This window comes from Lactuca sativa, chromosome 6, assembly GCF_002870075.4.
Source record: "Lactuca sativa cultivar Salinas chromosome 6, Lsat_Salinas_v11, whole genome shotgun sequence".
Lineage (NCBI taxonomy): Eukaryota > Viridiplantae > Streptophyta > Magnoliopsida > Asterales > Asteraceae > Lactuca > Lactuca sativa.
The window spans coordinates 76,505,163-76,577,251 of NC_056628.2; the positions used below are offsets into that span (position 1 = coordinate 76,505,163).

Here is a 72,089-nt window from a genome sequence, read left to right on the forward strand (position 1 = left end):
GACCTTCGACCCCTTAGGGCAGAATCTCGTCCGAAAAGCGTTCACAATGTTTGCCAACCAACTCCTGCTAACAATGGGGTCCTTCCTCCCGAAGAACTCAAGAGCCCCACACGCACAAAACTATTGCAAAGAAAGAGTGCATGCACCCACAATAGCCAAAATCATAGTACGTAATGTGCCCATATGCTCATCCAAAATCTCCATGATACCATCCTTGATCATATCGAATATCATAGGAGTCTGCTCCAAAATATTGCAAGTGATTTTTGACGAAATGAAATCTCACATCTGATCATCCATGAGTTTGACCCCAGAGCCTGAACCCGATCCATCACCAAAAACTGAACCAGAAGCATGTGACAACCCGATATTTCGGGTCAATGTAATGTAAAACCGATCAAATTTAGGTCAAAATGTAACCTTCCTAAAATCTTATTCGGATTAAATAAAGTAATAGGAATCATATCAAGGTTTGCGTACATAAAAAGAACGTCCAAATCTGACTCCGGATGAGGAAGTTATGAAATTTTGAAGAAATTCCTTAATCACGTCATTTTAATAAATAAATAATAAAAATAATTTCGGAATTAGCCAACGGAATCTAAACGAAAGTCGTAGATCATGGTCTCACCTTCGCGAGGATATAAAGAACGTCAAAAACGGAGTTCGTATGAGGGAGATATGAATTTTTGAAGTTTATTTATAATAAATATAAATTTAATTATAAATTCCCGGTAATATCCGAAGGGGAGTCATCGGATTGGACCGAAGTACGCCCCGCGTACCTTCGTACGCCCCGCGTACTGAGATCGAGGGTCTCGGATCGTCCACGTCGCACTATCCGAAGAGTTCTAACCCGTCCGACCCGTCCGAAGCTCCGACCCGTCCGACCCGCTGTCCCGTCCGACCCGCCGTCCCATCCGACCCGCGTACCCAGCAACCCGTCCCATCCGAACCGAGGCAGTCGAGGCTTCGGTCATGCATGACGTACGCGTATGCGCTGCGTACGAGCGTACGCCCCGCGTTCGGAGGCGGTTCAGCCTTCCTATAAATAGGATGCGAGGCTTTCCGAAAATGTTGCTCATTTCTCTCCTCTCTCTCACAACTTTGTCTCGTTTTCCGTGCCCGTTATAACCCGAAGCTCTGGTCTTTTTGCTCAAGTCCCGAGGGTCGATTTTACTCCCGAGATTCCCGAGAATCCCGAGAAAAATCCGTTTTCCGAGACGAAACTCTGCCCGGTTTTCCATCTCGCTTTCTTCAATCAATCAAGTGAGTTTCATACCCCTTAATCAACCTGTTAAATATTCTAAATGCTTTTATATGCTTTCAAAAGGGGGGAATACAAGTTAAATACTTATAGTTATTGTTTCAATCACATGTGATTGTACTAATCACATGTGATTAATAACTAGGGAAATCAGTGGTTTTATCACTATTCAAACTATCTATCAAACTGTTTTACTTCTAAATGTTTTCCAAACCCATTTACTTTTCGAATTTACACTACAACTGTGATTTAAGCAAATGTTCCTTATACTTAAACTGTTTTAATCAAATCTACACCTTCAAATGGTTTTATAGATTGACATCAAGTCAATCTTTCTTTAAAAATAATACTTATGTTTCAAATGCCTTATAAATACTTATTTATGCTTTTATATTACAAATTGCATGCCCATATATGTATAGACGTATAAATAATGTTTAAAGGACTTAGGAAGGCTATCCACCTTGTTTCCTTTTCCTCGATTTGGATGTGGTCTGATAGGATTTTGGGTGACCATCCGAAGGTCGTTTCCATATTAATTATATATCAAATATACATATATAGACATGAAAGTACTTCCATAATCATATGTACTAAACGCACTGTTAACAAGTTACCATCGGGGTAACACAGAATCATACTATTACAACTGCTAGATCAATGAGTCAGTTCATTCATGAGTCTATACTAGGAAGAGAATATATACAACTATACTACGAGAACATATACAACTATACTAGAACAAGAAACATTTCATCACACATGCAAGAATACGATAACAAATGTGATCCACTGTATCGGAGCATGCCTTAAATGTCATGGCCCGAGTTGTAGCCATAATTCTCTTGGAGGGAGAGCGTTGAGTTTGCGTATAGATCTATACTGGATTGACTATCCTACACCTTGCTGCTAGCTACAGCCGGACCTGCAGGTCTGCGGGTGCCAAACGTCATTCCGTTATTACGACCGTTCTTTATGTCGTTGTTATCAGTCGATAGTATGGTGCAATTATCACATTATACCTTAATATAAATCCGGTTTAAGGTAGTAGTAATCAGTACAACAGTAGTTCTTATTATACAAAACTACAGTACTACAATGATTTACCCATTACATATTTTGGTGATAATCTCACTTAAGCATTAATGTACAAACTATATTTTATCAAATGATAGTTATACTTGGGTAATCACACACTTTTACAACAGACGAGTTTACAAAACAGTTAAGCCTTGGTAGAAGGTTACTATTATAGAAAATATAGGATTTTCTGAGAGATTCAAACTTTTGCAAATACTTTTAAACATTTTTACAAACTTATACATTGGGACAAGTTCAAACGTTTTTGACAATGAACATTGACACTAAAATACTTATGAACTCACCAGCTTAATGCTGATAAACTCTTTCAAAATAACTTGTATTCTCAGGTCATCAGTAGACAGGTACCGATGCCAGCTTTTGAGATGATGGAGCGTACTCAAGACTCATCATTTTGTTATTTTGATTTACGTTATATTTTTGGTGTCTAAAATTTTACAGAACACACATGTATTAAATTTATATATTTAATGCAATGGATGATGTTGTTTGCCTATTTACATTTACTGTGTTGTGATTACCTTACATGACGTCCTCCGCCCCAGAACGTTTCCGCCGTTCTTGGTTTTGAGGTGTGACAGATTGGTATCAGAGCATTGTTTATAGTGAATTGAGTATATCAACCCATAAAAGATATACTAAACTATAAACCCATTGGGGATTAAACTCTGACCAAGAGTCTATACTTAAAATAATAAAATATTTAACTAAGTATACTAGTCTGCATTCATACTAAAATAAGTGTCACAATGACAAGAACAAAAGTGTTACGATTGTTAAATATCACAAGTGAGCTCGGGGATGTATGGTCAGTCCTGGGAATGGCATAGCCTGATCAACTATGCTGATCCTAGGAGTGATTAGCACATGCCTTAGAATGGTTGTGATAGGTTAACAAGTCTAAAAACTTACCAACAATACCACAAGAAGATCAATAGAATTTAAACTTAAAATACTATAGGAGTTTTTTGCGCTACTAGTTACACGTATACTATATTCTTATACCTCTATTCTCGCATAGATCTTGATGGCTAGATATCCATCATGGCGACCCGTACTTTCCCAATGAAGGCAATGCCGGGTGGATCGATGAAGAGCCCGAAGTTGATCATCCAATCCCTTTGGATGATCACCTCGCAGAAGGCTTTTCAGATGGGTCCGACTCCGAGCCTGAAGTCAACAACCTACCGATTGTAGGTCAAGCCCCGAACAACAACCCTCGACCAGCGTTTCCAGGCCCTACACCCATGTGGGCAAACAACCTGAACCGCTGGAGCGATGATCAGGGTCAACCCTTACCATACTTTGGGGACCGAACCTTTTACAACGTCAGCGATGGTGGCTCTACTGACCGAGCTCTGCCTGTCATTATCCGCAGAATAGCTTGTATTGTCGAGCAAGGTGGAGCAGCCGTCGACCGGGTCATAGAGATTGATGCCGACTCAGGTGTCAACACAGTCAGCATCCGCCGTCTGGAAGAAGACATGGAACGGACCCGGAGGACAAATAAAACCCTGCAATAGCAGTTGGCTGCCTCACGAGCTGAAATATTGGAACTTCGAGCTCGTCAGAGGACTCAGGATCGACCCATTCAAGAGGTGTTTCGTCAAGTGTCCGACCGCGGTACTCGCCCGGGATTTTTCCCATCGCCGTTGGTTGATGTCTAGTACATCTCCGTCTTTTAATTAAAGGATAGCCTTTAACATCTGTGCTCCAAGTAGCACTTATGTGTAAAATATTTCTAACTTTCCGTACTCAAATTTGAAATCTAAGGACTGTCAAACTTTTTCTATATAGTATGATGTATGACCTACTGTTAGGTCAATTTTCACTGAACTTATTACATCGGTAATACCAGGATTTTTGAGATCTATCTATCTGGGAAAAAAATCTATACACTTGTGCTTTCCTACTAATAATGCTTGTTGTGGTTTCAAGCACCCTTTCAACTGTTGGACTATGTTTAGTTAGTCCATGGGTCACTCTCGCGTTGCTTACAAATTGATTCTTACCATCTTTCTTATCTTTTTAAACTTTCAGCTAAAGGATGCCTCCTCGCAAGTCTCCTAGGAATAGGAATAATCCTGCACCTCCACCACCTCCTCCGCCTCCGGTCATCGATACTGTAGCCCTGAATGCTGTTGTAGCTGCAGCAGTGGCAACTGCCATGGCTCAGTATCACTCTTCTGATGCCAGCAGAGGTGGAACCCCTGTGGAATCTATTCCGGTCGAAATCCCTGTGCGCTCAAGGGAGTGCTCTTACAAGGATTTTACAAACTGCAAGCCGAAGCCTTTCTATGGCACCGGCGGAGTCATTGCTCTCTCACAATGGTTCGAGAAGACTGAATCAGTCTTCGAAATTTGTTCATGCCCTGCTGCGTGCAAGGTGAAATACGCCGCATGCACCTTTGAGGGTAAAGCCCTAACGTGGTGGAACGGCCACGTCAAAGCGCTAACTCTCGTCGTAGCCAACGACATGGGCTGGGAAACAATGAAAGACCTCATGACTGAGGAATACTGCCCGAGGGGCGAGATCCAGAAACTGGAGCAGGAACTCTGGAACCTGTCAATGAAGGGCACCAATGTGGTCGCTTATACTGCCCGATTCAGCGAGCTGGTGGCCCTCTGCCCCAATATGGTTCCCACCGAGGGGAAGAAGATCGAGAGGTACATATGGGGACTAGTGCCTCCGTATCAGGGGAATGTGCTAGCGTCAAACCCCGCTACCTTCGACAGTGCCAAACGATTGGCACAACGACTCATTGACCATGGAGTCAAAACCCCTGCAACCACAACCACCCTAGCCATCCCGGAACCCTCCAAACCCGCCGATACTAAGCGGAAATTCTGGGATGAAAGGAAGAAGCAGCAGGCTGCCAAAAAGCAGCAACTGGTGGCAATTCATGCCGCAGTAACCCCTACTACTACTACTGCCCCGGTTAGTCGGTATGCTGGAAGTTCGCCCAAGTGCAACAAATGCAGCTACCACCACAACGGCCCCTGCCGTGAATTGCAGTGCTCTAACTGCAACAAGAAAGGACACACCGTCCGATTCTGTAAGTTCCCGACACAACCTATCAACCAAGTCCCTGGCTCTGGCGCGAGCCCGACCTGCTATGGATGTGGCGAAGCAGGCCACTTTAAGAGGGACTGCCCCAAAGCGAGGAATGCTGGAGGAGCAGGGAGGGTACTAGCTATTGGCCACGGGGAAGCAGTTGCTGACCCGACAGTAATAACCGGTACGTTCCTCCTCGATAACTCCTATGCATGCATTCTATTCGATAGTGGAGCGGAGTGAAGCTTCGTAAACCATAAATTCGCTCGCATGCTTAATCAACCACCGCACGCACTCAAAGAACTATTTACAGTAGAAATGGCTAATGGAAAAACTGAAAATACGAGTAGCATATACTTAGGTTGTACCCTAACCCTAGACAACCATTCATTTCCAATCGACCTCATGCCAGTCTCAATAAAAAGTTTCGACGTCATCATTGGCATGGACTGGTTAAGCCTTCATCGTGCCGACATCATGTGCTTCGAGAAAGCAGTCCGTCTAAACCTTCCGTCTAACGAAACTCTTATAGTCTATGGCGACAAACCCGGTGCAAGTCTTCGCATCATATCAAGTATTCAAGCACAGAAATACCTGCGTAAGGAATACCACGCATTCCTTGCTCACGTCGTCGACACGAACCTAGAAACGAAAGAACTAAAGAACCTCCCAGTAGTGAGCGACTTCCCCGACGTTTTCCCAGAAGAACTACCCGGATTACCTCCACAACGACAAGTCGAGTTCAGAATCGACTTAGTCTCAGGAGCTACCCCAGTAGCCAAGTCGCCCTACCGTTTAGCACCAGCCGAGATGCAAGAACTCTCTGGTCAACTTAACGAACTGCTCAGCAAGGGATTTATAAGGCCAAGTTTCTCACCTTGGGGAGCACCGGTCTTGTTTGTTAAGAAGAAGGACGGATCCTTCCGTATGTGTATTGACTACAGAGAACTCAACAAACTGACGGTCAAGAATCGTTATCCTCTACCACGCATAGATGATCTATTCGACCAACTGCAAGGGGCGAACTATTTTTCTAAGATTGATCTGAGATCCGGGTATCACCAGTTACGAGTGCTAGAGGAGGATGTGTCGAAGACCGCCTTCCGAACTCGTTACGGACATTACGAGTTCGTGGTGATGCCATTCGGATTGACCAATGCGCCCGCAGTATTCATGGATTTGATGAATAGAGTATGCCGACCCTACTTGGATCAGTTCGTCATCGTTTTCATTGACGACATCCTAATCTACTCCCGAAGTAAGAAAGAACATGGCGATCATCTGCGACAAGTTCTAGGGACATTACGAAAAGAGAAACTTTATGCGAAGTTCTCGAAATGTGAATTTTGGATCCGAAGAGTCGAATTCTTAGGACACGTGGTAAGCGAAGAGGGAATCCACGTGGACCCATCCAAAATTAAGGCCATTGAGAACTGGTCAGCACCGAAGACTCCTACAGAAATTCGTCAATTTCTAGGTCTCGCTGGCTACTACCGCAGGTTCATTCAGAACTTCTCACGAATAGCGAAGCCTCTTACAACCCTAACCCAGAAAGGTGTGGCCTTTGACTGGGAAGAGAAACAAGAAAGAGCGTTCCAAACGCTCAAACGAGCCTTGTGCACCGCACCAATACTATCCCTTCCCGAAGGAATAGAAGACTTCGTAGTTTATTGCGATGCATCAAACCAAGGACTCGGATGTGTTCTGATGCAGCGAGGAAAGGTCATCGCCTACGCCTCAAGACAATTGAAGACACACGAGGTTAACTACACGACCCACGATCTTGAGCTAGGAGCTGTAGTGTTTGCTCTGAAGATCTGGAGACATTACTTGTATGGAACGAAGAGCACTATCTTTACCGACCACAAGAGTTTACAACACATTTTCGATCAGAAGGAGCTCAACATGAGACAACGACGATGGGTCGAGCTACTCAGTGATTACGAATGCGATATTCGTTATCATCCGGGTAAAGCCAACGTAGTAGCAGACGCCCTAAGTCGGAAGGAATATTCTGGTCGCAAAGTCAAGTCATTATCGATAACCATCCATTCACACCTGACTAAGCAAATTCAGGCGGCTCAACTTGAGGCCATGAAATCTGAAAATGTGTCAAGAGAATCCCTTAGAGGAATGGACAAGAATTTAGAAGCCAAGGGTGACGGAGCTTTATTTTTCATGAACCGGATCTGGACACCGAAACATGGTGGCTTCCGAGACTTGGTCATGACCGAGGCGCACAACACTCGGTATTCCGTCCACCCAGGTTCAGATAAGATGTATCTGGATCTTAAGAAGCTATACTGGTGGCCTAATATGAAAGCAGAGATTGCTACCTTCGTAAGTAAATGCCTTACTTGCGCAAAGGTTAAGGTCGAGTACCAGAAGCCCTCTGGTTTATTGCAGCAACCAGAGATCCCGGAATGGAAGTGGGAGCGGATCACTATGGATTTCATAACCAAGTTGCCCAAGACAACGGGTGGACTTGACACCATATGGGTCATCGTTGATAGATTGACCAAGTCTGCACACTTCCTGCCTATCAAAGAAACCGACAAGATGGAGAAGCTTACGAGAACATACATTAGGGAAATCGTACGGCTACATGGTGTACCTATGTCCATTATCTCCGATAGAGATAGTAGGTTCACCTCAAGATTTTGGCAATCACTACAACATTCCCTAGGAACGAGGCTGGACATGAGCACAGCCTACCATCCTCAGACCGACGGACAGAGTGAGAGGACCATCCAAACTCTAGAAGATATGTTGCGAGCCTGCGTGATTGACTTTGGGAAGGCATGGGATACTCATTTACCCCTTGTCGAGTTTTCCTATAATAATAGTTATCACACGAGCATCAAGGCTGCTCCATTTGAAGCTCTCTACGGCCGTAAGTGCAGATCCCCTCTGTGCTGGGCTGAGGTGGGTGATACCCAATTAACCAGGGGGCAAACTTCCGACAGTACTCTCACCGGTCCGGAGATCATTCGGGAAACAACAGAGAAAATCGTTCAGATCCGTGAACGATTGAAAGCCTCTAGAGACCGACAGAAGAGCTACGCTGATAAGCGAAGGAAACCTTTGGAATTTCAGGTGGGAGACCGAGTCCTCCTCAAAGTCTCACCCTGGAAGGGCTTGATACGCTTCGGCAAGCGTGGGAAGCTTAATCCGAGGTACATAGGGCCTTTCGAGATTCTTGCAAGAGTCGGCCCCGTAGCTTACAAACTCGAACTACCAGACGCACTTCGTAACGTACATTCTACATTCCACGTATCTAACTTGAAAAAGTGTCTATCCGACGAGACTCTTGTAATCCCACTCGACGAGATCGAAATCAACGAGAGCCTCAACTTCGTGGAAGAACCTATAGAGATCATGGACCGTGAGGTCAAGCAGACAAAGCAAAGCCGTATCCCTATCGTGAAGGTTCGCTGGAATGCCAAGCGAGGACCGGAATTCACTTGGGAACGTGAGGATCAGATGAAACTGAAATACCCTCACCTTTTTGCTTAGTTATTCGTAATTTCTAACTTGCTTAAAATTCTAATTTCGGGACGAAATTCCTTCTAACGGGGGGATGATGTGACAACCCGATATTTCGGGTCAATGTAATGTAAAACCGATCAAATTTAGGTCAAAATGTAACCTTCCTAAAATCTTATTCGGATTAAATAAAGTAATAGGAATCATATCAAGGTTTGCGTACATAAAAAGAACGTCCAAATCTGACTCCGGATGAGGAAGTTATGAAATTTTGAAGAAATTCCTTAATCACGTCATTTTAATAAATAAATAATAAAAATAATTTCGGAATTAGCCAACGGAATCTAAACGAAAGTCGTAGATCATGGTCTCACCTTCGCGAGGATATAAAGAACGTCAAAAACGGAGTTCGTATGAGGGAGATATGAATTTTTGAAGTTTATTTATAATAAATATAAATTTAATTATAAATTCCCGGTAATATCCGAAGGGGAGTCATCGGATTGGACCGAAGTACGCCCCGCGTACTGAGATCGAGGGTCTCGGATCGTCCACGTCGCACTATCCGAAGAGTTCTAACCCGTCCGACCCGTCCGAAGCTCCGACCCGTCCGACCCGCTGTCCCGTCCGACCCGCCGTCCCATCCGACCCGCGTACCCAGCAACCCGTCCCATCCGAACCGAGGCAGTCGAGGCTTCGGTCATGCATGACGTACGCGTATGCGCTGCGTACGAGCGTACGCCCCGCGTTCGGAGGCGGTTCAGCCTTCCTATAAATAGGATGCGAGGCTTTCCGAAAATGTTGCTCATTTCTCTCCTCTCTCTCACAACTTTGTCTCGTTTTCCGTGCCCGTTATAACCCGAAGCTCTGGTCTTTTTGCTCAAGTCCCGAGGGTCGATTTTACTCCCGAGATTCCCGAGAATCCCGAGAAAAATCCGTTTTCCGAGACGAAACTCTGCCCGGTTTTCCATCTCGCTTTCTTCAATCAATCAAGTGAGTTTCATACCCCTTAATCAACCTGTTAAATATTCTAAATGCTTTTATATGCTTTCAAAAGGGGGGAATACAAGTTAAATACTTATAGTTATTGTTTCAATCACATGTGATTGTACTAATCACATGTGATTAATAACTAGGGAAATCAGTGGTTTTATCACTATTCAAACTATCTATCAAACTGTTTTACTTCTAAATGTTTTCCAAACCCATTTACTTTTCGAATTTACACTACAACTGTGATTTAAGCAAATGTTCCTTATACTTAAACTGTTTTAATCAAATCTACACCTTCAAATGGTTTTATAGATTGACATCAAGTCAATCTTTCTTTAAAAATAATACTTATGTTTCAAATGCCTTATAAATACTTATTTATGCTTTTATATTACAAATTGCATGCCCATATATGTATAGACGTATAAATAATGTTTAAAGGACTTAGGAAGGCTATCCACCTTGTTTCCTTTTCCTCGATTTGGATGTGGTCTGATAGGATTTTGGGTGACCATCCGAAGGTCGTTTCCATATTAATTATATATCAAATATACATATATAGACATGAAAGTACTTCCATAATCATATGTACTAAACGCACTGTTAACAAGTTACCATCGGGGTAACACAGAATCATACTATTACAACTGCTAGATCAATGAGTCAGTTCATTCATGAGTCTATACTAGGAAGAGAATATATACAACTATACTACGAGAACATATACAACTATACTAGAACAAGAAACATTTCATCACACATGCAAGAATACGATAACAAATGTGATCCACTGTATCGGAGCATGCCTTAAATGTCATGGCCCGAGTTGTAGCCATAATTCTCTTGGAGGGAGAGCGTTGAGTTTGCGTATAGATCTATACTGGATTGACTATCCTACACCTTGCTGCTAGCTACAGCCGGACCTGCAGGTCTGCGGGTGCCAAACGTCATTCCGTTATTACGACCGTTCTTTATGTCGTTGTTATCAGTCGATAGTATGGTGCAATTATCACATTATACCTTAATATAAATCCGGTTTAAGGTAGTAGTAATCAGTACAACAGTAGTTCTTATTATACAAAACTACAGTACTACAATGATTTACCCATTACATATTTTGGTGATAATCTCACTTAAGCATTAATGTACAAACTATATTTTATCAAATGATAGTTATACTTGGGTAATCACACACTTTTACAACAGACGAGTTTACAAAACAGTTAAGCCTTGGTAGAAGGTTACTATTATAGAAAATATAGGATTTTCTGAGAGATTCAAACTTTTGCAAATACTTTTAAACATTTTTACAAACTTATACATTGGGACAAGTTCAAACGTTTTTGACAATGAACATTGACACTAAAATACTTATGAACTCACCAGCTTAATGCTGATAAACTCTTTCAAAATAACTTGTATTCTCAGGTCATCAGTAGACAGGTACCGATGCCAGCTTTTGAGATGATGGAGCGTACTCAAGACTCATCATTTTGTTATTTTGATTTACGTTATATTTTTGGTGTCTAAAATTTTACAGAACACACATGTATTAAATTTATATATTTAATGCAATGGATGATGTTGTTTGCCTATTTACATTTACTGTGTTGTGATTACCTTACATGACGTCCTCCGCCCCAGAACGTTTCCGCCGTTCTTGGTTTTGGGGTGTGACAAAGCACCTCCCTGAGTGACCACCATACTGAAAATAAACAATGCAAACCATCAAAGAACACTCAGAGAACTCCACACTCTACAAGCTCCTTAGTATCCTCGTGACTTCCCTTGATTCGAGTGCAGATCCTATACTTTCAGTAGGACGGGCCCTATACTACATTCTGTACTTTCTTCAAGGATCGCCCCAAATTCTCTAAGTCACTTCCCTACTATCAAGATACTTCACTTGCATGGTAGAGCGCCCTATTCGCTAAAACATCTCCAAGGCTTTCCTAGCGTTCCCTTCACACCACTCTCTGCGATTAGCTATAAAATAGAATCCCTCTAGTACATTCTAACTACCTCACGAATACAATTACATGCCATAGGCAATCTCTCCCAACATTCTATCATGCAATCCTAAGCCCTAATCTAGCATGCAATTCTTATATACTCATACCAAAACAATAAGCATAACACATGTATGGGTGTTTTAGGAAATACTTACGTAAGCTCGGCTGATTGCATGCATCACACCCCTTTTATTTTATAAAAACCATTTTAGAAAATCATTTTCTATTAAAAGATTTATTATTTTCTTAGTTTGAGTCTAGACACACGGATAATGTGCCCGAATCCCTCAAACCAAGGCTCTGATACCAACTTGCAACGTCCTAAAAATACTAAGTAAAAAAGTTTATTTAAGTCAGCCAAAACAAGCATTCATTTATTCCAAAAGCCCATCAAAGTATAAACATGTATCAAATAGTTATTAGAGTACAAAATAAGTCATTGAATGAGGGTGGATGTGATGTAATCACGTCGAGTTCTTCCCTTTGGAACCGGAAGTACCAGAAACACAAACATGAAAACGTAACCACAAAGCTAAGTCAGTTCCCCAAAATACTGATTACCATACACATATATAAGCTTGAAGCTATAATGAGTCTATTTCATCCCCGAGTCTATTTCAACTCAATCGGTGTTTTTCAATTGAATGGGTCTATTTCACCCTACATACATATAACATACAAGCATATCACCAAGACTCACAAAGACAACAAGCACATAACGACACCTAGTGTCCTACAATACAGTGAGAAGACTTACCTCTCAGATGATAACCAACTGCTATTGTTCTCACTGCTGAAAATACATATGATATACATCACCTATACGCCCACACAAGGTAAACCCCTTAACCATCCTTTTAAAACTTAGAGTTTGACCAAAAGTCAACTCAAGTCGAAAGTCAACGGTCAAGGTCAATAGTCAAAGTTGACTTTAGTCCACTGACACATCGTGGCCATCTATGACCACGTTGTGGCCCATAAACGAGAAAACAGACAAGGATTTCCTAGAAGCTATGTCGTAGCACTCTAAGGCCATGCCATGGGCATTGGGCTCTTAACAACTTAACGAGTTAAGATGTTTCCTTAGAACCTAAGAGCTTCAAAGCTCAAATCTAGTCCATCCTATGGTCTACCACTTCAACCCCTCTATGTTCTAATAGATTTCTCCAAGAACACCTACAAACCCTTCCATCTATCGATCTCCTTTTGTAGAACAACACTAAAATTTCTCGTTTTATTTATCTCTTGTTTTCTCTCAAATGAATCTGAAGAACCGTCAGATATGGGTTTCAAACGCTGATTGAGAAAACAATTAGGGCTATGAATCATTTCATCAATAAGGGTTGGTCGTTTTATTAGGGAGTGAATGGTCGGCATAATAGATTACAAAGGGTTGGGGGATTGAGAATCGAGTGGATGTCATCGGAACGATCGTTGAACATCCTAGGTATAATATGGTTTCAAGACATAACACTCCGCTCCTGAGTGCAATAAAGGAAAGAAAAGAAAAGAAGACGAGAGAAAATAAATCACAGGAATTGATCTTCCTTTCCTTTTTCTCCAGTTCCTTCCGATTTAGGCGGATAGTTTATAGGGAAAGTTAACATGAATCTTCTTTTTCTTTCTCTTCCTTTCTCTCCTTAAATGAAACTCTGGAGAAATTATCTTTCCAAATCTTTCTGCTTCCTTTCCTTTCTCTCCTTAAATGAAACTCGGGAGTAGAGTGTAAGGCATACATCAAAACCCTAATTGATCGATTATGAACTAAAATCACTTTGATCCCCGATATAAATTGATTCACTTATTCAGGTTGAGAGTGAGTATCTTTCTTTGTATAGAAACTATGGCATCGGTCTTACAACTTGGACTCTATTTGCTTCTAGAAGAACGGAAAATACGACTCAGGGATTTCTGCTGATAGTCGATTTACTTTTGGATATCGTCAGACCGATCATTGAACAACTTGAGTATAATATGATTTCTAGATAGCTATAAGTTGTATAACTGGTTCAAGAACCAAAGGGCTTCTAGCGCAGCGGTACCGGGTGTTTCCCTCCCTCCCAGTGGTCGAGGGTTCAAGTCTCATTGGAGACATAGGTGGAATTAGGAGTAGTTTAGGAGTAGATTTGTCGTTCTAAAAAAAACTTGTTAAAGAATCAAGCTCTTTCCATTTCCTTCTTCCCCTCCTAAATATATAGTTGTCAATGATATCCTTGCAGATTCACTACTTTCTCAGGTACATAGTTTACAATTATATCCCCATTATTCTTTTGTCACCATGGTGTTTATTCTTTTTTACTTAATGCAACAAAAAACGAATTAATAGAGAATGCTAGGGACAAAGGATTTCCTTGCTAAGTCCTAAATTTTTACCAATTTTCCCTCATTTATTTAAACTTAATGCAAAAAAAAAAAAAAGAATTAACAGAGAATGTGGTGCAACCTTGCTTGATAAGCTCTCTTGAACCATATAATGGAATGTGTCACTTAAGTGAGAATAAAACACATCGTGGAGAATTTGATGCGATTATTATTGCACATAATGGTGATATTTAAGTTACATATTTGCCATGTAGCTTGAAAAAGTTTTTATATATGTTGCTATTTCATCATGATTTATACAAATTATCTATTAATATTTTGTATATTACTATTTCCATTGATGAAATTTGCTATTGGAGACCTTAATTTTTCCCATTTCATGAATCTATGATGCAATTTTCTTTTATTATTGTTCTATCATCAGGAAAATGTGCAAACCTATTGCTTTTTAAATTAGGATTACCATTTATTGCAAGACAAATGAAGGTATATATGAACTTTATATTATAGTTTTCCACATAAATTTTTTCCCTTGCCTACATTCAGATTCCTTAGGAATTGGTCGTAGTGGAACTGAATTCCATACCTGCGTCTGGTTGCAGATGATTGGGGAACTGAATCCATCAGGATTCACAAAATCATACGAATAATGGAATTCAAGTTTCATTCCATTAACTGATGGAATTAGATTCCAATCCTTCCTCATTTGTCTTAATGACTAGAACACCGGTTCAAAAATCTATTCTTTTAACATTCTAGTATGTTTGTTTTTCTTTTTATTATTAATATTATAATTTATGGTTTAGTATTTGTTTCCTAATTTGCCTATTGTGTGGATAAATTAATGTTTGCTAATTTATATAACTTATTTTTTTGCCTAAAAATTATTTTAAAAAACATCCATGAACAAGAAATTAATAAAAATGTAATTTTAATATCTTTACAAGTAATTAAATAAGTTTTGGTGAACAATAAATCAGGTAAGGAAAATTGAATCATCATAATTTACATTTCAAATCTTTAGGCAGATTTACAACAAAACATAAATATACAAAGGAATGAAATTCAATTCTTGTCAACCAAAAATCCAAAATCCTAATCACTTCAACAAAAAATTATGAACCAAACCCTCCTTCATTCGTTGAAAATAGCTCTATAAAAATTGGCTTTTCCTCCCTTTTTCATGTTGTTTTTATGGAAGAGAGAAGGTGAAAGGATTAATGCTTGCGGGTGTTGAGAATACCCTAAGAGTACCAACTGGATCACTTAAGAGACCAATATATACCCGTGTACAATTGTGGTGTGAATTTTAGGCATAATTGGTAGTTTATGGTTTTAATTGTAGGGTTAACGATCATATATACAATAAAGTTTTACTGTTTTTTCAATCTATGCAACAATCTGTTATTTTATATGAGTTGTTCAGACCAAAAGATTCAATATTTTACTGGTTGATTGTTTATCCGGTTGAAACATGGTTGCATAATTTGCGTGAGTTGCAAAGATTGGTAAAATTTTGAAACATTGTTACATAAGTTTGTAAAAACATGAAACATTTTTGCATAAAATGCACAAAAAGTGTAACATTGTTGCATAAATATGCATATTACCGTGCCCCTCCATTAGGTTAACATTGCGTATTTTGGTCATAAAGTGAAATATAGTTGCATACTTACATAACGAATGAAAGTACAATGCTATAAATGGATATATTTGTTGATTAGTATCATTTTGTAACGAGTAAATTACATGAATGATCCCTATGGTTTGGAGTAATTTGCACGTTTGTTCCTAACTTATTTTTTTAACTCGAAAGATCCCTACTGTTTGTTTTTGTTACGCGCTTGGTTCCTACTGTTTGTTTTTTTTTTACACGCTTGGTCCATGTCTTACCTAAAAAGACTATTATTTAGATAGAGAAAAATGATGGGGTAGGTAAGATAAGGTGAGGGAGTGGGGTTAGAGGTATGTTTAGTTAAATAAATTAACAAATCATTGACAAAATAGTATTTTTAGGTTAGACAGAGACCAAACGCGTAACAAAAATAAACAGTAGGGACCTTTCGAGTTAAAAAAATAAGTTAGGAATCAAACGCGTAAATTACCCTAAACCATATGGATTATTCATGTAATTTACTCTTTTGTAATAGAAAGATATGTATGCATATCTAAGCATGATAACCGTTTGGTAGTATGTATATTTGTAATTATGTTGTACATATACTCTGTTTGTTGAAATCATGTTATCTTTTATAATGAAGTACATATTGTTTATTAGATTGCTTCCCTTCTAAATATATCGATCAATTTCACCCCACTGCCTTCCTTCTAAACATATCTAACATCATAAAATAAGTAAGAAACATTATTGAACAAAAATGATCAGTTCTGCCAGCCGCAAAGCATGATGTACACCCTAATTTATTATTAATCATCGTTGATAGTTTAGGATATCTCATTTAACAATTAACAAAGGAAGGGAAGCATCACAATAAGGAACAAGAGGCCCACAATATCAAGTCCAAACCCTGTATTTCTCCTTCCCCAGTCAATTGATCCTATATCAATGTTTGTTGCATAATCGTCCCCTTCAAAACAACATCAAATAATTAAAATTGATCATAATCATTAATTCTTAACGTTTCATATTAATCACTAAACATATACTATATTACATAGAACAAAATTTTCAAAAGCCAATTATGTAAAGAGCCAATTAAATTTTCATCAATAAAGGTAACATAAAGATTGTTTTATTATTATGAAAAAAAATAAGGAAAATAATTTTTTTTTTTAAAAACCAAAAGATATAAAAAAGTTCTTTTAACCTTTTTTTTTCTCTATGAATACTATAAAAATAGTTTATGATTGAAAAATATTAAAAAATAACTTATGATTTGGGAAGACATCCAAACCTAATCTTACATTCTTATTTCCATCACCACCAACTCTGCCGTCTTCTCCTCTGCCTCCACCACCACCACCACCACCTCCGTTGCCACCATCACCACCACCCCCGCCGCCATCATCACCGCCGCCACCACCACAACTATCATGAACATCACCACCTATGCCACCATTAGCACAACCACCACCACTTCCTCCGCCTCCGCCACCACCGCCTTCGTAGTCATTACCACCACCACCACCGTTACTGCTACCGCAGCCGCCACCTCCATCGTCTTTTACTGTCATCTAGAATTCATTGTGGTTAGTGGGTTTATGTATGTCTTATTTGTTTTTTTAGTATCATCTATGATCAATATGATTAAGTATTATTTATACAATTTGCAGACTAAAAAAATAGACTTTTGGTCCATATTTTTTTTCAAATGTAGAAAAGGATTATACATATTTTACCACTTCAAAAACAAACACCACCTAATTAGATTATAGTTTATGTTTTTTGATTAGTAAGTGACTTGTCAAGGGCGTGTACTGGTAAATGAAATCTACATCTTTAAAAATAATGAGTAAATTACACGAATGGTCTCTATAATTTGGGGGTAATTTGTATTTTGGTTCCTAAATTATTTTTTTAAATTTGGGAGGTCCCTACTATTTGTTTTTGTTAAGCGTTTGGTCCCTACTATTTATTTTTGTTACGCGCTTGGTCTTTATCTTACCTAAAAATATTATTATTTAAATAAGAAAAAAATAACGGGTTATGTAAGGTAAGGTGAGTGAGTGGGGTTGAGAGTATGTTTATTTAAATAAATTAAAAAATCAAGGGCAAAATAATCTTTTTAGGTAAGACAGAGACCAAACGCGTAACACAAACAAACAGTAATGACATTACGAGTTAAAAAATAAGTTAAGAACCAAATGTACAAATTATCCTAAACCATAAGGACCATTCATATAATTTACTCTAAAATAATATGTGAGTATGAGAATCCAATCCAAACCCGAAATTATCCAGGTCATTTGGATGTCTAAAATTTTAGATATGAATGCGGATTATGATTTTTTACACTTTTGGATATTCATATCATCCGAAAATTCGAAATAACTACATTTACTTTTTTGTAATTGTATTGTATCTTGTATTTATTAGTATATTCATATAAAAATTATAGACACCTAGTGAATGTAAACTTTTAATGGTCCTTTCCATACAAAAATATAAGTTCATTGATATCAGTCGGCTTAAAATCCATGATTTTAAGTGAAATAGATAAACTAAAATACAATTGGGTTAGGTAAAAAAACAAATTATTAATCTTGTTTTCGTTGAAATTTGGATATTCCATATTTTTATCCATCCAAAATTCTGGATTCTCCAAATTTTGCTATGGATTCAGAGTATATATATATATATATATATATATATATATATATATATATATATATATATATATATATATATATATATATATATATATATATATATATATATATATATATATATATATATATATATATATATATATATATATATATATATATATATATATAAAACGGCCTAATTTTATGAGACCGTGAAACGCAATCCTAACCACTCATTTTATAAAAAAAAATACATTTTTAAAATGCAAAATAATTGAAAATTCTCGATTTTTTTTAAAATATTATTTTCGTCATTTATATTTTCCAAAAAAAAATAAAAAAAAGAATTATTGTTTTTTTACATTTAATCAAGTAGAATATTATATATATTCTAGAAAATATTAGAAAATTTTACAGTGTAATATTCTATTAGAATATTTCACGTATTTTTAAAAAAAAAACAATAATTATTATTTATTATTTATTTATTTTTAGGTAAATAAAATGACGAAAATAATAATTTTCAGATTTTTCCTTTTGTTTTGTATTTTAAAATTATTTTTAGATTGCGTCTCACGGTCTTACAAAATTAACATGGTCTCAAATGAATCTAAACATATATATATATATATATATATATATATATATATATATATATATATATATATATATACACACACACACACTCATGATGACACCTAAAAAAATTGAAAAAAAGTATAAGAAAATACAAATCATAAAATCGAGCATAGTACTATATTGGAGAGAAAAAAAATAGGATTTTTTTTGGATATTTAAAATTGAATCATGAATCATAAAAAGTGAATCATGGATCATAAAAATGATCCATGATTCAGTTTTAATGATCCATTTTTTTTCATTTTTTTTTCTCTCCAACATAGTACTATGCTCGATTTTATGATTTGTATTTTTTCTTAATTTTTTTAAATTTTTTTAAGGTGTCTTCATGACTCCTTACCGAAAAAAGAGTCCTCACACGATCATATATATATATATATATATATATATATATATATATATATATATATATATAATTAAAAATTTTGGGATATCCAAATTTAAGATATTAGTACTATAGATATCTAGTTTTGAACATTACTAACAACAATCTTGTACCTATGATCCCAAAACATGGTATAACTTTTGTCTAAAAAATATAGTGCATTGTCTTACATTAGTTCTTTTTTTAGCTTATATGTATGCATATCCAAACTTCGATAGTAGGTTAGTCATGGTATTTAAATATTTTGTAAGTTTAAAGCTTTTTCCACCTGGTATAAACCTATGGTTTTGTTTTTGCTCTTCGTGCTTTTAGCATGATCTTCATATACTTTAGCATCTGGTGAGCCTAGTTGCAAATGCAAAAGACCTGAATACGTAACAAAAAAGATAGAGTAATCATTGTATGATCCTCAAACCATTTAGGGTTTAGCATTTTGAGGTGAGCACTAAGCTAATGAGGACATTATATATGGTAGGTTCATATGCCCCTTTAAAACATAAGCGTAAACCAATCTCCTGATAATTACTACTACTTACTAGGACACTCGAAGACATTGTCAGATATGTTGCAAGTATCTGGTAGGCTTAACGCAAGTGTGTCATTGAACTTGAACCCAAGGCTAGGGTTATATTCCTTGATCATGTTGCATAAACATGCCTTGTTTTTAGTCAAGACTATCTTGAGATCGCTACAACAATCCTTACTTGGAACCTTTGCTTTACCACCCATATAAGGTAGACAACTTTCTAACTGTATAAGTTGGTTTTCACACATCTCTTTATCTTTTCTCATGACTCCTTTTGTTGACCCAAAAAACACCATCACCATCATGGCTAAGGATGGCAATGATCCTTTAGACCCAAGTAATAAAACCATGCCTAGATTAACGATTACAAGCATTAATGATATGGTATTGCATATGTTACATGCCTCTTTATATACCATCTTTGAGTCTTGCAAATAAATATGGAAAAAGGGGTGGTTAAAAAAACTCTACCATATATGTAAGGTTCATTTTTAAATGATATTTGGTGATTGTTTGTCATTTAAGGCACTTAATGTAGGCTAAGCCCACACTCAACATTATTATACTTAAGAATGTATCTGGATTTTCTTTAGATTTTTTTATGTTGGAAAGGACAATGATGTTACGATCGATAGAACATTACACCAACTAACTTTTTATTATTTATTAACCACATTAGTCTGTCGGTAACAATATTTTCGATTAGAAAGTAATTCCCACAACTATCATTACAAATATATCTTCTAGTATTTGAACAATTACTAAAAACACAAATAATTGTTTACTTCAAGTTGTATTATAACATGTAACATATTTTACCGTTATTATGGACATGGTCTCTAATAATTCTTTATGAATCCTCCTCCACAACATTACGTTTCCATGCTAAATTTATAAAAACACTAGGCGAATGCTGAAACACATATATAGTTGAAATCTTTACAAATATATGATTTTTTAAATATAACAATAACGTTGTTGTTAAATTTGATATAATAATTCGTCTACTAAATTGGTATTATATATTGATTATTTTGAATTATATGATAATATATACATCTATTATAACTGCATAATCTCAATCGTTTTAATGACTTCTACCCGCGAGTTGCTCATGAATAAAATTAAATATAATATATGATTTAATGTTACTTATAGTTGCTGTTATTGTTATTAATTTTTAAAAATTTATTTTCTTAACGTTTTAATTTCTATCATTCTAATTATTTAAAACATCAAACATTATTTTTTGAATTTAAAGGTAACAATATAATAATTTATATATAGTTATTTTTAACTATTGTTATTGTAAGTTATTTTAAGATACTTATTTGAAAACTTTTAACGATTATAAAAATATATTTAGGAAATATTTTAGTTAAATTGAGATTATAATTTAGTTTTTGTATTTAGCACTACAATTTATCACTTTTAACTATTCACAAAATATTCATTGGATTTTTAAGCAGAATTAAAATTTATATTTAAGTTGACACTGTAATGTTATATTTAAATTAACAATTTAAATATTCTGTCCAAACTGTTCAAAAGTTGAAGCTTTAAACTGATAATGGTTTACACACAACAACATATTAAATCTAATAAATGAAGTATAATATGTTAAATGTTAAAGATATAACTTTATAAGTAGAAGTAAGGATATTATTTTAATATTGAAATTTAGTTTATTTATGATTACACTTTACGTTTGATATTTATTTAACCTTATTAACCAAGTTATATGAAAGGCCTAGTATGCTCAAGATTCATATTAAAGTGATATTACTAAATAACATATGATACTAATAGGTCACACTAACAACAACTTGATACAATTGATTATTTATTAGAAATTGATTTTAATAAATATTCAATAAAACTCTTATAATTAAATTTGAAATTATTTATTTCATGAAAATATTAAATTTCATTAGCAAGTAACTTAATATATATCATATGGTATGATTTATAAGTCATGTACAAACTTTGGACGAGTTGAATCCTTTTGTCTTTTTCCTAAAAGACAAGGTTTATATTTTATAAAAGAATTTATAAAAGTTTGACTTTCTTTCTTCTTCTTTATGCAATTTTCGAGATATGCATTAAAGAAGAAGTATATGACTTGTCTAATCATGCTTTAAAGGCATGGGAGACATGCTTGTGACAATGGGGATAAGTTTGATTAAAGTGCTAAGGATTAATGGTTAATAACTTCACTTTATGCATATAAATAAGAGAACTTGCACTTGGATTATTTGCTCATTCATTCCTTGATGCAAAATCTGAATCCTCTCTTCCCTCTCCCATTCTCTCTAGTATTGGTTAGAAAACTTGAAGAACACTTGCATCTTCAAGCACTCTTTAAGTTCATATTCCTTATGAACTTAAAGCTTACGGGTTTAAGAGTTTTGGACTAACATCTACATCAAGTTGAGTCATTGTTGGTTTCTCAAAGGTTCCACATTCTTCATCAACTTCCAAGCCTCCCGAGAGGACTCAAAGGACTACAAAGGTTTTTATTTCTTCACCTCTTCTTTGGTTGGTGTTTTAATCTTTCTATAACTTGCAAGAAGATCCTCGGTAGGTATAAAATGTTTATGTTATTTCAAAAATTAAAGTTTTCCGTTGCCATATTTTTCAAGTTTATGAAACTATTTTTGATCTAAAACCCAACAATTGGTAGCAGAGCCATCTTGGAAGTTTGGTTAGATTTTTTTTTATTTCTAGAAATCTTAGTTTTTGGAGAATATGGATAACTTGTTTTTGTACAAAAAATAAGTTCATAAATATTTTCTATGACAACTTTTTTGTTATATTATGTGACAAAAGTTTCATGCATCTTTTGTCATTTAAAGTTGTCTTATAAAAACAAAGTTTGTTTTATGTGTATATTGATGTATATGATGTGCACAAACTAGACAATGACCAATGTGTTGTTATGTTGTTGTGTTGGTTATTTTTGTTATAAAATGGTTGTAATAATTTATTTATTCATATGGTATGTAATAATTAAGCAGATTAGCTTTTCTTGGTTATTTTTGTAAAGTAATAGATTAGTTTTTAGAAATAATTTATTTGTACAAAGATGTAACAAGAAATGAAGTTTGAACAATTTTTTGAAGATAAAAGGAAAATTTTCGAGTTCAACATGTGCTGGGCAGAACATGACACTTTCTGAAACGTGTCATGAATGCTACACATGTGCTGAACATGTGCTGAATAGAAAGATGACACTTTCTGAAAAGCGTCATGAATGCAGCATAATTTTTCCTTAAAGAAGTTTTTCCAATCTTTTGCAAGCAATGAGTGTTTACTTAAGTGGGAGCTTCTACAACAACATTACAAGAAGTTTTTTGGTCCCACTAAATGTCCCTTTAGGAATGGATTTGGCATCTTTTGTATTGGCTCACAAAAATGTCATTAGTTAGCTATCTTTATGCACATATCTTTTTATGCATGTTTTGTGTTGTTTATTTTATGCATTATTTTATGTGGTTGATAAAATTAGTTTTTCACATGCTAAAATAATTTTGGACAAAATAAACATCACATGGAGTTTGGGTTTTCAAAATTAGACTTAAGAATTAACAAGTTATTATTTATAAAAATAAAACCCGGTTTTATAAAATCGTTAGTAACGGCAAATTTTGAAATACTCAATTATAAGTTTTAAAATGGTGATTTTTGTAACTTATACAATCTCCAAATATATAAGTAATAAAATGAAGTTCTATTAAAGATATAAAAGGTTCAAATGCATTCAAACTTAATACCGGTTATTAAAATTGAATTGCGTCAAATTATATAAAAACTAGCTTTTTATATAGAACATTTAAAAGTGATTTTCTTTTGAAAATTGATACCATAGTTTATTATATGCATGTATTAACCATGATATCATATGTTTTTTAAACTAGAATTATAAAACATATAAATACCCTTTTTACAAACCTCACATCTTTGCAATCCTTTTTGAAGAACACTCGCATGTCTCTTATATGCACTAGTGGGATAAAGGATACCTAACCACTTAGTGTTATCTTTTGATGGTCAGGGTGTCTTCGCGATTTCTATAACCAAGTTATAGGTCGATTATACTAGTTTTTCAAATTGGACGATTTGATCGAAAATCTTTTGTGATAAAGGATACCTAAGCAAAAGACTTCTGAAGCATAGATGAGATCAAACATGTCTAATTAAATTTGTTAATTAGTGATCCCAAAAAATATAGTAATTATATAGTAAGATATAATTGATAATCGATATCTACCGGGTTGAATTCAAATGGATGGGATAAAGGATACCTGACCATTTATTTGTTTTGCAACTTGAATCCTAGACTTTGATAATTAATATTTTTGGAAACTAAAAGGGTATTAATTATTAAAGATTAAATATTGAAAATACTAAATGAATTTTGTTAAAAATTTTGTAGTTAAGCAATCCATTCTCATTATCATGTATTGTCATTTTCTTTAGTGAATTGATAAAACAATAACATTCAATAGATACAACTTCAATGAATGAGTTCATATCTTAAGAAACAATCTCGTAAGAGATATGAAATTATATACACTTAAAGGTCCTAGTCCTAAACTGTTTGCTTTGGGCAATTAAACCTGAACATGATACCTAGTAAAGGCATCACTGTGATGCTTAAGATGTTTCTAACATCAAACTAGAAATAATTATTCATGACTTCTAGGAAGTATTGGATAATTTAAACATATATATATATATATATATATATATATATATATATATGATGATATAACAGGTCAAACAATATTCCAATAAATGCAGTAATATTTTATTTAAAGCTAGTTTAAACATTGGAATAATGCAAGGCTAAAAGAGCCACCAAGTGTGATCTAAGAGGCCAATGTTTTATGGATTGAACACCTTTAAGCCCAAGAAATCTACTAAAGCCCAATTAGAAGGATCTTATTTCTATTGTGAAGAAACTGGACACTAGAAGAGGAATTACTCCTCTTATTTGGAAAGAAAGTCTGGAAGAGACTAGTACTTCTTGTATCTACTAGATAGAACTCATAATTTTCATATAACACTTAGGTACTTGGTACTTAAATGTTAATCTAATATTTGTAAATGGCTTGCAAATATTTATTGAAGAGTAACCAAGCTGAGCACAATTAAGTAGGAACTACACTCTCGGAGTTTAGTTTATTATTTATGATTAGAACATAAATTTGTAACACCCCGAGATTCAGGTATTCTCCTTTCATCCTTGTTCTTTATTGATTGGGCGTGTTTAGTCCTTGAGTGGTGGGAGTGTAGCAAGTGAGTACGTTGGGCGTACCATAGGGGTACGCTGCGCGTACTCATGCGCTTAATTTGGACGCGGAGTCGCCAAGGTACGCTGGGCGTACCTAGAGTTACGCCGGGCGTACCCGGCCCAGGTGCAAAAACCCTAATCCACCTTGTGCACTATTTAAAGGGTGTTATGGCTCATTCCTTAGCCTCCATATCAGTGAGTGAAACCTTAAAAGAGAGCCCCATCGTCCTTAGTGTGTGAGAGTGTTGATTTGAGCTTCTTGGTGATTTAGTGCCTTAGTGAAGAAGAAGGAAGGGAGTTCTTGGAGGCTAAAGCTTGAGGTGCCATTTTGGATCTGAGATCTACAGAGGAAAGGGCTACACTTGGAGGCGGAGGCTAAGCCAGCGTTTACCGAGTCAGAGATTTACCGAGATACCCGAGGTGAGTCTTCTCACTATACTTTACCTAGTGTGGTAATAGAGTTAAGAGACAGAGTATTATAGAGTTATATGCCAGTGTGATTGCATGTTATTATGTGATGTGATTTATTGTGATATGTGATATGCATGATTCAGAGTTATAGAGTTGGGACTTTCGGGTCCCTAGAGTTAGGGCCAGAGGGCCCACAGAGAGTTGGAGCTGGAGGGCCCCACTGAGACACATTGACCAGAGGGTCAACAGAGTTACAACCTCGAGTGACTATTATGTGTTAGTGTGGTATTTTGGGGAACTCACTAAGATTATGCTTACAGTGTTCAGTGTTATGTGTTTCAGGTACCAGTGATGACCGTGAAAAGGCGCCGGCTTGATTCGTACACACACATGGGATTGGATGTATTTTGATCTTGGGAGACATTTGTGAAATAAAAACATGATGTTATGACATTTTATGAATGAATGGTTTTATTTAAAATGTGTTTTCAAATGTGAAAAATTGTTTTAATTTTTACGGTGTTATAAGTTGGTATCAGAGCCTAGGTTTGAGGGATTCGGGTGCACCTTCGGGCATATCTGAACTCAAACCGAGGATTTGAGAAAATTTTGATAATAAAACAAGTTTTCAAAAGAAGAACTTGCGAGACAAACAGAGCAGAGTCGTGTGTACGAACAGCCAGCGCCCGAATGGTGATTTCCCAAAATACCATTATTATAAGTGTTATGAGATATGATGTGATATGTTATATGATGAGCTATGATATGCATTCTAGATTAGACTAGGTATTCTTATTAGGACTAGAGTGGCCTGATATGTGATGCCTGAGTCTAGGAGTCTTGCTGCTATGAATATTTCAGAGTGGTTAGGTAGCAGCGAGGAGATTGTGAGAGATCTGTTTGCGAGTATCATATGATTAGAGAGAGTAAAGTGCTTGGGACTTGGGACTCTGGGAGGAGGACTTGGGGTGGATGCTGATGCGGTGTGGATGGTAGTATTGGGCCCGTACTACTGAAGACATCGGGTCAGTGCACAGTCAAAGTAAGAATCCTTGGAGTACCAAGGAGCAAGTAGGATGGAGTACTCGAGTGTGAGTATACTCGAGTGAGTCCCTGATATTATTCTTATATTGTATTTCAGATAGGCAGATCATGGTTGGGACTCGCCACAAGCTAGGGACCAGTGATACAAGGGCTGAGGAGATCCGTAGGATCATCCAGTAGGAGGTGGCTGCGGCCATCAGGGCAGAGATACTAGAGATGTTCGGGTCTATCAAGACCATGCTGATAGAGACATTTGATAAGAAGTACGCTGCTCTTTCTGAGGCTGCTGTTGCTGCAGCCACTGCAGCTATAGCTGCGATGAGGCCGCAAGGTGGTGATGCATTGCTGTTCAGAGAGTTCAACAACACAAAACCATCGGAGTTTGACTGGACCCAGGACCCGATTGCGGCGATGAGATGGATTTCAGACATAGAGGGGTGTTTCTTTACTTGCTCATCTCCTGAGCATTTAAGATTCCGGTTCGCACTGAACCAGCTTCGCTTGGTAGCGAAGGACTGGTGGAAATTTGTGACGGTGCACTATACGCCTGCTGAGCTTGCGGCAGTGACCTGGGAGAGGTTCACTGCTATGTTCCGAGATGAGTACATTTCCCAGGTGGAGAGGGAGCGTTTGGCCCAGGAGTTTCTGACCCTCAAGCAGGGTACTGAGTCTGTTACTAGGATTACGAGGATGTTTCATGAGCGGGCGATGTTCTGCCTAGAGCACGTATCCTCCGAGCAGGCACGTATGAGTCGATATTTGAGCATTCTGAGGAGGGACATACGTGAGTTCGTGGCAAACTCAACGTACCGGACATTTGTCGAGCTTCAGGAAAATGCCCGGAAGAGGGAGATAGAGCTGGAGACTCAGGCTAGGGAGGAGGCTGAGTCTCAGGGGAGGGATCGGCGACCGGTGCAGTCTCAGCCGGTAGCCAAGCGGGCCAAGCCCACCGATTCGAGTTCAGGGAGCCAGATGGGCCGCACTTGTGGCAAGTGCGGCAAGAGCCACGACGGGGTGTGCAGAGCAGGGTCTTGCTACAAATGTGGCAAGGAGGGGCATATGGCCAAGGACTGGCCCAAGGGGTTTGCAGTATATTTTCACTGCAACCAGACCGGACACCGGAAGGCAGAGTGTCCGCAGTTGCGGGAATCAGCACAGGGAGCATCTCAGGGATCTGCCCCTGCTGCCATCAGAGCTACCGAGAGTCGGCCAGTGAAGGCCGAGGCGCCGAAGGCACGAGGAAGAGCCTTCCAATTGACCGCGGAGGAGGTCCGCGCAGCGCCCGATGTCGTAGCTGGTATGCATTCTGTTGGATAAGGTGTCTAAGTCCATAACTATTTCTGGTATGTACTTGACCCGACCCGGCATGGTCCATTTGGGTTGCATGGCACCATGCAATTGGATAGACTAAATGAGAGAAATAACACTTGGAGATTATTAATATATTATAAGTTCTAATATATTAATAATATTATTTGATTAGTTTGATCAATAATTAATTTAGAATTAATTAATGGGTCAAAAGAGAACTAATTAAATATATGGGTTGATTATGTAAATCATCCATATCTTGTATAGTGGGCTAAGAGGCTCCATGGATTATCAAGTTGGGTTCTACCCATAGGATGCTCCATGGATGCTCCATGGGAGTTACAAATCCATGGGTCATGGAAATGAAGAGTCATGACACATTAGGGTTTACATGGTGTAACCCTAGATGTGTCAACACTATATAAGAGTCCCATTCTCCACAAAATTGGCTACACAAGTGTACACTAAGAAACTTGAGGGCTAGGCCGATTTTAAGAAGTGTGAATTCTCTCTAAAGTCTTTCCAAGAGCATTTGGTGTTGTGTGAAGCATTTGAGGCATCACACTTGGGGTACTAGACTCACAAGGTTTCAAGGAACACAAGCAACAACAAGGTAAGTTATTCTATCTATTATTCTAGTTAAAATTGTTCCCCATGTATGCTAGATAGGAATATAACCTTGGAAATCCAACTTTGCATGATAATTAGACAAACATAGATCCAAGGTTATTAGGGTTGCATGTACACTTAGGAAGTGTTAGAATGCTTAAAACCCATCAGTGGTATCAGAGCCTAGGCTTGTTTGCTTGTTATTTGTGCTTAAAAGTTGAAGAAAGTCGAAAATCTTGCTGTCTGACTGATGGACTCGGCGAGTCCATGGGGAGGACTCGTCGAGTTCACTTGTATCTTCAACCTACTCGGCGAGTAGGTTTATGCACTCGGCGAGTAGGGTCGACAGAGTGCAGATTTTCGACTTTAGTTGCTGGAAATGGATTAGAAACATTACCCTAAATTGTTTTGGTACTTGAAAACTTGTTTTAGAAGGTGTAATGTTTCTTCTAACTCATTTACAACAACTAGTTATCAAAATTACAAAGATTAAATGTGATTTTGATTCTTGAAGGTGTTCATGTTCATATTCTTGTTCTTATGATGTTTAGATGATCATAGGAATTATTTGTAACCTATGTGGTAGTTTAATTCTTGATCATAGTGTGTTTTAATGGAGTCCATAACTTGTCCTCAAGTTATGGAAAACCAAAAGTCTCTTGGATTAAAAACCATTAAAAGAACACAAGAGTTAGAAAAGTGAAGAGTTTTCATTTTATTACTCTATTAAACTCATAAGTTACAAGAAATGAAAAGTTTTGAAAGTTTACAAAACTTGCCCTCAAGTTTTGGAACAAGTAAAGTTAAGTTAAAACTTTAGTTCCAACCCTTAGAATTTTAAAAGTTAAAATTCAACCCTTATACTTGTATTATTATGATTTAATAATTATATATATATATATATATATATATATATATATATGTATAAGAACAAAGTCGTCTTACCGCTAGTACGCCTCATTCACGAAGCCGGTCTATAAGGTAGGTATAAGGTTGTTGCCTATAAAATGGTGACTTAATGGGTGTCCACTCTCACCCACCGCTTGCTTGACCGGTGGAGGGTCGTTAGCCGAACGGGTAAGACAAGGACTTACAAATTCTCATTCTAAGTATGATGAATATTGTAGAGTAACTAAATGTTTTATTAAATTCCCAATCTTAGTTACTTTAGGAAAAATGTGAATAAGGTGCTAATCCATGAAATTACACTTTACACTTTGTTTAAGTCGTTGGTGGAGCGTGTGTGGTTAACCGGCACACTAACTTGGACTTAACAAGGTAGGTAAAGGGTGACTTAAGGTTTATTATAGTATCGATGGAGCGTGTGTGGTTTACCGGCACATCGATTGAGTGATAAACTTTAAGGGTACCAAGTGATTTGCATGGTTACTTCACACCTCGTTTTGTGATCCTCGGTATCCCAGTCACAAAACTTGGAGGGCACACTCGAGATTGAAACATGCCTTTGAAAAGTTCATTGAATCTCAAAGAATCTAGGAATTTCTAAGAACCATTCAAAAACCTAATACTTAAATATTGCGGTTTTCGTGGTGGAAACTGGTGAATCGTCATTCACCTACCTTTCAAATATGATATAGCTTAGATTACGGCATACCTCTTCTAAGTTATATTATATTGTGATTGGATCCTAGCCTTAATATTACATTTGGATGTTTTATTAAGGACTCTCTTATATCGAAACTAATCTTGTTCTCTTTTCTTCAGATGTCTTTCAACAATGCTTCTGGCTCTAATCCTAATGGCTCCTTTACCCTTATGAACTTGTGTGGGAAAGTCACCTTTGATGGATCCAACTTCAATGAGTGGATCAGAAACATCAGAATGATTACCCGCTACGAGGACAAAGAATATGTCCTTGACAAGGAGCTTAAGGAGATTGATGAGACCACTGCAACTCCTCAGGAGATCGCTGACTTTCGGGCACATGAAAGGGATGCTACAAAAGTGTCTTGCATCATGATGGCCACGATGACAGCGGAACTCCAAAAGTCTTATGAGGATTTCTACCCTTATGAAATGCACCAAGATTTGATGGAAAGATACCATCAAAGTGCAAGACAAGAGAGGTATGAAATCATCTGCTCCATGATAACAACCATGATGAAGGACGGGGAATCCGTCACGAGCCACATGCAGAAAATGCAAAGGTATGTGGATCGTTTGCTGAAGCTTAATGTGAACTTCCCGGAGGATCTTGCAATAGATATCTTTTTGCATTCCTTACCATCGTGCTATGATCAATTCTGCATGACATATCACATGAACAAGGAAGAAGTCACCCTCAGCAAACTTCAGGGACTTCTCAAGACCGCAGAAACAGGTCTTAAGGGGAAGTCGGTTGCTATCACTCCTACTCCAAACTCAACTCCGGTTTTGGCAATTGGGAAAAGTCGAGGGAGGAAGAGAAAGAGACCTTTGAAGGGTACCAAGGCTCGGACCCTTGATGGCTGTTCTTCAAGTGGAACCAAGAAATGTTTCATTACTCCTTCTTCTGACCCAAAAGAGGCTGAATGCTTCTATTGCCATGAAAAGGCTCATTGGAAGCGGAACTGCCCAAAGTACCAGCAGGATGTGAAGGATGGGAAAGTCAAACCCAACCATGCAGGTATTTACACTATCATTTCTAATAACTCACCCCATTCTAATTCTTGGGTCCTTGATACCGGTTGTGGTATTCATATTTGTTGTGACTTGCAGGGACTAAGAAGAAGTGAGAATGTGGAGCAAGGAAGAATAAACTTGATCATGGGGAATAGGAAAGCTTCACCTGTCACCAAGATTGGAGTTTATACTTTATCGCTAAGTAGTGGGTTTAGTTTAGATTTGAATAAATGTTGTTACTCGCCAGGAATGGCAAGAAATATTATTTCCTTTCATGCTTTGTACAAACAAGGGTTTACCTTTTCGTTTAATAATGAAGTTGGTTCTATTGATGCTTTCTTTAATAATGTTCTTTATTTTAAAGCATTACCTTGTGATGGTGTGTATGAAGCTGTGTCTGTTGTAGATAACTTAGGAAATAATGTTTTGTGTATTGATTCTACTACTAATAATAACTTGGATAAAGCATCATTATGGCATTGTCGTCTTGGACATATAAGCAAGAAACGCATAGGCCAACTCCAAAAGGATGGAGTCTTGGAGTCGTTTGACCTTAAGTCAGATGATAGTTGCGAATCATGCTTACTTGGAAAAATGACAAAGTCACCCTTCACAGGCTCGTGTGAAAGGGGTGAAGGTTTGTTGGACCTTATACACACGGATGTGTGTGGACCATTCAAACATGCCACAAGGGATGCTAATCGTTATTATTTGACTTTTACTGATGATTACAGTAGATATAGATATGTCTACTTAATCAAGCATAAGTCAGAGACATTCGAGAGGTTTAAGGAATTTAAACAGGAAGTCGAGAATCAATTGGGCAGGAACATTAAGATGCTTCGATCCGATCGAGGAGGTGAGTATCTTAGTTCAGAGTTCCTCAACTATCTTAGGGAATGTAGGATTGTCTCACAATTGACACCTCCCAGGACACCACAGTTGAATGGTGTGGCTGAGAGGCGTAATCGAACCTTGTTAGATATGGTTCGTTCCATGATGAGTCGAGCTACGCTACCAATCTCATTCTGGGGGTATGCCTTAGAGACTGCCGCCCATATTCTTAATCTAGTCCCTACAAAGAAAGTTGCCAAAACTCCTCACGAGATGTGGACTGGTAAAGTACCTAAACTAGACCACATCAAGATTTGGGGTTGCGAGGCTTTCGTGAGACGCGAGACTCATGATAAGCTCGAACCTCGAAGCGAGAGGTGTATTTTCATCGGTTACCCACAACAATCCTTTGGTTACCTCTTCTACAGACCTAGTGACAATGTGGTCTTTGTAGCAAGAAGAGGAGTCTTTCGAGAAAGAGAGTTTATAAGCCAAGGAGACAGTGGGAGGCAAATTGATCTTGAAGAAATTCAAGAATCAAGTGGTGAAGGAACTTCAAACTCTAGCCCTCAACTTGAGGAGGAAACTCCTGTTGAGCCAATTGACAAACCTGTACCTCTGAGGTGTTCCACGAGAGTTAGGAGTGCACCTGAGCATTACTATGGATTCCATATTACTGCAGAAGGTGAGACACTTATTAGTGATGGGACACTAGTAAGTCAAGATGACCCTAACAGCTACGAGGAAGCCATGGCAGGCCCCGAGTCTGCTAAATGGAAAGAGGCTATGGATAGCGAGATACAATCCATGTATGACAATCAAGTTTGGAACTTGGTTGAAAATATACCAAGTCGTAAGACAGTAGGGTGCAAATGGGTCTTCAAGAAGAAGACCGACATGGATGGAAAAGTACACACTTATAAGGCTAGACTGGTTGCAAAGGGCTTCTCTCAAATTCCAGGAGTGGATTATGATGAAACCTTTTCTCCGGTAGCCAAGATTAAGTCTATTCGGGTTTTGTTAGCCATAGCTGCATTTCATGACTATGAAATATGGCAGATGGATGTCAAAACCGCTTTCCTTAATGGAAAGTTGGCTGAAGATGTTTACATGAGTCAGCCAGAAGGTTTTGTCAGCAACGAGTACCCTAATAGAGTGTGTAAGCTTGAGAAATCCATCTATGGATTAAAGCAAGCACCTCGCAGATGGAATCTTTGCTTTGATGAGAAGGTCAAGGAATTTGGCTTTACTAGGAGTGAAGATGAATCTTGTGTGTATGTCAAGGCTAGTGGGAGTATAGTTAGCTTTTTGGTATTGTATGTGGATGACATACTACTCATAGGAAACGACATTCCAACCCTGCAGGAAGTAAAATACTGGCTTGGGAAGTGTTTCGCTATGAAGGACCTTGGTGAAGCTGCCTATATTTTAGGGATAAGGATCTTGAGAGATCGGAGTAAAAGACTAATTGGACTTAGTCAGAGTACCTACTTGGATAAGGTGCTGAAGAGATTCAGCATGCAGGATTCCAAGAAAGGAGAGTTACCCATCCAGAGTAACACCAGATTGAGTAAGACACAAAGCCCTAGCACTGAGGCTGAGATAGCAGAAATGAGTCGAACACCTTATGCTTCGGCTGTAGGATCGATCATGTATGCTATGACGTGTACTCGACCCGATGTAGCCTTTGCCCTGAGCATGGTTAGCAGGTATCAGACGAACCCTGGCAAGGCACACTGGACTGCGGTAAAGAATATTCTCAAGTACTTACGAAGGACTAAGGACTGGGTCCTTACCCTCGGTGGGAGTGATGACTTGAGAGTAGTAGGGTATAGTGATGCTAGCTTCCAGACTGATAGGGATAATTTCCGCTCTCAGTCAGGCTGGGTCTTTACCCTAAACGGAGGAGCAATTTCTTGGAAGAGTTCCAAGCAAGAGACAGTGGCAGATTCTACTTGTGAATCAGAGTATATTGCAGCTAGCGAGGCAGCAAAGGAGGCGATATGGCTGAAGAACTTCATTGGAGACCTTGGAGTTGTACCAGCTATTAAAGAGCCAATGGAAATTTTCTGTGATAGTGAAAGTGTTGTTGCCTTAGCCAAGGAATCAAGGGATCATGGGAGATCCAGACACATCGACAGAAAATACCATTTCATCAGACATCGGATCGAAGAAGGACTCCTCGTGGCAAAGAGGGTATCATCAGATGAGAATCCGGCAGATCCCCTCACAAAGGGACTGACTCGGGTTAAGCATCTTCAGCATGCTCGGAGCATAGGGCTGAAGGATGATATTAGATTTAGTAGTTAGATAACCTCGAAATTTGTAAAGTGTAATTGACATTTGATGATGAATAAAAATGTTTTATTTATGAGTAAGGTGTTGCTATCTCTTGTCGATCGTTTACTATATTTCATTTGCATGTTTTGACTTCTAGAATAATTTTTGTTTGGTATAACATATTATTCAAACCTCCACAGTCAGTCATATGTCGGAAGTAGGTATGAATCAAGACTGTCATGTTTGGTTGTAGAGGTCTTGGACAAGGCTACAACAATCATGAGTGCTCATAAGTTCTGAGCATTGGACTCAACCCACGCTCACTGGAATCACTTCATGGAATTCTATCTCGAGTGATCGTGAGACGGTAATATCGTATAAGTCTTCAAACCTAGAGATATGATTTGTTACTTACAAGTTGGTTATGCATTGATTGTACGAAAAACGCATTGGTAACTCGATGTTATAAATCGTGCTCTTGTGTGTAATTCAATGAGTGGTAGAATAAACATATGAGTCGAAGTTTATCTGTTCCTTCTTGGATTAGAAGCTGATATCTGGGCCCCTCGATGATTTTGTTTTGACCCATGTACCGGGCCCGGTCAGAACTAAGTTGATGTGTTCAATTAAGTTCTTTGTCAAACAAATCGGAGATCGAGAAACAAACTGCTGGACAATAAGAAAGACATTGTTCCATGTATTTGTCCGACTGATATCTAGAACGGAGGATTATATGATCACTTATCTTAAATGGCGTATCAACATCTTCTCAGTTCCGAGAAACCTTGAAAAGAGCTACGATTGCCGATCGGTTCCTGAAGTCATACTTGCAGTAATAGTTATTAGACTTATCCAAGTGGGAGACTGTTGGATAAGGTGTCTAAGTCCATAACTATTTCTGGTATGTACTTGACCCGACCCGGCATGGTCCATTTGGGTTGCATGGCACCATGCAATTGGATAGACTAAATGAGAGAAATAACACTTGGAGATTATTAATATATTATAAGTTCTAATATATTAATAATATTATTTAATTAGTTTGATCAATAATTAATTTAGAATTAATTAATGGGTCAAAAGAGAACTAATTAAATATATGGGTTGATTATGTAAATCATCCATATCTTGTATAGTGGGCTAAGAGGCTCCATGGATTATCAAGTTGGGTTCTACCCATAGGATGCTCCATGGATGCTCCATGGGAGTTACAAATCCATGGGTCATGGAAATGAAGAGTCATGACACATTAGGGTTTACATGGTGTAACCCTAGATGTGTCAACACTATATAAGAGTCCCATTCTCCACAAAATTGGCTACACAAGTGTACACTAAGAAACTTGAGGGCTAGGCCGATTTTAAGAAGTGTGAATTCTCTCTAAAGTCTTTCCAAGAGCATTTGGTGTTGTGTGAAGCATTTGAGGCATCACACTTGGGGTGCTTGACTCACAAGGTTTCAAGGAACACAAGCAACAACAAGGTAAGTTATTCTATCTATTATTCTAGTTAAAATTGTTCCCCATGTATGCTAGATAGGAATATAACCTTGGAAATCCAACTTTGCATGATAATTAGACAAACATAGATCCAAGGTTATTAGGGTTGCATGTACACTTAGGAAGTGTTAGAATGCTTAAAACCCATCACATTCTTTCGTGTATTTATTTTGATGTTGAGATATTGTGTTTATATTATGTTATGCGTAGATACTTTTCTTGTGAATTCTGTACCTGCCTTGGTGTTATTTGACTTGGGTGCGAGTCGGTCTTTTGTATCTTTGGCTTTTAGTCAGCATATCAGTGTTAGTCGTGAGGCGTTGAGTCGACCTCTGAGAGTTTCCATAGTTGACGAGAGGGTGATATATGCCTCAGAGGTGATCCGAGGGTGCGTATTTGAGATTTTCGGTGTTGAGTTCCCGATTGATTTGGTTCCTATTGCGATGGGTGATGTCTGTGTCATTGTGGGCATGGACTGGTTGAGCAGATTTGGTGCGGTTATCGACTGCGAGCGACAGTTGGTGACCATACGAGACCCTAGTGGGGGAGTTCTTACGGTGTACGGCGAGGGTACACGTTCTAGGTCAGCATTTTGTTCGGCCGCTAGAGTGAGGCAGTGTCTACAGCAGAGCTATAAGAGCTTTGTGGCGTATGTGATGGATATGCAAGTTGATTCAGAGAGACCGAGGTCAGTTGAGGAGGTTCCGATAGTGCATGAGTTCCCGGACGTATTTCCAGAGGAGTTGTCGGGTGTGCCTCCCGTGAGGCAAGTGGAGTTCAGTATCGATTTGGTTCCAGGGGCCACGCCTATTGCCAAGTTACCCTATCGTCTTGCACCTCCAGAGATGCAAGAGTTATCCTCGCAGCTTCAGGAGCTGTTGGGAAAGGGGTTTATTCGGCCGAGCAGCTCGCTGTGGGGAGTGCCTATCCTTTTTGTCAAGAAGAAGGATGGTTCACAACGGATGTGCATTGATTACCGGGAGTTGAACAAGCTGACGGTCAAGAACCGTTACCCGTTGCCGAGGATCGATGATTTGTTCGATCAGTTGCAGGAAGCATCTTGGTTCTCCAAGATCGATTTGAGGTCGAGGTATCATCAGCTAAGGGTGCGAGATGAGGACATTCAGAAGACAGCATTCAGGACTCGTTATGGGCATTATGAGTTTGTGGTGATGCCTTTCGGACTCACCAATGCCCCGACAGTGTTCATGGATCTCATGAACAGAGTGTGCAGGCCGATGTTGGATCGGTCGTTGATCGTGTTCATCGACGATATTTTGGTATATTCGAGATCCAGAGAGCAGCATGAGGAGCATTTGAGGGAGATCCTCAAAGTACTGAGATCGGAGAGGCTTTACGCCAAATTCACCAAGTATGATTTCTGGTTGCGAGAGGTCCAGTTCCTAGGGCACCTCGTTAACCAGAAGGGGATATTGGTTGACCCGGCCAAAGTGGAGGCAGTGATGAGTTGGGAGGTGCCGAGGTCACAGTCCGAGATCAGGAGTTTCTTGGGGTTGGCAGGCTATTATCGGAGATTTATCATGAATTTCTCCAAGATCGTCGTGCCACTCACCAGGTTAACCAGGAATGGTGTTGCTTTTTCATGGGGGCCAGAGCAGCAGACCTCCTTTGAGACGCTTCGCCAGAGGCTATGTGAAGCCCCAATGTTAGCCGTCCCAGAAGGGATGGAGGACTTTGTGGTGTATTGTGATGTGTCGATCTTGGGGTTGGGAGCGGTGCTGATGCAGAGAGGGCATGTGATAGCATACACATCGAGGCAGCTGAAGCCTCATGAGACGAGGTATCCCACCCATGATCTTGAGTTGGAGGCAATGGTGTTCGCCCTCAAGATTTGGCGACACTATCTGTACGGGGTTCGGTGTACGATATACACGGACCACAAGAGCCTGAAGTATTTGATGGATCAGCCCAACCTAAACATGCGACAGAGGAGGTGGTTGGACGTGGTCAAGGATTATGATTGTGAGATCCTGTACCACCCGGGCAAGGCTAATGTTGTAGTCGATGCACTGAGCCACAAGGCGGAGAGCACCCCATTATGAGATGTATGTTTGAGATTGACCGTGATAGCTCCGGTGTTGGACACTATTTGTAGGGCACAGGCTGAGGCTGTGCAGCCTGAGAGCCAGAAGAGAGAGCGAGTTGTTGGGTTAGTATCGGAGTTCGTCACCAATAGTCGGGGGCTTATGACATTTCAGGGGCGTATCTGGGTACTCTTTGTGGGAGGGACGCGTACCATTCTGATGGAAGAGGCTCATCGGTCGAAGTTCTCGATCCATCCCGGGGCCACTAAGATGTATTTAGACCTAAAGAAGGAGTATTGGTGGCCCTGTATGAAGAGGGATGTCGCGTGGTTTGTTGAGAGGTGCTTAACCTGCCGTAGGGTTAAGGCCGAGCACCAGAGACCGCATGGTAAGTTGCAGCCTTTGGAGGTTCCCGAATGGAAGTGGGAACAGATTACCATGGATTTTATCACCAAATTGCCAAGGACTGCTAGGGGAGTCGATGCAATTTGGGTGATTGGGACAGGTTGACAAAGAGCACCCACTTCCTTGCTATCAGTGAGAGCTCTTTCGTAGAGAAGTTAGCAGAGATGTACGTGAGAGAAGTGGTATCGCGGCATGGAGTGCCGATCTCGATTGTCTCAGACCGAGATGTGCGTTTCACTTCCAGATTCTGGAAGAAATTTCACGAGGAGTTGGGTACTAGACTGCATTTTAGTACCGCATATCATCCCCAGACTGACGGACAGAGTGAGCGGACAATTCAGATGCTCGAGGATATGCTCTGGGCATGTGTGTTGGATTTCGGGGGGAGTTGGGACACGTATTTTCCCTTGGCAGAGTTTTCCTACAACAACAGCCATCATTCGAGTATTGGTATGCCACCCTTTGAGATGTTGTATAGGAGGAGGTGTCGGACCCCAATTTGCTGGGGAGAGGTCGGGCAGCGTGTTATGGGTAGTACCGAGATTGTGCTGCAGACGACTGAGAAGATACAGCAGGTCAAGCAGAGGTTATTGACCGCTCAGAGTCGTCAGAAGAGTTATGCGGACAGGCGCCGGTCCGAGCTCGAGTTCCAGGTCGGCGACTTTGTACTCCTGAAGGTCTCTCCTTGGAAAGGAGTGATCCGATTCAGGAAGAGGGGCAAGTTGGGGCCCCGTTATATCGGTCCTTTTCGGGTGATTGCAAGGGTAGGCAGGGTAGCCTACTAGTTGGAGCTACCTGCAGAGCTAGGTCAGATCCATTACACTTTCCACGTGTTGCAATTGCGGAAGTGTATAGCCGATGAGTCGGCAGTGGTACCATTGGAGGATATTCAGGTGGATGCGAGCCTGAATTATGCTGAGAGACCGGTGGCAATCAGAGATCAGAAGATCAAGGTTTTGAGGAACAAGGAGGTACCTTTGGTTTTGGTTCAGTGGCAACATCGGAAGGGGTCTGAGATGACTTGAGAGTCAGAGTCTGTCACACCCCCGAACCAGACGGCGGAAACGTCCGGGGGCTGTCGTGACTTAATTGAATACCATAACATTGAATATATATGAAACATAACAACATTCGTCACCGTGCAATAATATATTACAACCAGCGGTGTTTACATGTCATACATTGTTTAAACATTACATTCCCAAAAATTAAATTGTTTGATTCATACATAAATAAACTGCAACCGTCACTGAATATGATTTCCCTTGATTCACTGGTTCCCTGAGAATACAAGTATTTTGAAAATCGTCAACATATGAAATGTTGGTGAGTTCATAAGTAGTGTTTGAAATCGAATGTTTGTATTGTTTGAAAAACCACCAGAAAATCCGATATTTTCTGAAAAGAAAAGCTTTTGAAAACGTTTGTGAAGATCCATAAGTATGCTTGTTTGTTTCTATACTTGTAAAAAAAATTGTTCATTGAAGATGTATGCATTTCAAATCTGTATGTATTGAAAACCCTAGGAAAACCCGATGTTCTCCTAGTTCCTTGAATTACATGAAGTTACATTGAAACCATTGCATAGCGTATAGAGTCAGTCCCAGGCGATGTTGGAAGGTTCTCGAGCAGGATTATTTACTACAAACCCGCGTTACACAAACGCCCAGTTTATAGTTATACTAACGACCCCGAAGGTGTCGTCAGTACTAATCGCGTTATCCAATCGCCCTGACTAGGTGTAGTCCCACATCCGACGAGAAAGAGGTCACGAAGACCCCGGTGACTCTATTAATCGGTTGGGGATAATATGCGTGCGAGGGGTCCCCGACCTGCCTCGTAAAATATGCAGACTTTTCTAGCAATACCAAGGACCCTTGGGGACTAGTGGTATACAAGCCATTGAAAGTCCCTCTACGTTGTGCCGAGTCGGTGAAACTCAACACTTCGTAGAAAATATGCGTCTTCGGGCCTTAAGATCAGGTCATTGGGCTAGCTAGGCTCAACGAACAAGATTTTACACTTGTGGGGTCCAAAGATGGTGTGTAGACGTCTGTGCACACTCGTATGTAAGCTAAGTTCCCAAACGTATGTATATGAACCGTAGTGTCGTAGAGTTAGTAGTTGTAGATTTCTATTTGCTCGAGACCGAGCCAATTCGTTTAACAACGACTTTTGGTATTGTAATGAGTTGTATTTCGTCGATAGTCGCGATGCTGTTATTTAATCAAGTTATGTATATTGAATTAGCCTTGAAATATTTCTGTTTTCAGCCCCTCATTATTTGTAAAATTTACATTTTCAACCCTTCTTATCAAATACTTCCCGGTTTGGTCCTTAAACTATTTTTCTTGACATTTTAACACCAAAAATTATTGAAATTAATATTTTTCAGCATATTTTTCATAGAAAACAGTTTAAGTCCCTGTAAATACAGTTTTCTCGGTTTTAACCCCTTCTTTTCGCAACTTTGACAATTTTGGCCCAAATTGGAAATTTTTTGCAACTTTGGTCCTTTTTAATGTAAAAAGCATTTTTAACCTTTGAAAAGGGTTTGGAACACTTATAGTCCACTGTTTTACAGAAAATCACAGTTTTGGCCCTCCAAAACAGAAAAATTCGCATAATGGGCCTCATTGGGCCGAAATTTCCATTTTTAGCCCATTAAGCTTGAAATTTATGTTTTTAATCCCCTAAATAAATGTATTTCCAGAAATTGATTTATGGAAACTGTTTTAGCACACTTCATCCATCAGAATCTGTGAAATGTCAATTTGGGCCCTTAATTTTGTATTTTTCACATTTTTGGCCAAAAATTTGTGTTTTTAGCTTAAAGAAAATTGTTGCTCACCACTTAGCTATTTTTCTTGTAACACTTTATATGTAGAAATATATTTGAAGCTAAGATCATAAAACATAAGTTATATCTCGGTTTTGAGGGGTTTTATGGCTAGATCCAACATTAAAACACACAAAAGCATGGAAATCATACAAGGCATACAAACACATATAGATCTACACTTTCACTTGTATTCCCCCCCCCCCCCCCCCCACAAAACTCATAAAAACAGAAAATAGGGGGTATGAAGCTCACCTTAGGGGGTAGTTTCGGTTCTTGAAGAAAAGATGGAAGAAAACTTGGTGATTTTCGGCCCTAGCACCCCTTGATGAAGATCTCGAGTTTATGGAGTTTTCTAGGAGTATGATCACCAAAGAAACCTGTTTAGAATGAGAGATCTCATGTGAGAGGGGAGTTTTGAAGCTTAGGCATGGAAAAACTTACCAAAGGATGATGATAACCTTGAAGAATCCTCTTGAAACACAAGAGAAATTTCGAGACTTTGAATGGAGAGGATGAGAAAAGTCTTGAGTGGTTTAGAGAGATTTTTGTGAGATGTGTGTGTGTGTGTAAACTCTCGGCCAAGTCAAGAAGGAAGAGGGAGGGAGAGAAGAAAAGACCTTGAGGTGATGTTTGCATGGAAGAATGAGAATGCATGGATGTTTGAAGGGTAATGCCTAGATATCCTCCATACAAAGATGAGGTGTCATGAGAAGTCAACTCCTCCCTTTTATTTGAGTTTGGGCCGAGAATAGGGAGAGAAGAAAGGATTTTTGGGCTTTTTGCCCCTAAGCCCAACATTAGGGGTAGTTTGGGTGCTTATTAGCCTTATAAAATAATATTGTGATTTTTATGCTTTAATAAGCTAGGTTAGGTTAAATTATGGACCAAAGCTTGTGATTTATTTCATTCTAGGCCCAATATGGCCCATAATATTGAAATAAATTAGTGTGGGTCCAAATAGAGCCCAATTAGGGTTCTAAGCCCATGATAGTCTAATTGGAAGCTTATTGGTCCATTTGGATCCAATAAGGAAGTTCTAGTCTAAAATAGACTTAACAAGAACTTGTAGGGTTTTCCAATTGTTTGATGACTATTTGTAGCACTAGTATAATGTATTTGATTGAAGTTTTTGATTCACATTAACTTGAATGTATAGATTACATGGCTCAAAATTTTCAGTTGTGACAGAGTCGGAGATGCGAGGGCAGCATCCAGAGTTGTTCAAAGAATGAGACTTCGAGGGCGAAGTCTAGTTCTAGTGAGGGAGAATTGTAACACCCCGAGATTCAGGTATTCTCCTTTCATCCTTGTTCTTTATTGATTGGGCATGTTTAGTCCTTGAGTGGTGGGAGTGTAGCAACTGAGTACGCTGGGCGTACCATAGGGGTACGCTGCGCGTACTCATGCGCTTAATTTGTACGCGGAGTCGCCAAGGTACGCTGGGTGTACCTACAGTTACGCCGGGCGTACCCGGCCCAGGTGCAAAAACCCTAATCCACCTTGTGCACTATTTAAAGGGTGTTATGGCTCATTCCTTAGCCTCCATATCAGTGAGTGAAACCCTAAAAGAGAGCCCAATTGTCCTTAGTGTGTGAGAGTGTTGATTTGAGATTCTTGGTGCTTTAGTGCCTTGGTGAAGAAGAAGGAAGGGAGTTCTTGGAGGCTAAAGCTTGAGGTGCCATTTTGGATCTGAGATCTACAGAGGAAAGGGCTACACTTGGAGGCGGAGGCTAGGCCAGCGTTTACCAAGTCAGAGATTTACCGAGATACCCGAGGTGAGTCTTCTCACTATATTTTACCTAGTATGGTAATAGAGTTAAGAGACAGAGTATTATAGAGTTATATGCCAGTGTGATTGCATGTTATTATGTGATGTGATTTATTGTGATTTGTGATATGCATGATTCAGAGTTATAGAGTTGGGACTTTTGGGTCCCTAGAGTTAGGGCCAGAGGGCCCACAGAGAGTTGGGGCTGGAGGGCCCCACTGAGACACATTGACCAGAGGGTCAACATAGTTACAACCTCGAGTGGCTATTATGTGTTAGTGTGGTATTTTGGGGAACTCACTAAGCTTATGCTTACAGTGTTCAGTGTTATGTGTTTTAGGTACCAGTGATGACCGTGGAAAGGCGCCGGCTTGATTCGTACACACACATGGGATTGGATGTATTTTGATCTTGGGAGACATTTGTGAAATAAAAACATGATGTTATGACATTTTATGAATGGATGGTTTTATTTAAAATGTGTTTTCAAATGTGAAAAATTGTTTTAATTTTTACGGTGTTACAAAATTACTTGTAATGTAAACCATTATTTGTTTTGGAACAATGTATGTTTTAAGTTAGCATGTCTAAATTCAAGTCTTGGTTATTTTATTCAAATGTTTGATCATTTACTTAATCGTTTTTTCGTAACGATAATATTCATATTCTAAAATGATTAACTTCTATTTATGAGACTAGATCTCTTAATAGAATTGTAAAGTAAATATCAACATTTTATAAATAAAATTAAGTTCTATATGCAAACACTTTTGATTTAAACTTGTTTTAAATCAAACTTATCTTTGAAATTGTTATCTTTATCATATAAATGGCGTTCACATATTCCAACTTCAAGAAAGGGATATTTAAAGGAAAATAATGTAGTTTATTTGACATATGTGAGCCTTATTTATATGTAAAGGATGTTGGATAAGGTTTCTAAGTCCATAACTATATTTGGTATGTGCTTGACCCGAGGGTAGCATGGTCCATTTGGGTTGCACTTCACCGGAACAATTTGAAGGATGGACTTTTGAAAAGAGGATAATTATGATTTATTAATATATTATAAGTTCTAGTATATTAATATGAAATCATAATATTTAATTGGTATTGATCAAGAATTAATTTGGAATTAATTTTGCGATCAAAAGAGACTAATTAAATATATAGGGATTGACTGTGTAAATCATTCATTCTTAGAAAGTGGGCTAATGATCCATGATTCCTTATGTTGGGCTAAACCCATGTGGTGACCCATGGATACTCCATGGAGGTTAAAACCCATGGAGCATGAGGAATGTGGAAATTCATGCGAGTTTATATGGTTAGGCTAATTACATGAAATTTGTTTGATTTGAATTGTCTTGTTCATATGAGTTTAATTGAATCTTATATGAATTATTTGATTATTTTATAAGTTAAATAATGTTTTAAATGATTTTAATGGACCCCATAACTTGTCCTCAAGTTATGGATGTTATGGAACATGAAAGGTTTTTCTATTAAAGATGTCATTAAACTCACATGTTATGAACTTGAAGAGTTTTAACAAGTTTCAAAACTTGCTCTCAAGTTTTTTTGTAAAGTATCACTAAATGAAACTTTAATTTCAAACCTCAGAATTTTAAAAGTTAAAATTCAACCCTTATACTATTATAATATTATAGGTTTAATATATACATATATATATATATATATATATATATATATATATATATATATATATATATATATGTATAAAATGGTGGTTTAATGGGTGTCCACTCTCACCCACCGCTTCCTTGACTGGTGGAGGGTTGTTAGCCGAACAGGTAGGACAAAGACTATAATTCTCATTAAATGTATAATGATAAATATAAAGTAACTAAACCTTTTATAAATTCCCAATCTTAGTTACTTTAGGAAAAATGTGAAATTGATGCTAATCCATGAAATTACACTTTGCACCTTACCAAGTCGTTGATGGAGCATGTGTGGTTAACCGGTACATTAACTTGGACTAGTAAGGGTTGCAGAGGGTAGCTTAATGTTTATTATAAGGTCAATGGAGCGTGTGTGGTTAACCGGCACATTGATTAAGGTGATAATTGACATTGAGAGTACCAAGTACATTTTCATAGTTATTTATACCTTGTTTGTGATCCTCAGTATCCCAGTCACAAACCTGAAGGGCATAATCGAGATTTAAACATGCCATTGAATTGTTTAATGAATCTCAAAGGATCTAGGAATTTCAAACCCAATTAAAAATTAATCATCACGTTTCGTTTTTCATGGTGGAAATTCGTAAATCGTAATTTACCTACCTTTAAATATTTTGCAAGTTGGATTACGGCATCCCTCTTCCAAATTGTAAAATATTGTGTTGGGTCCTAGCCTTAATATTTCATTTTGGGTGTTATATTAAGGACTCTTTATCTAATCTAAACTTTGTCTTTCTTTCTTTTTAGATGTCTTCCAACACTACTTCTGGCTCAAACATTACCGACTCTTTCTCTCTCATGAACCTTTGTGGGAGAGTCATCTTTGATGTGACTAATTTTAATGATTGGATTAGGAACATGAGGATGGTCACTCGCTACGAGGACAAGGAATATTTCCTCAACAAGGAGCTTAAGGAAATCGATGAGTCTGTTGCGACTCAGGAGATTTTTGATTTCAGGGGACATGAGAAAGATGCCACCAAGGTGGCTTGTATCATGCTTGACACCATGTATCCTGAACTCCAAAAGTCCTATGAGGACTGCTATCCTTTTGAGATGCATCGGGACCTGATGGAAATATACCATCAGAGTGCTCGTCAAGAGCGGTATGAAATCATCTGCTTCATGAGTACAACAAAGATGAAGGATGGTGAACCCATCACGGGCCACTTGTAGAAAATGCAAAGATTTGTGAACCGTCTGCTCAAATAGAATGTGAGCTTTGATGAGGAGTTGGCTATAGATATTATTCTACACTCCTTACCTCCATGTTATGATCAGTTCTGCATGACTTATCATATGAACAAGGAGGAAGTCACTCTGAGCAAGCTTTAGGGTCTTTTGAGGACTGCCAAAAGTGGTCTCAAAGGTAAATATGTTGTAACCACTCCTAGTGCTAATGCCCCTAGCCTGGCAATTGGGAAAAGCAAGGGGAAGAAGAGGAAGGCTCCTTCTAAGAGCCGCAAGGGAAAGTCTCTTGATGGATCCTCTTCAAGTGGAACCAAAGGAGATTCTGCTACTCCCTCAACCATCCCAAAAAAAGCAGAGTGTTTTTATTGCCATGAAAAAGGGCATTGGAAGCGAAGCTTCACCAAGTACTTGCAGGATGTTAAGGATGAGAAGGTTAAACCCACCCATGCAGGTATTTATACTATTCTATCTAAAAACTCATCACATACTAACTCTTGGGTGCTTGACACAGGTTGTGGATTTCACATTTGTTCTGATGTGCAGGGCCTAAAAAGAAGTAAGGATGTGGAGCACGGGAAGATAAACTTGATCATGGGGAATTGGAAGGTTTCACTTGTCACCAAGATTGGAGCTTACTTTTTTATTGCTTAGTAGTGGGTTAGAAATAGATTTAAATAATTGTTGCTACTCGTGTGATATGGCGAGAAATATTATTTCCTTTCATGGTTTGTATAAAAAAGGTTTCACATTTTCGTTTGATAATGAAATTGGTGCAATAAATGCTTATTATAATGGTGTTTTTTTTATTTTAGAGCATTACCTTGTAATGGTGTATATGAAACCATGATGGTTGTACACAACTTAGGAAATAATATGTTGCATATCGATTCTTCTAATGATTTGGATAAGGCATCCTTGTGGCATTGTCATCTTGGACATGTCAACAAGAAGCGCATAGGCCAACTCCAGAAGGCTGGAGTTTTGTATTCATTCGAATTAAGGTCAGATGACACTTTCTTGTTTGCTTGGAAAAATGACTAAGTCACCCTTCAATGGTTCTTGTGAAAGGGGTGAGGGTTTTTTGGATCTCATACACACCGATGTGTGTGGGCCCTTCAGAACCGCCATAAGGGATGCTAACCGCTTCTATGTGACTTTACTGATGATTACAACAAATATGGCTATATCTACTTAATCAAGCATAAGTCAGAAACCTTTGAGAAATTCAAAGAGTTAAACAAGAAGTGGAAAATCAGTTAGGCAGGAAGATAAAGATGCTCCGATCCGATCGCGGTGGTGAGTATCTTAGTATTGAATTCCTAGACTATCTTAAGGAGTGTGGAATTGTTTCATAGTTGACGCCACCTAGGACACTACAGCTTAATGGTGTGGCTGAGACGCGCAACTGAACCTTGTTAGACAGGGTTCATTCCATGATGAGTTGAGCTTCGTTACCAATCTCATTTTGGGGTACGCCTTGGAGACTGCACCCATATCCTTAATCGAGTCCCAACTAAAAAGGTTGCCAAAACACCTCACGAGATGTGGACATGGAAGGCTCCTTCGTTAGCACACATCAAGGTTTGGGGTTGCGAGGCTTTCGTGAGGCGCGTAACTCACGACAAGCTTGAACCTCGGAGTGAGCGGTGTATTTTTATCGGCTACTCGCAAAAATCCTTTGGTTATCTCTTCTACAGACCGATTGACAATGTTGTCTTCGTTGCGAGGATAGCAGTCTTTTGTGAGAGAGAGCTTGTATTCCAAAGGGACAGTGGGAGGAAAATTGACCTAGAAGAACTTCAAGAGTCAAGCGGTGAAGGAACCTCAAACACTAGCGATCAACCTGAGGAGGACTCTCATGTTGAGCCGATTGACGAGTCTGTACCACTGAGGCGTTCCGGTAGAGTTAGAGTTTCACCTGAGTTTTATGGTTTCCATATTACTGTAGAAGGTGATACATTTATCAGTGATAGCACACTGGTAAATTTGGATTAACCTAACAACTACAAGGAAGCCATGGTAGGCCCCGAGTCTGCTAAATGGAAAGAGGATATGGATAGCGAGATTCAGTCCATGTATGACAATCAAGTTTGGAACTTGGTTGACAATGTATCAGGTCGTAAGACAGTCGGGTGCAAATGGATCTTCAAGAAGAAGACTGACATGGATGGGAAAGTACACACTTATAAGGCGCGACTGGTCCCGAAGTGCTTTACTCAAACTCCGGGAGTTGACTATGATGATACCTTCTCACTAGTAGCGAAGATTAGTCTATTAGGGTTATGCTAGCCATTGTTGCATTTCATGACTATGAAATATGGCAAATGTATGTCAAAACTGCTTTCCTTAATGGGAAGTTGGCTGAGGATGTTTACATGAGTCAGCTAGAGGGTTTTGTCGATGCTAAGTACCCTAATAGAGTGTATAAGCTTGAGAAATCCATTTATGGATTGAAACAAGCGTCTTGCAGATGGAATCTTTGTTTCGATGAGAAAGTCAAAGAGTTTGGCTTTTCGAGAAGTGAGGATGAGTCCTGTGTATATGTCAGAGCTAGTAGGAGTATAGTTAGCTTTTTGGTACTGTATGTGGATGACATACTACTCATAGGAAATGACATCTCAACCTTGCAGGAGGTTGGCTTGGGAAGTGTTTCGCTATGAAGGACCTTGGAGAAGCTGCCTATATCCTAAGGATAAGGATATTGAGAGACAGGAGTAAGAAACTAATTGGACTTTGTCAAAGTACCTACTTGGACAAAGTGTTGAAAAGGTTCAACATGCATAATTCCAAGAAAGGTGACTTACTGATCCAGCACAATGCTAGAATGAGCAAGGCTCAGTGTCATAGTACAGAGGTTGAGATAGCTGAGATGAGTCGATTACCATATGCTTCCGCTATTGGCTCGATCATGTATGCTATGAATTGTACTCGCCCTGATGTGGCCTTTGCTTTGAGCATGGTCAGCAGATATCAAGGGAATTCTGGCAAGGCTCACTGGATTACGGTGAAAAACATTCTCAAATACCTGCGGAGGACTAAGGACTGAGTCCTTACACTTGGTGGGAGTAATGATTTGAGAGTGGTGGGGTATACCGATGCCAACTTTTAAACCAACAGAGATAACTCCCGCTCTCAGTCGGGCTGGGTGTTTGCCCTGAATGGAGGAGCAATTACTTGGAAAAGTTCCAAGCAGGAGACTGTAGCTGATTCAACATGCGAATCAGAGTACATAGCAGCAAGCAAAGCGTCAAAGGATGCGATATGGCTGAAGAACTTTATCGGAGACCTTTGAATGGTACCAGCTATAAAGGAGCCTATGGAGATTTTCTGTGACAGCGATAGTGCAGTTGCCTTAGCCAAGGAACCGAGGGATCGTGGAAGGTCCATACACATCGAAATGAAATATCACTTCATAAGACACAAGATAGAAGAAGGACTACTCGTGGCAAAGAGGGTATCATCAGATGGGAACCCAGCAGATCCCCTCACGAAGGGACTGAGTAGGGTTAAGTATTTACAACATGCGAGGCGCATTGGGCTGAGGGATGGCATTAGTTTAATTGATTAGATAGCTTTCGAAACTTGTAATAGTTGAAATGTAATTGACATTTGATGCTTAAATGAAAGGTGCTTTTTATTTACTAGTATTGTACTGTCTTGTGTTAATCATTTACTATTGTTTCATGTTGCATGTTTTGATTTCCAGAATAATTGCATTATTCAAACCATCCACAGTCGATCATACTTTGGAAGTAGGTGTTGAATTACGACTGTCATGAATTTTGCTTGTAGATTGTCAGAAATGGTTAGACATTGCTATGAGATTCATGAGTACTCATAAGGTCTGAGTATTGGATTCAACCCAGGCTCACTTGTATCACTTCATGGAATTTATCTCGAGTGATCGTGAGACAATAATATCATATAATTCTTCAAACCTAAGATATATGAGTTGTTGACTATGAGTTGGTTGTACATTGATAGTACGAAAACGCATCAGTAACTCGATGTTATAAAACGTGATGTTGTGTATGGTTCAGTGAATAGTTAGTACAAGCATATACTGTCGAAGTTTATCTATTCCTTTTAGTCCTTGGAGGATTAAAATCCATATCTTGGGCCTCCCGATGATTTTGTTTTGACTTATGTGTCGGGCCCGGTTAGAACTAAATTGATGTGTTCGATTAAGTTCTATGTCAAACGAATCAGAAATTGGGAAACAGACTGCTAGATAATAAGATTGACTGTGTTCCATGTGTTTGTCCAGCTGATATCAAGAGAACAGAGGATTCTATGATCACTTATCTAAAATGGTACGTCTAAGTTCGACAATGGCATTTAAGAGCCACGATTGCTAGTCGGATCCTGAAGTTATACTTATAATTATAGTTATTATACTTATCCAAGTAGGAGACTGTTGGATAAGGTGTCTAAGTCCATAACTATATTTGGTATGTGGTTGACCCGAGAGTAGCATGGTCCATTTGGGTTGCACTTCACTGGAACAATTTGAAGGATGGACTTTTGAGAAAAGGATAATTATGATTTATTAATATATTATAAGTTCTAATATATTAATATGAAATCATATTATTTAATTAGTATTGATCAAGAATTAATTTGGAATTAATTTTGCGATTAAAAGAGACTAATTAAATATATAGGGATTGATTGTGTAAATCATTCATTCTTAGAAAGTGGGCTAATGATCCATGATTCCTTATGTTGGGCTAAACCCATGTGGTGACCCATGGATACTCCATGGAGGTTAAAACCCATGGAGCATGAGGAATGTGGAAATTCATGCACATTAGGATTTGCATGGTGTAACCCTAATGTAGCCACACTATATAAGAAGCCCTTTGGTTCATGAAATCGGCACCTAGAGTTCTTGTAAGACTGCTAGCCGATTTTGAGTGCATATTATCTCCTCTCAAGCACTTCCATTTGTTGGTGATGATTTGTGATTCCACTTGAGGCATTCACACTATTGGTGCTAGGCTCTTAAAGCTTCAAGGTTTCAACTACACTAAAAGGTATGTCATTTAACTAGATTTTTGTAGTATAGTTACTCCATTGTATGCTAGTTAGGATGATGCTTTGGAATTTTGAAAGTTTGCATATATATTAGAAAAAACATAGATCCAAAGCATTTAGGGTTGCATGTACACCACAAGAGTGTTAGAATGCTCAAAACCCATCAAAGGATTCCTAATGAAATTTTCACTAAAGTGTAGAGAAAATTATTAAGGAACTATACACCTTGGTGTATGACTTCCTTTCTGATGAGTGTTTGAGATTAAGCACAAGATACCAAATCAACTATATTAACAACTATAGTATTTTTAGTTATATTTTACGTGGTAAAACATAATTATGAAATCTTGGTTGAAGGTTTCAAAAGTTTAGATACAAACCGGTAAGAACCATCTGAGCCCTTGATGATAATAAATGATGAATCAAATCTTACTTGGTATGATTTACTTTCTAATCGGTAGAAATATCCTCCTTTAATCTTTTTGGGATAATATTTGAATCACTGTTAATTGTATCTTGAATACAAATACCAACTAATAAGTAGATTAGACACTTTATAAGATTTAGTATGGAAAGGTTCCATCCTCATCTTACTAAATGTTTTATGGAGTTGAGGCTGATGTTGGACTAAAGCTTCTAAACCCAAAATCTACTAAATACATATTTGTATAAAAATCTAAATGTGGCTTAGATTATTATATGAAAACCCGCCAAGAATAAGTCCTCTTATTCTTATGAAAGCTAAGTTAGTAGAAAGCAAGCTTCTAATGGCAAAGCGAGTGGGAGGTACATGGAACTTGAAGCAGCTCAAGAACCATAACCTTATGTAGTAATAGCTGACACTAGTTTTAACAAGGATTGTTAAAATTGAATAATAGCTATTCACAAACACAAATTGTTCGCATTAATGGTAGAATTCATCTATTACTTGAGAAATATGGAATCTCTCGTTGATGATATTTTATTGATGGTTTCTGGAAAATCCATCAAATACCAAGATGCTATGTTAGATCTCGAATCTGATAAATAACTTAGAGTCATGAACATGAGATGTAATCCATGTATGAGAATTAAGTATGGGCTTGATTAAATTTTATCCATATAGCAAGGCTAGAAGGAGTAAATAATTCTTCTAGAAGGAATAAATTACATTGATAACCATATGCATTTAAAGCAAGACATGTAATAAAAGGATTTTCTCATACTCATGTCATTTACTATGGTCTCCATCATACTCATGACATTGACTGTGATCAAACCTTTTTCACACGAAGCTCTGATTAGATCAACAAGGAAATTATTTACTATAAATTCATATTCTTAGTATGAGATATAGTAAATAGATTTCAAGACCGCTTTTCTTAATAAACATCTACCGGAAGATATCTATATAGTTTAGCATGGAGTTTTTCTTAATCCATATTATCCTAACAAAATGTGTAGAACTTGAGTTCCACTTATGGATATAAAGCGAACGTCTAAATGTTATAATTATCATTTTATGTAAAACCACAAGGTGTGTTTTTATCGAAATGAATAGAACATGTGTGTTTACTAAGAACTAGTGGGAGCATAGTGAAATTCCTAATCTTGTATCAATGAGACGTACTTAATCATTTGAAATCACATTATGACTAAGCAAGGTCGTTTTCACCTTGACTCGGATAGTGTTTCTAAAATGAAAGACTTGGGAAGGAGAAGATACATTCTTGGAATGTAAAATCTATAAGGGATAGATAAAACGAATGTTAAAAGTTTCATGTCCTTATACATATATTGGCAATATCTTGAAAAGGATCAAGAAACAAGATTCTTTTGGATAATTCTTAACATTGTCATATGGCACCATTATGAGCTAGCCTCAAAAGTACATAGCTCATAGGTTTGAACTAAATGAAATGATTTATATTCTATTTGCTTGGCTGATGAATTCATCATTTATGCCATATTATGCATAAGACATGGTATTTGATCATGCTGTAAGCATGTCATAGGATACTAATTAAATACATGGTTAAGTCACTGGATGACTAAGAAAACATTCTAAGAGTACTTTAGAAGAACTAGGAGAATGTATACGAGACAATCAATTTTGAAATGATCTTTAAGGAAAGAGCTACACAAGATGTTAATTTCTAAATAGATATAAATAATTATGAATTATGATTGAATTTTGACTTCATTATGGAATGAAGAGTAAGTTTTGTTGGTATGAGGTCCAAGCAAAATATAATGACACAGTCTACTACAAAATAAGAATACACTACTTTCGAAGTTGAATTCAAATATGATTGGATGAATGAGATCATGGAAAAACTATGTTGATTTCTATCATTTGAGGATCACATAGAAATCTTTGTGACTTTGAGAGTATACTTAATCAAGCTAAGAGACTCTATGTCACGAAAGAACACCAATCATATTCTCAAAGATATTTAACTATACTTAGAGTAAAGTTAAGTATAGAGATGATAGTATTCACAGAATTCACACAAATTAAATTTTGTCAGATCCATTGATAAAGTCATTATTTTGAGCTAAGTATGAATGGTCACACTTCAACTATAAGACTTTATTATTCTAGAAATGGGATTTTGATTTGGATTTAGTATCTAGATATTGGAACATTATAACAACAACTATTAGAAAATGTTATGATATATCGGGATATAGTCATCACATTAATACTTGTTGTGTTCTATATTAACATGTTTAATCCATGAATAATGTTTTTATTCTAAAGGTTCATAGTCAGTCATAATTTCGGGAGCAATTATAAAGTAAGACTAATATGAATTGGATTGGTTGATTCTCACTAGATGAAAGTAGTCAAGTGGTTGTAACCAAGTTTCATAGGTACTTGTCAGAGAACTAGTATTGAACTGACCCGCATCAAGATCATCTCATGGATCGCTATCATGAATGATACTTGATTAAAAGGTACTAGCTTTGTATCCTTAACACCTCAGATACATAGTGAGACTTGAGTTTAGGTAGTATTATGCTTTGATAATGGTCAAATGTTGTTCCTTAACTGGGAAGTTATAAAAGCCATTTTCAGGTATGGTGTGAACTATGCAAGAGGCTTATGTAGTCAAGATGGGATTTATTCCTCTTATGTGTTGAGAGTTAGACATCTAAGGCGCCTTACCAAAAATTTGAACAACTAATGAGATTGATCGCTATCTGAATCTCATGTTCAACATGATGTCTGTAGCACAGGGATAACTAATAAACTTACCTTATACACCAATTGTAGCTTTGAGCTTTTTGGGAATTGGGCGTTGATAGAATAGCACAAACAGTCGTATGGTCTTAGGGGCAGTGAAATGTTGCTAGACGTTCACCGCTGTCTATATCAGTCTAATATGAGTCTTGCGCAAGTGGGAGATTGAAAGGCCTAGTATGCTCAAGAGTTATATTAAAGTGATATTACTAAATAACGTATGATACTAATTGTTCACACTAACAACTTGATACAATTGATTATTTATAGAAATTGATTTTAATAAATAGTCAATAAAACTCTTATAATTAAATTGGAAATTATTTATTTCATGGAAGTAATAAATTTCATTAGCAAGTAACTCAATATATATCATATGGTATGATTTATAAGTCATGTACAAACTTTTGGACTAGTTGAATCCTTTTGTGTTTTTCCTAAAAGAGAAGGTTTATATTTTATAAAAGAGTTTATAAAAGTTTGACTTTGTTTCTTCTTCTTTATGTAATTTTCGAGATATGCATAAAAAGAAGAAGTGTATGACTTGTTTAATCATGCTTTAAAGGCATCGGAGACATGCTTATGACAATGGGGACAAGTTTTCTTAAAGTGCTAAGGACCAATGGTTAATAACTTCACTTTATGCATATAAATAAGAGAGCTTGCACTTAGATTATTTGCTCATTGATTCTTTGATGCAAAATCTGAATCCTCTCTTCCCTCTCCCTTTCTCTCTAGTATTGGTTAGAAAACTTGAAGAACACTTGCATCTTCAAGCCCTCCTTAAGTTCAAAAAGACACTACAATTTATCACTTTTAACTATTCACAAAATATTATTTGGGTTGTTTAAGTTAAACTAAAATTTATATTTAAGCTGATTGTGTATGTTACATTTTAATTTATAATTTAAGTATTATATACAAATTGTTCAAAATTTGTAGCTTTGAAATGATAATGGTTTACATCCAACAATATATTAAAACTAATAAATTAAGTATAATATGTTAAGAGTTAAAAAACATAACTTTATAAGTAGAAGTAAAGATATTCTTTTAATATTGAAATTTAGTTTATATATAATTACACTTTAGGTTTGATATTTATTTAATCTTATTAAACAACTTATAATTATTATTAGAAAGAAATTGAAAAGTCATGAGAGTTTCAAATGAATTTGGTGAAAGAAAAAAATGCATGGGAGTTTCAAATGAATGTGGTGAAAGGAAAAATGCTTCAATTATAAGTATACTAGGCGAATGTCCGCGCGTTGCACAGAAACACCTATATAGTTGAAGTCTTTACAAATATATGTTTTTTTAAATATAGCAATAACGATATTATTAAATTTGATATAATAATCCGTATAATAAATTGATATAATATATTGATTATTTTGAATTATATGATAATATATACATTATAACTGCATAATCTCAATCGGTTGAATGACTTCTATCTGCGATTTACACATAAATAAAATTAAATATAATATATGGTTTAATGTTATTTATAGTTGTTGTTGTTGTTAATTAATTTTTTAAAATTTATTTGCTTAATGTTTTAATTTCTATTAATATAATTATTTAAAACATCAATTTTTTTTTTAATTTTAAAGGTTACAATATAATCATTTATATAGAGTTATTTTTAACTCTTGTTATTGTAAGTTATTTTAAGCTACTTATTTGAAAACTTTTAATGATTATAAAAATATATTTAGGAAATATTTTAGTTAAATTGAAATTACAATTTCGTTTTTGTATTTATCACTTCAATTTAATACTTTTAACTATTTACAAAATATTCTTTGGTTTTTTAAGTGGAACTGAAATTTATATTTAAGTTGACATTGTAATGTTATATTTAAATTAACAATTTAAGTATTTTGTCCAAAATTTTCAAAAGTTGTAGCTGTAAACTGATAATGGTTTACATACAACAACATATTAAATATAATAAATTAAGTATAATATGTTAAAAGTTAAAAACATAACTTTATAAGTAGAAGTAAAGATATTATTTTAAAATAGAAATTTAGTATATTTATGATTACACTTTAGGTTTGATATTTATTTAACGTTATTAACCAACTTATAATCATTTTTGAAAGACATTGCAATTAATCACTTTTAATTATTTATAAAATATTCTTTGAGTTGTTTAAGTTAAACTAAAATTTATATTTAAGTTGACCCTGTAATGTTATATTCAAATTAATAATTTAAATATTCTATACAAATTGTTCCAAAATTGTATATTTAAAATGATAATGGTTTACATCCAACAATATATAAAACTAATAAATTATTTTTAACTATTGTTATTGTAAGTTATTTTAAGCTATTTATTTGAAAACTTTTAATGGTTATAAAAATATCTTTAGGAAATAGTTTAGGTAAATTGAGATTACAATTTAAAGGTAACAATATAATCATTTATATAGAGTTATTTTTAACTATTGTTATTGTAAATTATTTTAAATTACTTATTTGAAAACTTTTAATGCTTATAAAAATATCTTTAGGAAATATTTTTAGTTAAATTGAGATTTCAATTTAGTTTTTGCATTTATCACTACATTTTAATACTTGTAACTATTTAAAAAATATTCTTTGGTTTTTAAGTGGAACTGAAATTTATATTTAAGTTGACATTGTAATGTTATATTTAAATTAACAATTTAAGTATTGAGTAAATTATTGAAATCGTCCCTGTGGTTTGGTCAAAATTGCACGTTTGGTCCCTAACTTTTTTTTGAACTCGGATCGTCCCTGTGATTTGATTTTGTTGCGTTTTTCGTCTGTGTGGTTTGATTTTGTTGCATTTTTCGTCCCTTACATACATAAAATTAGGGACCAAACATGCAATTTTTACCAAACCATAGGGAAGAAAAACGCAACAAAATCAAACCACAAGGACGATCCGAGTGCAAAAAAAAGTTAGGGACCAAACGTGCAATTTCGACCAAACCACAGTGACGATTTCAGTAATTTACTCTTAGGTATTTTATCCAAACTGTTCAAAAGTTGTAGCTTTAAACTGATAATGGTTTACATACAATAAATATTAAATCTAATAAATTAAGTATAATATGTTAAAAGTTAAAGACATAACTTTATAAGTAGAAGTAAATATATTATTTTAAAATAGAAATTTGGTATATTTATGATTACACTTTAGGTTTGATATTTATTTAACCTTATTAACCAACTTATAATCATTATTAGAAAGACACTGCAATTAATCAATTTTAACTATTTACAAAATATTCTTTGGGTTGTTTAAGTTAAACTAAAATTTATATTTAAGCTGACACTGTAATGTTATATTCAAATTAATAATTTAAATATTTTATACAAATTATTCCAAAATTTTATTTTTAAAATGATAATGGTTTACATCCAACAATATATTAAAACTAATAAATTAAGTATAATATGTTAAAAGTTAAAAAAACATAACTTTATAAGTAGAAGTCAATATGTTATTCTAATATTGAAATTTAGTTTATATATGATTACACTTTAAATTTGATATTTATTTAACCTTATTAACCAACTTATAATTATTATTAGAAAGAAATGTAAAAGTAATGGGAGTTTCAAATGGATGTTGTGAAAGAAAAAATGCATGTGAGTTTCAAATGAATGTGGTGAAAGGAAAAATGATTCCTTTATAATATAATATGATATGATATGATATATAGATATATAGATATAGATACACGGAAATGGATTTCTTATATTCTTTTCAATAGGTAAATCAAGATAAACTAAGCCATAAAAGTTAATAAAAATGATTCTTTTAAGGGAAATCTCTAGTAAATTCTAAACTTTCACTTTATTTATGAAAAGTCATATCTTTAACTTTAAACATAATATGAAAATAAAAACCTGAAAATTATTTACATAAAAACATCAAAACCATTAAATGTTTATATATTTGGGATTTTGGACAATAATCTTGGATTTTACACCACAATATTAAGAAAGATAAGCATGAAAATAAAATTATTTACATAACGATAAAAAGCACCTTTTAAGATAAACATGAAAATAAATTTATTTACATAAAAAATAAAACTATTTACATAAAGTTAATGTTTAAGATAAACATGAAAATGAAATTATTTACATAAAATTAACGATAAATTATTTACATAACGATAAACATGAAACGACAATTATTTACATAAAATTATTTACATGACAATAATCTTGGATTTTACACCACAATATGAAAACCTGAAAATTATTCACATAAACATAAACATGATTTTTTTGGAAAAGAATGAAAAAGAGAATACAATACAATTATATTAACTTAATATCATTTGTCAGACAAATATCCAATAGTAAGATTATAGAAAAATAATACATTTTATTAGAGAAAATGTAATCATATAATACACTTTTTAAGACAAAATAAAATAAAATAAAATAATATCATATGTTAGACATAAAAAATATAGTAAGATAACAATAAAACAAGATCATGAGCTACATAAAGAGAATATAAATAGACTACATAAGATAATGTTCTCTGTCTCACACACACATCCATAATAATAAATGAAAATCTTTTTGCCACATATCATATTTTCATGCATTTATACATATGTAATTTTGTGGTTAATTGTTAGTAATTAATTTCCACTTGTCATTTTGTGGTAATTTTTTATTTTCTTAATTAACTATCTAATTTTTAGGTTATAAAAAGTAATTAATGTGTCATTAATTTGTTTCCTTGTATTTTCAAGTTTTAATATGTTTCCTTCAATATATAATTCAAAATTGGCATGGTTTTTTCAAAGTTTATTTTTATTTTAGGCAAAATGGTCTATATAGAAAAAATAATCAAACTTTATTGTTTTTTATTAACAAACTAAAAAAATGTTATATGATCAAAATATAATTATTTTTCTGTAGTTTGTTTTATTAGTATAAATTAAATTATTTATTTATTTATTATTTTGTTTTTATATTTTGAAATTTTATTTTAAAAAATACTCAATGTTTACACTTTGATATTTAATGTTTTCTTAAAAAAATAACTTAATATTTATATCTTTTTATATAAATTTTTTTAATCAACCCGTGTATTACACGAGTTTCACACTTAGTAATACAATAAGACTACATAATATTCTTTTTAAAATACAAAAATATAATAAAATCCGTTGATCAAACAATACACTAATATTATAGTAAAATAATACTATATGTCATTTCTATTGAAAAATGACTTTGTCACTAATGAACCAAAATATAATGATTTTCCGATAATTAATGACTACAATATAATATTCCTGTCGAAAATCTCAAATGTGTAAACGATTATAGACTCCTTGTCCTTTTATGTAAATAATTATCAGGATTTTTTCATTTTCTATTTAAAAAACTGAAACTATGAGTTTTTTTTATAAATAAAACCTAAGTTTCAACATATTTTCATTCTTTTAAATGTAAGTGTAATCATTAGTGTCATCTTAGTAATAAAAAACTTTAGTTGCTGTTTCTTATAACCTAAAAGAAAATCGAAATTTATAGAAATCATACATGTTGGTAATATATATAATATAATAATTTAAAAAATAATTAGTTTACATGACATAAAAAAATAAAAGGATAAAAATTGTCATTTCATTATCTACCATCATATCTTAAGTACTTATATCACATGCATTCCCTCGACAACAACACGGCTTAAGAGTAACTTTCAAATTTAATATTTATTGTTGAGAGCCCTTTAGATGTAGGTTTAATCTTAATGTCCCACATAATTGATGTAAGTGAATCTAAGGTGATGTTAGTTTTTTTAAAGCAAAAATCCATAAAGTCTACGAACCATCTCTACAACTCTCTACAGTAGAAGATGTGGACCAAATGGCTGCAGACTGTAATAATAAACGTGTTTGTTTTTTTTAATATCTGCATGCTGCTGCAGATATTAAAAAATTAAAAAAAACTGGTTTATAATCCAAACATAGTTTTTTAATACCGAAAGTTTAATAATGTATGACATTTCGACAATAATTTTTGATATTTCAGAAAAAAATAATGATATTTTAACAAAAAAAATAAAGATATTTTAGCATAAAATAATTGTATTTCATCAATAAATTATTATTATTCAATATGAAAAAAAAAATTCAACAAGAATAAACAAAAAATATGTGAAATAAGATTTCAGCAATAAATAATCAAATATTTTAGCAAGAAAAAAAAGAAGAAGAAGAGGTTGTAAGAGGTAAGAAGAGGCAAAAAAAATGTTGCGCCAAGAAGAACACGCGTAGAAGTTTTTTAATCCGAAGACTTCTGAAAAACAAACAGCTGAGAGATGAAAAATGTTGTGCGTATGTTGCGCTGCCGCAGGGTCGGTCCAAACATATATGGGGCCCGGGGCAAAAAGAAAAAATAGACCTCTCAAAAACTAATATAATAAAGAGATTAAATATATATATATATATATATATATATATATATATATATATATATATATATATATATATATATATATATATATATATATATATATATATATATATATATATATATATATATCATTTACTCTTCAATATAGACATGTTCAATTAGCACTAACAATCAAACTATATTGTTATATTTTGACCTAAATTGAGTTTCAACTAACTTTAGGCCATAAAAATCATTTAGGTAATAACTTTTTTTATATATATATATAAACTACATAGCCCATAAATTTTGGGCTCCTGGAGTCGTGGGCCCTAGACGGTCGTCCGGGTTGCCCACCGTCTGGACCGGCCCTGGCGCTGCGCCGCAATAAGAAGTCTGAAAAAGTTTTTTTTTCCAAAAAACAAACAACACCTAAATATCTATAACATAAAAGTTTTCGATATGTACCTTTACTGTTCCATTTGAATAGAATTTCTAGGGTTGTTAATAAATCTAAATATTTAATAACATAAAAGTTTCTTCGAGATCATTCATATAAGAAGTTCTGTATAACAATTTATTGGTCTCATAGAACATATCTAAAGGACTACGGACTTCTTTATACAACAAATACATACAAGATTTAATTCAGAGGGTGTTTTCATAAAAGACACAGTATTTTGATCACCTTTTCACATAGGACCAAAATTTTCATTACAAACACTAACACAAAATAATGACATTACTTTTTATGGTTTTCTTATTTAATTCATTTTTGGGTTGCCATAGGTAATCGATGTTTACATGTGTTCAATTCATGATTTGGATGCTTATAAAATATGTCACATCAGTATTCAAAATAATTTCACAAAATAGACAACATGGTCATATTTCTTTACATAAACATTTTCTATCAATAAAACATAAAAAAATCAATATACAAAATATTTAGTTTTTAGTCATATATAATCATTTAAGACATCGTAATCCATAGTTCTTTATAATAACTAATTGGTGGCACACAACATATATAAATTAGTAGTTAGGATTATGGATTTATTTATGCAACAAAGTTATATGAGTGTATCAAACGAGTGTCTTCATGAAAGATATAATAAATTGATCACTTTTTTAAACAAGCTCAATTTTGTTTTCATTCTAAAATAACACAAAATCCTGACATTTTTTTGGTCGTCTTTAATCAATTTTTAGGTAGCCATATGCATACGTATTTAATCAATTTTTAGGTAGCCATCCGCATACATATTGCTTATATGTTTTAATTTAATGATTTGGATGCTTATACAATATGCCACATGTATTGAAAATAATTTTCACAATATACACATAATTTTATGGACATAATTAGGTTATAACCCATGAGCTACACGGTATATAATAAAGCAAAATAAATAAAATAAAAATACAACTAGAAACAAAAAATTTCTATGGAATAATTGATGTATATTGGTAAGTTTAGGATCATTATGAAAAATAATATTTAAAACGGTTAGAAAATTTAAATAATCTTATTTAATTCATGATTAATGAGAAAAGTACAATGCTATTTGGATAAAACATAAAATCAACAAGTGCAATTATATATTGCTATTTGTGAAAACTTAAATAGAAAGTACAATGCTACTTAGATAAATAGAAGTCTAGAAAATATAATGCGTAAATTTGATAACATTTAAACACAAGATTATATATAATTAAAACCACTAAAACTAAAATAATAGAAGTAAGTAAACTATAATTCCAAATTTGTATAAACTTTTGTGCCGTTTTTTGGAGGTGTTTAAAACCAAAGCCATTGAATTGAGTGCAATCACATTTTCTTATCTCATAAATGTACTCTGTCATACCAACATACAATTACAAACTGTAAGAAACACACTTGTTAGTCATACAAAAAAGATCTTTCATCATTCCTTTAATAGTTTATAGACTGTTTTTTTTATCTTCATTAATGTCATCTTCATATGGTTTTAAAACATATATCCAAATATGTAGTTGTAAAACATATAGTTTTTCATGATCGGTTTAATAGTTTATTGAATACTATTTTTTTTTCCAGATGTCTCATATTTCACCTAGTTTAACCACACAATCTGGCAACAACAGATAATTTGTTTTCAGCGAATATAAATACTCATTTTTAGACGGGTCATTGCAAAAACATACTTCACCCAAAAAGAACATTGCCACTATTGGTAAAAAAATGGAAGCTAGTTAACTATATTTGTCATCTGCAGAATAATGTCCACTACATGTGTTTGTATCAACAAAGGTAAAAAAAATAACCTTGATCCCAAAAGAACACATCTTTACCTGACATCCCAAAACAAAATTTTGTTATAAGAGGAAACTATTCAAATCCAGTTCCATTTTTTTAAAATGGAAGTATAATTTTATATCTTGGAAGTATTTTGTACTTGAAATTTTTTGATTGTTGAGATGTAAGCCATAGCAAGGTACTTCTATGTAATTAAATTTAAATAGTATTCTAAATTGAAAAATGTACCAAATTGATAATGTTTTTCCTGAACCGGTTAGAGAAAACGCAAAACACTCTATGCACTAAAATAAAAATGGGATAAAGGAGGTCTAGAAAAAATGTTAAACATAAGTTTTAATTTTTTTGTTATGGAAAAGAACATACAGATAGAAATATTTGGATGAAATGTATTTGAATTGGTGTTGGTTCTTTGATTCCAACTTCTATTAAATCTATCAAGATATAATGATTCAAATTTAGGACATTTTGATAAAGATTAATGAAATAGATTAGATAGTAGCAATAAAAAGCCCAACCTGAGTATGTTGCATGAAGAAAGCATCACAAATCAAATGGTTATCCACATTTTGGATATAAATTGACGTAATCCAACAAATATGAAATTTGGATAATTAAATAAACGATCAAGGAATAATAAACTAACCTATCTTTACCTCACGTACTAATTCTTCACTACGAAATTCTTTTTGGGTGGGAGTAGGTTATGCAAATCTAGATGAGATTTACCAATCCTTAATTGAAACAAAATATTATTAGGGTTTTGACATTTAGAAATGAAAATATAGTGGAAGGAGTTGGGATAGTTTTTTTGAGCGAGATTTAGTATATGAGACGGAAAAATCTGTCAAATTCATATCAATAGATGATTACTTAGTTGATTTAGTGGGATAATAGTAGCGTTTTTAAATTTGGATTGCTGATTTTATGGGATGAAATATATTAGAGGAATAATAAATGAGCGGGAAGACCAAAATGAGGTGAACAAAAAGTGGACACGTGGCAAATATAAAGTCTAAAAAAATGACAAGTGGGATCTATATGAGTCTTTTATCTATCCTAATAAATAAGAATGATTTTGCCACATGTCCTTCTCTCATTCAATTTGCGACATGTCATTTTGTCATAATTTAGAGATATATTTATTTTCCACTTGTCATTTATTTCATTTTCCATTTCTAATATATTATTAATTAGTTTCCATAAATTAAACCTACCATAATACTAATTTCAAATTTTAAATTTTAAATTTCAATTTCAATTTCAAATAAATTTACAGTTTAAACCTTTGTGTTTAACATTTTGTTATAATTAACCTGTTTAGTATACGAGTTTAATAACTAAACAATAATTTTAATTTATTTATTTTTTGCATGTTTTTTTTTCTCATAATTTTTATTTATTTTAAATTTCAAATTCAAATAAACTTCTCATTTAATCGTTTCTATTTAACATTTTATTTTAATCAACCCGTATAATATACGGGTTTCACAACTAGTTAAGAATAAAGATAAAGATTACATAGATGAAAATGGAAGGAATGGTTGGGTATAATAATTCAAACAACTAGCATGATCTTCACATACAAGTATACAACATGTCTTGCCATTAGAGACAATAGATTGATATAATTCCCATCCGACTTTATTTAATCCATTTTTTCGGATATTTTTGACCAAAGTTTTGTATATTTTTTCAATACGTTTTATATACTAAAACGAACATTGTTCCAAAGTTTTATTATTATAATAACTACTTTATAAACTTTTTTCCAAACTTTATTTAAACTTTATTAAACCATTTTATATAATAAGTTATTTACAAACTTCTTTGCAAACGTTTTGATAAATGTATTTTTTTTCTAAAAGTTTTGCAAATGTTTATAAGAAATCTTAAATAAACTAATATTTTTAACAAAAAACACTTGCTTGAAAATATTTTCCTTACAAATTGTAAAATCACTTTCATAAATTTATTGCATTTTTCTATTATGAGCATTGTATATATATGTAACAATATGGATTTATGTTTAGCATAATATTTTCTAATTATTCAAATATATACAAAATCAAAATAACAAACGTTTACCTTTTAGTCACATATAACCATTTAAAATAGAACCATGCCATAATGTAATTAGTTTCCAATGCCAATGCCAATAAAATGTAACTCATCCAATGGTGTTTTAAAGAATTTCATTTATATCTTTATAAACTTGCATAATTACGCCTATATCATTATAAAACTTCAAATTACATTTAATATCGGATAAAACCTATAAACTCACACACACACACACACACACACACATATATATATATATATATATATATACACACACACACACACACACACACACACACACACTAGGCGTAACCTCACGCGTTGCGCAATAATGCATTTAAGTGGTGAAAATAATTATGGGAAAAATAGAAGTATGTTAAAATTTATGTTTTTAGTCATGTTTTGGGCATTAACCGAATTATCAAATATCATAAAAATCCATCAACTTATATTTTGATATTATCTAATATAGTCCATACATTATAAACTTTATTTTTACTTTTATAATATCCAATATATATTATATGTTTTTGTATAACATTAATATAATCTACTTTTCTTATGTCCGATAATATTTTTTGGATAAAATAAGAAATAAGTTGTTTTGAATGAGCTATTAATAAACAATATTGAACTAACAAACTTTTTATTACACAAAAAACATCCAAGGTTTCTTATATGAACTTTCAAATATTAAACATTGAAGTTAAGAATGAAGTCATACAAAATATATCATTATACATAAATATCATCAAGAGTTTTAAAATAAGTCGGTTATTAAATCTGATATTTAATTTTAATTACATATTTTGCAAGGCATACGTTTGACTTTATGCTGGTGCGCCGAGAATACTCTATCTTAATTTGTACCTAAAAAATTAAGTTAAATAGGAATATAAAGTAGATATTATTAAGCATTAATATAAATAATTAAAAAGAGTATGTGGATCTCCTACCACCGGTTAAAGACAATATACCTCTCTAATAGTATCGGTTCCTATATGAAATTGAAGTAGTCATTCTATGTGCACATTGTTTTCTAATTACATAAACAAATATGAGTAACCAAACATACAAATGTTATCTTTATGTAGGAAAAATATTTTAGTTAACTAACAAATTAAATAATATATGTTTAAGAGTTAGGAGTTTCAAAACATTAATATTTTTATTAATCAATCAATTAAGTAACACATGTTGAAATTTTAACAATCATTATTAAAAAAACATTTGAAATATTAGATTTTAAATGAATTTTGGTAATATATATATATATATATATATATATATATATATATATATATATATATATATATATATATATATATATATATAGACACACACACACACACACACAGAGTGTGTGTGTGTGTGTGTGTTAGAGATGGAAAGTATAACATATGATGATCAATATATATGAAATAGTACAATTACAAAACAAAAAAACCATATTTAAAATATTTAATCAAATATTTTTGACATCACCCTATATAAGATATGATCAATATATTAACGAATAAACCACAATATACAACGACTGTATAACAATAATCCAAAAACGAAGAAAATATAAAAACAAATTAGTATAACAAACTTACAGATTAAAAGCTCTAATATAATAGCATATCTCCAAAAGTGTATTACAATAATCTGAAAACAAAGGAAATATAAAAACAAATTAGTATAACAAACTTACAAATTAAAAGCTCTAATATAATAGCATATCTCCGAAAGTGGTCATAAGACCTCAACCCAACACAAAAACCTTTAAGTTTGTTTTCTTTCTGAAATTTATATATGGTTTGTATGCATTCTTCCCAAAAGATTGGCCTTTTTATAGTAAACTTTTCACTAAATGCTAATTAAACATAATATAAGTTATAAAACTTTTGAGTGTTAAATCATAATTAAGAAAACTTTTGAGTTGTATTAGTTAAAAAAGGGGGTTTCAAATAAATGTGGTTTGAGGAAGTTAAAAAAAGGGTTTCAAATGCATAAAATTCAAGAAAAAATGCTAGCTTTATAAGTATGTATGATATATATATATATATATATATATATATATATATATATATATATATATATATATATATACCCAAATGGCCAAATACTTATTTTAATGATAACTAATATATTTAATAATTAAAAACATTATCTTTAAACTCAATTGTAAACAATTTATTAAAATACGCATTTGCAATCTCTCCCATAATCGATCTTCTTATTCATGACCTGATTATTTTCCTCTTCATATTTTTCATAATCTATTAGCAAAACCCAGTGATTTGATTTTCCTAATCAATTGCTAAACAATATATTGAATCTCCTACAATTATTTTAAGAAATTTGTGATTACTCTCCTCTAAACAATTTTATTCTTCTTCGGGTTCTTTAGTCACAAGTAATTTCATGGAAAAACTAATTACAATGTGGATATCAATATTTTATAAGGATTCATGAAGTAAGTAGGTCTAGAGTAACGATGTGTGAGAATGATAATATAATATTAATGCTATAAGTTAATTATTTTCACAATAATAAACAATCAATTTAAATATAGTGTTTTTATTTCTTTTAATATATTAAATCTGATTAAATAATGTATTTTGGTATATGCGTGAGTTTATAGGTTTTATATATATATATATATATATATATATATATATATATATATATATATATATATAGGGTTGAGCATTTGGACCGGACCGGATCGGCTCTCGGAACGGACCGGTTATGGAGAATTTGTGGGCCGTGGATCGGATCGGATGAGTCGTGTTCGTATCCGGGTCCGGATCCGGGTCCGTCCAGGCCCGGGTTTTCCAGTTCTTGGACCCTTTTGGACCGGACTTTAATTGCATAGAGTACAAGTCATTAAAATAAGGTTTTGGGTTTCATACAACCCGTTAAAACAAATATGTTGTTGAGTTTGATACGATACAACTTGTAAAAATGATTACGTTTCCGTTTCATGCATAACTTGCAAAATTAATTTTCCAAATAAAAGCAAATAACATATAAATCAAGTTTACTAACAAAAGTTAACAATCATAAGACAAACATACAAAAGTATTACCGTAACACCAAAAATCATAGTTTAAACTTTAAAATGAGTCAAACTAACAAATTTCATAAACTCATAATTTAATCTTGCATTGGCCTCTTCCCCATATCATTGTTATCCATATCTAACATGTTTAAAGCTTGTGCAATCTCTACATAAACACAAATGAAAATGTTGTTAGTATTTAATAAAAAGTAATAATTGTATAAAAAAAGAACAAAGATTGTAATTTTTTACCCAAAGCTATATCATCATCGTTCAAGATGTCATCAACATTGTCAATTATCGGATTTGTAGACTTTCTCACCTAATCTCGGGTGCATAACAAAACTTCAACTATCAAAGTTGATAAACTAGTCTGATACTCACTTAAAACTCTACCACATGTGCTAAACGTGGACTCGGACGCCACACTTGAGATTTTTATCGCCAATATGTCTAATAAAAAAGAATTAAATTGTAACAACATTAATTTATAAAGAAACTATGAAAGACTAAAAAAAAGTAATCACCTTTCACCATCCGAGCAGCTTTCGGGAACCTAATCGCATTTAGTCTCCACCACCCGAGAATTGATAAATCTTTTTTATAATTAACTATATTCTCTTTCAAATAAGTTCGAAACTTGTTATCTGTTGGATCTGAGTTGCTACCTCCCGTACAAATAAAATCACCGAAAAAATCGTTATCATCATCAACATCAATGGCTTTTTGACTCGCTTCTTGTTGAGATGATCCACCATTGTCAAATCTTGTCAAGTAAGTTATAAATAAATTCTCCATCCTATTCTCAATCTCTTGGACCATTTGACGTGCTTTTATGTCTATGTCCGCAGGGGTCAATGGTGGTTCCATCACTTCCATGTACCCGATCATTTTTTTAAAAGCATGTAACAAAAAAGGTGATTTGGTGGTAGGATCAAGTAAACCGCAAAGTACATAAAATCGTTCATCTTGTTTTATGCACCCCAATACTTGTCGTATTTCGTCTTATGTCTTTTACTATTTCGAGAAACTTTGATTTGGTTGACCAGTTTCTTAAATGTATGTCCACATCTAAGACTTCCCGGATAAAAAGATTTACCAAAGTTTTTGATATAGCCGAAACAAGCTCTATTTTTGTCTAGATTTTTTCATAGAACTTCACCATCTCGGTTACAACTTCAAAGTCATAATTTTTCGGTACTCTACTGAGATCCCTTTCATATGATTTATCTGTCAAAGATACATAAAATTCAGAATTATAGTCTACAATAATATCTAAAAAGTTGAAATTTTCCAGCTTTGATAGCTCAACTTTGAAAGACTATAACTCATTTAATATAATACCAAAATCAACAAAATTATAGTCTAAATTCATCTATAAACTGTAAATTAAACGTTGGAAAAAACCACGTCTCAATCCGACTTAAAATGAATAAGTTATGGTTGTTTAAAAACTTCCATAGATTATAAATTTATTAAAATGTTGTTGAAAAGCTGAAAATTTTCAACTTTGAAAGACTATAACTCATTGAATATAATACCAAAATCAACAAAATTATAGTCTAAATTCATTTACAAACTGTGAATTAACGTTAGAAAAAACCGCGTGTCAATCCGACTTAAAAAGAATGAGTTATGATTGTTTAAAAAATTCCACAGATTACAAAATTATTAAAATGTTGATGAAAAGCTAAAAATTTTCAGCTTTGATAGCTCAACTTTGAAAGACTATAAATCATTGAATATAATACCAAAATCAATAAAATTATAGTCTAAATTCATCTACAAACTGTAAATTAAACGCCGGAAAAAACCGCGTGTCAATCCGACTTAAAACGAAGAAGTTATATATGTTTAAAAAATTCCACAGATTACAAAATGTTTAAAATGCTGCTGAAAAGCTGAAATATAACTTAAAAATAAATATTACATCTTATGCCAAATTCCATAAATGCCTCTCGTAACTGGTATGCAGACTTCAGTAACTTGAAAGTCGAGTTCCATCGGGTAGGGGTGTCACCACATTGAAACTTCTTCGTTTGTAAGCCACAATCTTTCATCGCCTTCTTGAACTTGTTTATTCTTTGTGGTGACAATCTAATATACCGTACCGCCTTTTGGATACACTCAACATAATAGTTTTTGTATTTTAGTCCATCCTTTACGATAAGGTTTAAAATGTGGTCTATACACCTAACTTGGAAATGTTTTCCACCATCGTAAAGATAGGGCAACTTTTTGACCAAAAACTCAATTGCCTTGTCGTTTGTAGTGGCGTTGTCCAAGGTAATGGCCATGACATTTTTCATTCCCCATCCACGAATATAATCGAGTAATTCTCGGCCCATATCCTCTCCCTTATGGCTATCTATCTCCCTAAAGTTTATAATTCTCTTGTGCATTATCCAATTCTCATCTATGAAGTGAGTCGTGACCACCATGTAAGTAGTCCTTTGACAAGATGTCCAAGTTTCCGTTGTCAAATGTATAACGGTGTTTGGGTTACTTAAAAATTGAAGCATTTTGGTTCTTTCTTCTATGTAAAACTTGGAAACATTCCGGGATATCGTATGTCTAGATGGCAACACGACCTTAGCATTAAGTGTGTTGGTGTATTCCACAAAAACCTCATTTTCAACGAACTTGAAAGGTAGTTCGCCTACCACAAAAAGGTTAAGTAATGCTTTTTTGATCCCGGCGTCATCGTTTTTCCATGTTTTAACACTAGTCTCCCCATTTGACTCCCTCTTTAGATTCAATTTGGTTTGAGTTTGATCTTGTAGCTTATTCGGGTTTTTTTGACACCTACCTACGTGTTTGAGTAAACTAGAAGTACTGTTTCTTTCCACATCCGCCTTTAGTAGTCTTTCACACCAATGACATTTTCCATATCTTCTTTTGACACCATCATCCTCTTGTATCATAACTTTATCAAATGTGTCCCAACAAGAGGATGTTTCTTTGCCACTTGTTTTTTTTGCAACTTGTTTTCGTTTTCCCATTTGTTCTTTTTCATTTGTTAAAATTTGATTGGTCATCTTTTGCAGAATCGTCAACTAAATTAATTTGTGGTGTATTCTCAATAAATTCCTCTTCATCAACATTCGTAGCCTAGTTTACATATAGACACAACAAAAATATTTTCACAATTAATCAACAAAATATAGCAACATACTTTATAACTTTCAACAAAAATTAACAAAATTCAACCAAAAATCATAACCCTAGTTTACATACAATAATAAAAAAAACTTTTTGACAACAAATAACCTAAATATAACAACATACTTCTCGACATTCAACAAAAATTAACAAAAAATCGTAACCCTAGTTTACATATAGTCACAAAAACATCTTTTTCATAATTAATCAACAAAAATATGGCAACATACTTTATAACTTTCAAAAAAAATTCACAAAATTCAACCAAAAATCGTAACCCTAGTTTACATACAAGCACAAAAAAAAACTTTTTGACAACAAATAACCTAAATATAACAACATACTATATGACATTCAACAAAAATTAACAAAAATCAACAAAAAACCGTAACCCTAGTTTACATATAGTCACAACAACAACTTTTTCACAATTAATCAAAAAAATATAGCAACATACTTTATAACTTTCACCAAAAATTAACAAAATTCAACCAAAAATCGTAACCCTAGTTTACATACAATCACAAAAAAAAAACTTTTTGACAACAAATAACCTAAATATAACAACATTCTTTATGACACTCAACAAAAATTAACAAAAATCAACAAAAAATTATAACCTAGTTTACATATAATAACAATAATTTTTTTTTGACAAGAATTCAACTAAATATAACAACATTCTTTGTTAATTCAACAATAATTAACAAAAAAGAACCAAAAAATTGTGACGCTTACTTGAGTTTCATCATCATCATCATTATCTCCAATCCAATTAGAATTCTGAAATTTTGATTCCATTACTTCTAAATTGACACTTGAGTTTCACAGAAATTGATTTTCACTTGAGAGAGGGAGAAGCCAAGAAGGTTGAGATCGTTGAGACTTGAGAGAACTGGGAAGGAACAAAACCTGTAAAAT

At 35.0% G+C, this 72,089-nt stretch overlaps 2 protein-coding genes across 2 annotated transcripts; both read right to left on the minus strand.

The window, feature by feature from the left end:
- Nucleotides 1-16,702: 16,702 nt before the first annotated feature.
- LOC111890122 (glycine-rich protein DOT1-like) lies at nucleotides 16,703-17,431 on the minus strand. Its single transcript, XM_023886273.1, has 2 exons — nucleotides 17,239-17,431; nucleotides 16,703-16,824 (listed from the first exon to the last, which is right to left on the minus strand). The coding sequence occupies exons 1-2, from the start codon at nucleotides 17,429-17,431 to the stop codon at nucleotides 16,703-16,705; spliced, it is 315 nt and encodes a 104-aa protein (XP_023742041.1).
- A 2,333-nt stretch (nucleotides 17,432-19,764) lies between these two features.
- On the minus strand, nucleotides 19,765-20,474 carry LOC111890121 (non-specific lipid transfer protein GPI-anchored 14). Its single transcript, XM_023886272.1, has 2 exons — nucleotides 20,066-20,474; nucleotides 19,765-19,895 (listed from the first exon to the last, which is right to left on the minus strand). Exons 1-2 carry the CDS (start codon nucleotides 20,472-20,474, stop codon nucleotides 19,765-19,767), a joined length of 540 nt encoding a protein of 179 aa, XP_023742040.1.
- Between the last annotated feature and the right edge of the window lie 51,615 nt (nucleotides 20,475-72,089).

Excerpts from the sequence above, each read along its gene's own strand:
- LOC111890122 (XM_023886273.1), bottom strand. The coding sequence starts at position 17,431 with ATGACAGTAAAAGACGATGGAGGTGGCGGCTGCGGTAGCAGTAACGGT. Across the intron at positions 16,825-17,238 it reads CGGCGGGGGTGGTGGTGATG|GGGACGATTATGCAACAAAC; the intron begins GTGGCAACGGAG and ends GTTGTTTTGAAG.
- LOC111890121 (XM_023886272.1), bottom strand. The coding sequence starts at position 20,474 with ATGGTATATAAAGAGGCATGTAACATATGCAATACCATATCATTAATG. Across the intron at positions 19,896-20,065 it reads CAATGTCTTCGAGTGTCCTA|GTCTTTTGCATTTGCAACTA; the intron begins GTAAGTAGTAGT and ends TTACGTATTCAG.